Source organism: Cryptomeria japonica, chromosome 4 (assembly GCF_030272615.1).
Source record: "Cryptomeria japonica chromosome 4, Sugi_1.0, whole genome shotgun sequence".
Lineage (NCBI taxonomy): Eukaryota > Viridiplantae > Streptophyta > Pinopsida > Cupressales > Cupressaceae > Cryptomeria > Cryptomeria japonica.
In genome coordinates, this window is record NC_081408.1 from 329,406,925 (window position 1) to 329,469,622 (window position 62,698).

The 62,698-nt window shown below is 37.4% G+C and overlaps 1 protein-coding gene and 1 long non-coding RNA gene across 3 annotated transcripts; one reads left to right on the forward strand and one right to left on the reverse strand.

Moving 5' to 3' along the window:
- The first annotated feature begins 5,858 nt into the window (after positions 1–5,858).
- Positions 5,859–14,626, forward strand: LOC131875116 (SH3 domain-containing protein C23A1.17-like). The gene is made up of 3 exons (XM_059219142.1): positions 5,859–5,888; positions 6,429–6,541; positions 13,693–14,626. The coding sequence occupies exons 1-3, from the start codon at positions 5,859–5,861 to the stop codon at positions 14,624–14,626; spliced, it is 1,077 nt and encodes a 358-aa protein (XP_059075125.1).
- A 13,365-nt stretch (positions 14,627–27,991) lies between these two features.
- Positions 27,992–51,530, reverse strand: LOC131875463 (uncharacterized). Of its 2 annotated transcripts, XR_009372321.1 has the most exons (3): positions 51,276–51,491; positions 32,332–32,591; positions 27,992–31,587 (listed from the first exon to the last, which is right to left on the reverse strand). It is a non-coding gene; the product is annotated as an uncharacterized LOC131875463 (long non-coding RNA). The 2 variants fall into 2 exon arrangements; XR_009372320.1 differs by lacking the exon at positions 27,992–31,587 and having other exon boundaries at positions 32,110–32,591; positions 51,276–51,530.
- Positions 51,531–62,698: the final 11,168 nt, after the last annotated feature.

Sequence of the window (62,698 nt, forward strand, 5' to 3'; positions counted from 1 at the left end):
ATATATATATATATATATATATATATATATATATATATATATATATATATATATATATATATATATATATATATATATATCCCAGTTGGCCCAAAAGGGATCAAAACCCGATGAAAAAGACCCTAACGTGTAAAAATAACAAGGTCGGCCTCCACCAAGAGATTCCTCTGAAAAATCCACAGGATGAAACGTAGATCGTGGGAAAAGGTCAGCCACATGCCAAGGAACATTGGAATCAAGGCCCAAGGCTTCGCAGACTTCAAAAGGGGTTCCGATAGATCACCAAAATAGGTCCAGGCAACCGGTAAAAAAAACTGCCAACCGGTAACATGAAACTATCAAGGAAATCGATAGCGACATCTTGCCGAAAAATGATCCAAAAGCGATGTGTTCCGGAAGCAAGAAAGATGATCAAGTCTTCAAGAAGAATCCAACTCCATGGGATCTAGTAAGCCAAAATTGGGACACACAGAAAGGAAAATTGAAACTGCAAACAGAAAGGAAAATGTTTTTGGTTAATGCAAGATTGCTATGAACCAAGGATGCTCCTGCATCAGACATCCGAGGTTATTGAAAAAGTGAGCCTCTCACTTTGTTGGGATCAGAGGGAAACCAAGGCGATCTACCTCTGCCTGAGAAATCCAAGATGAATCTTCAACTGATATGTCCTTCCACTTCACAAGATATTCCTTATACTGACTGCTCTGGGTACTACGCCCAATCCTACTATCCAAAATCTCTTCAATCTAATATGGTTCCTTCCGGGGCAACTGTTTCTCCAAGTCTGCAACATTGTTCTTACTGAATTCTGGTTCATGATACTTATGAAGATCTGCAACATTAAACACAAGTGAAATACTTAGACTATCTGGTAACTCCTTCATATGCATTTCCATAACTAAACTTCCTCAAAATCCTACAAGGTCCAAACTTCTTCATCTACAACTTGTTATAAGTTCCAACCGGGAATCTCTCTTTTCATAGATATACCATCACTTCATCGCCAACTTCAAATTCCTTATGTCTCTTCTTCTCATCCGCCTTCTCCTTATACTTGATGCTCATGTCTTCCAAATGTTGTTTAACCTGAATATGCAATGCTTCCATGTGATCTGCAAATTCTTCTGCTTTTGAACTTCTCTGGTCTTCAATACTAATGTCTCTCAATTCAGATATACCTCTAGGATGCACTCCGATAACAATCTCAAAAGGTGTTCTTCTGGTACTTCTATTCACTGAATTGTTGTAGGCAAACTCTGCTTGTGTAAGGATCAAATCGCAACTTCTGGTTTTATCTCCTACTAAACATCTCAACAAGTTTCCCAAACTCTGGTTATCAACTTATGTATGTCCATCAGTTTGTGGATGAAAAGTAGAACTGAATTTCAAATATGTCTTCATCTTCTTCCAAAATGTTCTCCAAAAATAGCCAACAAACTTAGTATCTCTATCTATAACTATGCTCTTAGGTAATCCATGCATCCTTACCACTTTCTTGAAAAATAGGTCTGCTACATGCAATGCATCTGATGTCTTCTTACAAAATATGAAATGATCCATCTTCGAGAATCTATCCGCTGCCACAAATATAGAATCATTCCCTCTTGGTGTCTTAGGCAATCCAAGTACAAATCCATGCTTATATCCTCCCAAGGTCTTATCGGTACTGTCAAAGGTTTATACAATCCCACATTCTGACTACTACCCTTTGCAACTTCACAAACTCTACAACTCTGCACATATCTCTGAACATCCTTATGAATCTAGGGCCAAAAGTAATGCTCACTTACCAATGCTACTATTTTGTCAATGCCAAAATGTCCAGCTAATCCTCAACTATATTTCTCCTTTATCAGATTCTCCATCATAGAACTCTTAGGTATGCACAACTAAACTCCTCTAAATAACATCACATCCTAGATGAAGTTATCCAACCACTTGCTTCTATCTACCATAACCGGTTCTCTACATGCTTTCCAAGATTCTGCAAAATTTGGGTCATCATCATACAAGGTCTTACAATCTTCAAATCCTAATACTGTCACTCTAATCTATGTTAGCAAATTCCTTCTCTGACTCAATGCATCAGCAACTTTGTTAGATTTCTCAGTTCTATGCTTCAACACAAAGGTATAACTCTACAAGAATTCTACCCATCTCATTTGTCTCTGATTCAACTTACTTTGACTGTTCAAATACTGCAAAGCTTGATGATCTGTATACAACACAAACTTCTTAGGCAACAATTAATGTCTCCACTTCTTCAAGGCTTGAACTATGGCATAAAACTCTTGATCATACACTGAATACCTCCTCCGGACATCATTCAATTTCTCACTAAAATGTGCTACTGCTCCCTTCCTAACTCAAGACTGCTCCTATTGTTGTTCCACTTGCATCACAATCCACTTGAAATACTTTATTAAAATCCGGTAAAGCTAACACAGGTTGCTCGATCACTTTTTGCTTCAAAAGTTCAAAACTTTTGTTTGCTCTAGCGATCCACTTGAATTCCTTCCGATCTCCTCTCATGGTCTCAGTCATAGGGTTACAAACTGAACTGAAATTTCTGATAAACTTCTGGTAAAAACTAGCCAATCCATGAAATGATCTTACCTCTCCAATGCTTTCTGGTGTAGGTCATTCAACAATTGCTTTCACTTTCTCAAGGTCCATCTTCAAACCATCCTCAGATATCACAAATCTTAAATAGACTAACTCATCCTTCATGAAAGTACACTTCTTGATATTGATCAGCAACTTCTCTTCTCTCAACCTCTGCAAAACTTGTCTTAACTACAACAAATGCTCCTCTTTTGTCCTACTGAAAATCAAAATGTCATCCAAATACACAATAACAAACTTTCCCAAGGAATTTCTTCAATACCTCATTCATCAGTCTTATGAAAGTACTCGGTGCATTAGTCAATCCAAAAGGAATCACCAACCATTCATACAGTCCTTCATTTGTCTTTGATGTTGTCTTTCACTCATCACCTTCTCTGATCCTGATCTGATGATATCCACTCTTCAAATCTGTCTTTGTAAAGTACTTTGCTCCACTCAAACAATCCATTATGTCATCCATCCTAGGCAAAGGAAATAGGTATTTCACTGTGATCTTGTTTATTGCTCTGGAATCAGTACACATTCTCCACTCTCCATTCTTCTTAGGTGCTAATATTGTTGGTACTGCACAAGGGCTCAGACTCTCCCTAATCAAACCTTTCTTCAACAGCTCATGTACTTGTCTATTCAATTCTTCATTCTTTGTCGGTGTCAACTGGTGTGTAGCTTTCTTAGGCAAACTAGCTCTGGGAACCAAGCTCATGCAATGACTAATAGTTCTCACAGGTGGCAAATCATCAGGTACATTATCTAAAATGATGTCCTCATATTCTGTCAGAAAATCTTTTATCTCTTCCGAGTGTTCTCCTTCTGGTTCCGATTTCTCAATCTTCTTAGGAATTAAGGCAAAACACACATTCTCATGTCTCAATCCATACAAGAATTTCCTTCCATCTACCAAACAGATTCTAGCATTCGTACAGACTCCATTCTTCAAAGGTTCCTCCAAGGGTAACAAGGTTTGTTTCATCCCATTGGCCACAGTAGTGTATGTATTCTTCCTCCCATCATGTACTGCCTGTCTATCAAGCTGCCAAGGTCTACCCAACAAAAGGTGACAAATATCCAGAGGCATAATATCACACAAGACTTCATCATGATAATTCCCAATTTTCAATTTCACCAAACATTGTTCACTTACTAACAACTTATATTCATCTTGAATCCATGCTATCTGATAAGGCTTAGGGTGTTTCAATCTTTCCAATTTCAACTTATTCACCATTTCTTCTAAAACAAGATTGTTGGAACTACCACTAGCAATAACAACTTTACAATACTTATCGGATACCTTAAATTTGGTCTTTAACAGATTCTTCCCCTGCAAGGGCTCTTCATCTCCTCCGGTAGGATACAAAGCTCTCCTCATCACCAACAGTTCTCCATCATCTAGTTTATTGTCTAATTCGTTGGGGTTTTCTTCCTCCACTGCTGCTCTTCCGGTAGTTTTTGTCTTCTTGCACTCGAATGCACGATGTCCTTCTCCTCCACACTTAAAGCAGGTCCCTCTAAATGTCCTCTTGTCTTGTCTTCCAAAATTCTCATTCCGGTAACCATCTGGTTCTCTCCTCCGGTAGAAATTTCTATCATCTTTCCGTTATGAATTACCTTCTTTGTTCACTTCCTTGTCCTTGCTCTAATCTGTATTGGTTCCTCTTCGTCCGATATATCCTCTTCCTCCTTGAAATCTTCCTCTGGTAAACCTTCCACCTCTCCCTCTCTATCTCTGCTCATGTCCTTTGTTTAACTTATCTTATGCCTTTAGGGCATACTAGTAAGCCTCTTCAATACTCTCCAATTTGATCAAACTGAGATCATCTTGTATAGACACCCGCAATCCATTCAAATATCTTGCAACTTGTTCAACTTCATCATCAATGTCTGAATCTGATATTCAACTTGTAAAATGCTTCGGTGTACTCCTTCACACTAGATTCCTTCTATCTCAGATTTTGCAACTTCCGAAACAGATTCACTTGATAATCAGCTGGCATAAACTTCGATTTCAACTTAGCAATCATCCGATCTCATGTCTTAATTTTCTCTTTACCTCTTCTCTATCTATCAACTTGCAAATGCTCCCACCAAAGAGATACATGACCTTTCAACTGAGTATAGGCATATTTCACTTTCCTCTCTTCTGCAGTGTTTTCAAAACCAAAATACCTCTCCATCTTCGAGATCTAATCCATCAATTTATTTGAATCTAACTTTCCATCATATTCTGGTGGGGTAAAATGAAGTCTAGTATTCGCCCTACTCAAAACCCTCAAAAACCTTTCCTCATTCGGATCAACCGTCGATAGGTTTGCTTATTCTGTCACGACTTCTTCTCCTTCATCTTCACTTACATCTTCAATATGCCAGCCTCTTCTCTGGGTTGTCTCCACGACTTCCAACCAGGCTGTTATACCTCGCAACATCTTCATCACAGCAAGGTCTGCATTCCCACACGCTCCACCATTCCTAGCTCCTCTTCGCGCCATCGTTCACGCTAGTCCTTTGCAATTGCAGGTCGAATCCGCAATCTGCCACCCTACAAGAAAATTTCAGGACACACAACCTCCGGAATGAAACTTCGCTCTGATACCACTTGACGCAGTCACCGGTGAGGAGGGACCTCGAAGAGACCAATCCAGACTAGTCAGCAAGAGCAAACACAACGGAAACACAAAGATATGATGGAGGCAATGCAGAACAGATTGTTTTATTGAATGAAAATTGATTACAAACAACCGGTAACAACCAGGTTATAGCATATCGGCTCACAGGCCTAGTAGAACATACATAATAGGTCACAACCGGGACCTTGAATCTTGAGATCTATCTTCTACGCACAGTCTAGCTACTTGATTCTCTCCTTGATTACGCATATATATATATATATATATATATATATATATATATATATATATATATATATATATATATATATCGATCCAAAGGATCTAGTCAGCCCAAAAGGGATCAAAACCCGAAGAACAAGACCTAACATGTAAAAATAACAAGGTCGGCCTCCCCCAAGAGATTCCTCCGAAAATCCAAAGGATGAAACGTAGATCGCGGGAAAAGATCGGCCACATGCCAAGGAACATCGAAATCAACGCCCAAGGCTCCGCAGGCTTCGGAAGGGGTTTCGGTATATCACCAAAATAGGTCTAGGCAACCGGTAACAAGAGACTATCAAGGAAATCGATAGCGATATCTTGCCAGAAAATGATCCAAAAGTGATGCGGTCTGGAATCAAGAAAGATGATCAAGTATTCAAGAAGAAACCAACTCCACAAGATCTAGTGAGCCAAAACCAAGACTCATGGAAAGGAAAACTAAAACTACAAACAGAAAGGAAAATGTTTTTGTTGATTCAAGATTGCTATGAATCGAGGATGCTCTTGCATTGCCATCAATGGATTCCCTAGGAAAAGAAGAGGGAGGAACAAAGGATGGATCTTCTTCTTTGAGTGGATGTTGCAACTGACGTAGATATTCGCACAAGGCCATATTCTCGCTCTCCAACCTCTTATTCTTCTCCTTCATCCTTTTCATTTGCTCTTTCAATGGTAAAGAAGATTCATCAAAGTCTTCCACCACCTATGTCGTGAAAGCGAGCCCTAAGTTGACTTCTCTGACTTCATATTCATCAAGTGTGATTTCATTCCTATCCTTATCCACTTTAGGCATAGCTAAGTGCAATGTCCTTAATCCTCTCTCGTCTCTTGTGATCTTAGAAAACTTCTTAGTTGCCGCCTTCTATGTTGGTTTATGTATTCTGCTTAAAAAATCGTCTAATTCGTGTGCAGGATCCAACTCTTCTTTTGGCTCCTTCCTCATCCTTTCCTTTAACCAAATTGGAGCAATCGTTGGATGATCATGAACTTCTAATTGCAAATGTTCTTGTGAAACCTCCTCGAAAGTGCCTAAGTCTCTAAGAATTATTTCCATGAAACAATCGTGATCCTATTGTTCTAAATTGGAAGGAAGTTCTCGCCTTTGATTCTCCTACTAAATAGATCAATGGGAAGCACTAATGTTGAGAATATATTGTGCTTGTCCAATGTCAAGATCATTCTCTTTTGGTTGGCCCCTTGCAACTTCTTGTGTGAACATCTCAACCTCGAGCACACTACAAGAACTAGTCAGTGATTATACTTCTTCCATCCTTGGCCTTTTTTATTGCGGCTCTTTTGAATGGACTTCTTTTCTCTTCTTCATTTGTGACTTCCTAGGAACATCTTTCTCTTTTGTATGCTCTATTCCTTCCTATGGAACTTCTTCTCCAACCTAGGCTCTTGATGACCCTTCCATTGCTTCGCTATGGGAGTCCAGGTCTCCCATCAATTGGTAAGTCACGCGAACATTCTTTGCCTTTAACTTTGTGGTGTGTTGCTCAACCCAATGCCTATTAAATTTTAGGACTGGCCTACTTAAAACATTCAAATCATCAACCTCTATCTCTAACCAATCTGGAGCCTGAAAAGGCCTATCCTTCAAATTTTCATACTCAGGTTGAACCATATTTTCATCTTCCTCGACCTTATTTGGCACCTGAATGACTTCACAAAATCTTATCATGTTGAGGGGCAATCTGGAAAACATTCTATTCCTAACCTCGAAGTCTTCCAGCGGAATTTTGTGCTTGTGTTTCACTCCAACAACCATCATGATCTTATTGTATGGGTCAAAGAATGATCTTGTCATATGGAATGTCAAGTGAGAGAATAATAATTCATCTATTGACTTCTCAACCGCCACCAACATTGGGCATTTCTACATATTCTCCTAAGACAACTGGAAATTCAACTGACAACTTCCTCTTCTTCTAGATCTTGTCATAGGCGGTTAGCTGCCTGGTAAGCTCTAGCAGCACCATCTTGTTTGTTAGATATCTTGGCAACTTATGCGACTAATCAGAGGACCCTTGTACACGAATGTACGTAAACTTTGGAAATTGGATAAACCAGGCTTCGTACTTCTTTATCCACTTTCTAGCCTTCTGCGAAAACCTCGTGTGGAGTCCACCTTGTAACAATCTAGTTAAATGCATCGTGAAGGTGTCACTTACCAACTTGAAAGTAGTTTCATACAAGTGCAACTGCGGATAGCACTCATGAACTCTCAATTGTCCTGGACCACATCCCATGGGTCCCTTTCCTGGCAAAACATTGAATTTGCCCATTCTTGCCACCGAGTAGATGACTATGAACTCATATAAAAAGATTGGGATTGCTTCAAATTATTTGGCTATTCATGCATTATGGCTAATCAACCTTGCCCAATCTACTATTTCATCGCCTTCCATTACATCATTGATGAAGAAAAACATCCAAGATTCAAATAAGGAGGCTTGTTGATATCCCATGATTCTGCTCAACATGAGCACAAGGTCAACATACTCTTGCTTAAAGTCCATGTTGGTAATCTGCTTGGGCATCTTAAAAATATGTGTTTTTGCCTTCTACATCCAGACTTTGTTAATTATTCCAGCACATCTCTCAATGCCAACATCATATATCATCGTTGCTCTCTCTTTGGTTTTGTAGGTCATGGACTGGTATGCTAGAATTCATCATGTCTCTCCAATTGCCTTAACTGTCAGGTTGGCTAGGAGTTTGCCATTCGGTGCTAAAAATTACTCTTCTCTCAACATTATAATGATTCGCACACTCCATAATCAGCTTCGAGCATTAGATGGCTTGAGGGAACTCGACAACTACTACAATCCCACTCTTGAAAATCCTGGTGGTAGTGGTTTATGAAGCACGTCTAGCTGTTCCAAAAACTCTCTTCTGGAATTCTCTCAGCTGGAATGTTCCTAAATTAGTGTCGCTGACTTCCTTCCACTTTGAAATAATCTTTTATTCTAGAAGGAAACCCTTTTGCTCATTATTTAATCTCTGTTTTTCGAGAAGTGTTAGCAATCTTGCTGGATTCCGCCATTCCTCCGAGAACAAGAACTTCTAGAAAATAATAACACTTTGCTTCTGACTTTTCTCCACCTCTCTCTAACTTCAAATTTCTCTAATAACTGTTGTGAGAAATGAATTCCAATTCATCATTTAAATAAGAATCTCCTACTAAGTTGCTAAGTCAACGAAAGGTTAAAATTGGCAATTGCATTTAAAATGTGTCATGTTTCCTCCGACAACTCACCATGCAAACGAGCCTCGCCATCAATGTTAAGTTCAAAAATGAAAGTTTCTAAAACTTCTCAAGTTGTGTGTCATAAATGAGGAATATTATTTTGCATGTCGCCAACTCATTAATTGTGAAAATCTTTCCCTTTTGGATGCATAAAGATATTTCAAAATATTTTCCTTAGGAGAATTTTAACAACTTTATCTGCATCTGTAGGAATCCCGTTCATCTGGGATTTTAGGAGAGAAAATTCTTGTAGAGAGATTTTTTATCCTGACGGAGTTTTTTCCATGTTCTTGAGTACATCTTGTTCCTGAAAGAGATTTTTCAATCAATCAATCACTTTTCCAACTTTTGAGGAATTTTATCTTGTCTAGAGTTCTGGAATGTTAGGAGAGAAAATTATCTCACTTAGTCAATTTTCCTCCGTGACTTGGAATTCTCTAGAATTCTTCAACCTAGGCAAAATTTGATCACTGGAGGAGGAAACTTTGAATTTTTTGATCTTAATTCCCAATTCCTATTTTTTCCTTGGGCGCTATTTCCACCTGATGAAGGAATTTCATTTGAAGGAGAAATTCCTCGTGAACCTCTGTTTGGCGCCCATCCCCATATTTGGGCAGATTTTCCTTGTGAAGGAGGAAATTTGCATTTGGGAGGAATTTCCTACTCTTCCTTGATTTGGCACCCACTTCCAAGTTTGGGCAGAATTTGCACATGGAGGATATTTGGAAAAAACTTGCTTTTCCTGCTTAACCCCTATTTCGCACTCCTCGTCTAGGTTGGGCACTATTTTGCCTTGATGGAGAAATTTTAGACTTGAAAGGAAATTCCTTCCTTACCATGTTTTGGTGCCCACTCTTCAACTCGAGCGTTGTTTGTCTAGTGTCCTGGAATTTCAACCTTGGAAGAAAATTCCTCCTCTTCACCATTTTGGCGCCCTACTCTAGTCTTGGGCAGAATTTCCTTGTGAAGGAGGAAACTATAAGAAATTTGCTTTTCCTCCACTTCACCACTTTGGCGTCCACCTTGCTTCTTGAGCGCCAATCCACTAGGATGGAGGAATTTTGAGAATTTTGAACTTTCCTCCTCTATCCACTTCTAGCGCCCAACTTCTTGCATGAGTGTCATTTCTACCTTGTGAAGGAATTTTGGAACTTTTTGGAATTCCTCCATGACCCACATTTGAAGCTCATTCCTCTTTTGTAGCCCACCTTGGGATTGGAGAAGGGAATTCATCGAAATTTAGACATTCATTCCTAACTTGGGATAGATTTTTCACCTTTGCAGTTGTAGCTGCCATCTTGGGATTGAGAAAGATTTCTCATGCCTTAGAATAACTTTCCATGCTTTTTCCACTTCAGAAAAGAATTTCATACTTAGCCATTTTTCTGATCAACTACCTGCTTTTTCAACTTTCCGAATTTAAACTTGTATTTTTAGGAATGCTCTACCATCAATGTCTTGACCTCTAACTGAGATAGACCTGCCAAAAATAGACTTACTAAAAATAGTAAGTACTTCCAAACATGAAATTAGGGCAAACGATAGGGTGACACTTACTAAAAATAGTTTGTTTGTTTAAAGTCAAAATTAAGCCAATCCAAGGCATATTGAAACTTACTAAAAATAGAAACTACTAAAAATAGTAAGTGCTCAAAATTCACTCAGATTTTAAGCTTCCTTGAAAGGATCTTGACTTCATTGCAACGTTCAGATGTTCCAAAACCCCAAGGAAATGACCTCAAATCTATCTGAAGGGCAAAACCCTAAAATAGATCAGCAAGCTCCAAACTTGGCCAAATTTGCTCAAAGGACTTGCACACTTCCAATTTTACCAAAACACTTGCAAACCTAGGGAGACCAAAGGGATTGTTGCGAAAAGACCCAAAGAACCACAACCAAAAGACCAAGAGGACCTAAAAAGTAGGGGGTCCCCATTTGGAATGGGGTGATGTGTGATTAGGTCACAACACTATTGCTATCAGTCATCTCCAACCAAGCGATAGTAGATTTTAAGAGGTTTTTCATACATATGTTGATTGAGTTACAGATAATTTATGGTTGTTGCAACTTCATTAAAACTTGCATACAACTTGATTTGCACCATTTTATAAGTGTTTCTACCTCCAATATAGAAATTAGATCTATTGGAATTCCAGAAAATCGTTATCATTGCTCAACAAGAGGCCTCAGATTCTTCAGTTTATGACATTAACATAGCGGCACAATCAAAACATAATGGTAATTTTGTAAGGCAACCCTTGGCCTTGCAAGAAATTGAGGATATCCTCAAACAACGAGAAGAAAGAATCATTCATCATCGAACCAAGGAAAAACATATCAAGAGTTGGGTGTATTTTTTGCCTAATCATAGGTCAAAGGTAGGAAGAAATAATCATAAACCTCATCATAAGCCTTCTCCAGGTTTACATTTTTGTTGTTATAAATAAACTAACTAATCATGCACACCTCTCAATCACTTCTCTTTTAGAGGCCATGTTGTTTTTCAAATAAGATATTAATTTATATAGATTGTCTAACATTGTGAGTGTCAGATGAAGTAGATTCCTTATCATCCGGTCGAAAGAACTATTTCAACTAAAAAAGATTCAATTCACTCTTAATATCATTCAGCACCCTCACACCAATGGATGAAATGGCTTGAAGTGTACTTAAAGAGTTACATACAACAAAAAGCATGGAACAAGTGGTCATAGTTAGGAGAATAATACTACCACGTGATTACAAGTATGTCTCCATTTATGGTACTATATGATTACGATCTAAACTTAATTGATTTGGAGCTTACAAGCGTTAGAGTACAAGTCACTAGTGATTTGATTAAGAATAGCCAACACATGTTGAGAGGATTCAAGGTCATCTTCAACAAGCTCAGAGTCAACATAAGCTCAAAGCCATCTTCAACATCAAAAAGGAGTTGAAGAAAAGGAGTACAACAGAGCACCTAATGGGTCGGAAGAATCTCACTATGGAAGATGCCATATGGGATGGTGGAGAAATACTTGAGCATCCAAATTTGTGATTGCTTGAGGGCAAGCAATTTTGGGGAGGGCAAAATATCATGTCACATTCTTAAGGTTGAAGATTTTAGTTATATCTTGAGGACCAATTATTTCTTTATTTGAGTGATTTTAGTTTTGTTTTATGAGATTATCTAACAAAGGCTCTATGGACCATGTGATTATTTATGTAGTGTCGTAAATTGTATCCTCATACAATTTCACACTCATTTAAGGCTCAATTTGGTGTTTCTCCTTGCCCTTGATTATGCTCAAACAGTGCCTGAATCTAAGGTCTCAACACCCTGTATGTGCTTTCCGACCCTTTTCCAGCCCAAGAAGACTGGACTAGGGTGCCTAGCACCATAGTCCAACCAAAAGGGGCCTAAATTTGAACCCTCGTAACGGTAAAAAAATGTTGAGCAGGAAAATGCTCCTGATGTCGGCCTTCTTCAAAATTTTCAACACGTTTTGTGAGGTTGAGTATAAAATCAAGTCTTGTCCCCTCATTTAAAACATAACATTTCAATTCCAACATTTCATTTCAAATCTAGCCTCTACCCTACAAGGGTAAGCTATCTTTATGTCTATCATCATTATAGGGTTAATTCCAACCTGGGTTTTGACCTAAGCAAACCCCTATACAACCCTACACCATTTTCCTCTCTTGTATGTGCAGGTTTTAGATTTGATAGAAGGATTACAGAGTCAAAAAGTACAAAACGAGACAAAGAGATCCAGATTTTAAGGTAGAAAACTCTGGTCAGTGGCAATCATTATCAATGTCTAACACTTTTCTGACGAAATTTCAAGGAGAAAGTCTTTGCAACATCTTGATCCAAAATATGTTCCTGATATTTGCATTTGACACCCTCAAGTCAGTGGCGCCTATTAACATACATAGGCACTTTCAGGCTCAAATTGTAGACATAGCTTCCTCTCTAATTCCTACTTCCAAATCTATTCTCAAAGTCTACATATCTATTATGTGGCTTCATGTCTATACTGATTATTGCAATTTTACATCTTTAGACCTAGTCCTTGCATTTCATCATTCTATCTCATCAATTCATATCAAAGAATAGCAAGGAACTAACCAATTCATGTGCCCAGCTCTCCCAAGGGTTTATAGTTGGGCCTATTGTTTATTTCCCCAATGTAAGTTGATGCAAATGGGTTTGATTTCTAATTTGCATGTTTAGACTAGTGAACCCCATTCCCTTCACTCTACAGTTTATTAAAAAGTACTCTTTATTTATTTATTTAAAGAGGGAAAAACACTTAAGGACCCAAATTCTTAATGCCTACAAAAGCAATAGCAAGCACCCTCCTTTGATCATCCATAGTTGTCTTTTGCAAATTGTTTAGTCCTAAATGTATAGTTCGTGAATGAACAGATAACACAGTATTCCCTGCACGTACCAAGTATTCATGGGACAGAACAATCATAACATAAATGACAAATGATAATAAGTAGACCACAAAGTTATATCTTTATTCCCATGTCCAGAATTGTCCATACATAATCTCCCCCTACTGAGGTTCCAACCAAACAATATATAGACCCGACGGTTGGCCAACTCCCAACTACCCGACGGGAACCTCTCGGCAACAGCAAAACATAACACACTTATAATTATTATTCATACTAACATACATTTTTACCCCTAACATTAGCCCCCCCCAAAAAAACGTAGTCGTCTTCCAGACGACTCGGACAAGAGAAACTGAATTATATAAAACATAGCTAAGACCGAGAAGAGGGAGGAGGCGTCCCTGTAGTGGCCGGAAGAGGAGGTTGTTGTCCGGCCTGAAGTTTCAGGTTCTTTTCCGCCAGCAGCTGTCGTTCCCGTGCTTTCTTTACCATGTGAGCAGCTTCCAGTAGCTTTTTATCTTTCTGTTCCAGCTGTAAGGTGAGCTCTGCCACTTGGGTTGCTAATGCCTCCAAGTCACCCGTACCAGTTTTTGCTAGTACCGTACCGATTTCTGCCTCCAAGTCACCCATACTAGTTTCTGTCGGTACCGTACCAGTTCCTACTGGCACAGTACCAGTTCCTACTGGCACTGTACCAGTTCTTGTTGGCACCATACCAATTCTTGTCGTACTCCTATATGTTGGCATTGTACAAGTACTTGTTGGCACCGTACCAGTTCTTGTTGGCATCGTACAAGTTTATGTCATACCAGTACATGTTGGCACTGTACCAGTTCTTGTTGGCACCGCACCAGTTTTTGTCGTACCAGTACATGTTGGCACTGTACCAGTACTTGTTGGCACCGTACCAGTTCTTATTGGCATCGTACCAGTTTCTGTCGTACCAGTACATGTTGGCACTGTACCAGTTTCTACCGACATCGTACCAATTTCTATTGTCGTCGTACCAGTTTTTGTCGACATCGTACCAGTTTATGTTGTCGTCGTACCAGTTTATGTCGGCATTGTACCAGTTTCTATCGACACCGTACCAATTTCTCCTGTCGTCGTACCAGTTTCTACCGACACCGTACCAATTTCTGTCGACATCGTACCAGTTTTTGTACCAGTTTATGATGTTGGCGTACCAGTTTCTGCCGACATTGTACCAGTTTCTGTTGACGCAGTACCAGTTTATGTTGTCGTCGTACTAGTTTCTGTCGACATCGTACCAGTTTCTGCTGCCGTCGTACCAATTTTTGTTGTTGTCATACCAATTTCTGTTCCTGCTGCAAGTACGGCCAAACTGATCTGTGGCAACGATACCCGTCGCTGTGCCGACGGTTCCCCCTCTCCAATCTTCTGGAATAGCACCCCGACTGGTCGTACATCTCCCACTGGGCTAGCTACTGCAAGCGCCTCCTGAGGTACCAGGTGTGCCGAGGCTAGTTTCGAGGGTGTAAATTTCACCCTCGTACTCTTCCATTGCTCCCGCAATCCTCCCTATTGCTCCTCCTCTACATCTTCTTCCTGCTGCCATGACTCAGTTTCCTCTTCCTCCTCTACAGCGGTGTGTCCTGACAGGTGGAACCCTTCATCCCCACTTTCCTGTTCTTCTATTTCTTCCACCTCCTCTGAATCCTCTGCGCTGCTAACCTCTTCAATTTCTACAAATGCGTCTAGTTTCCTCCTCTTCCGTGTGGGCTACGTTGTGTCGCCAAGGATGTCCAGGTGAATGTAGTAGTACATGGTGGGTTTATTTGGTTCAACCCTTCCGCGAGGTTCAAAGGTTCCCCACATTTCTGGTGGTACTTGCACGCGTATGGCGTCCAGGAATAGGCTAATAACATAATGGCACATGTATAATGTCTTGTATTCCAGCTTGAAAAAACCATGAATTCGTTCTGCCAAAAGTTGTCCTTCCAACCTAGTACCAGTGATCGTCGTACCAGTACCTAAACATGTCATACTAGCACCTAGCGTACCAGTACATGCTAGTACCGTACCAATTCTTACTGGAAACGTACCAGTTCCTACTAGAACTGTACCAGTACCTGCTGGTACTGTACTAGTGCTCGTCGTACTAGTACCTGAACATGTCATACTAGTACCAATTACTTGTACAGCGACCTCTTTTTTCCCTTGTGCGGCCTTCTCTGCCATTGTCTAGTTTGCCATACTAGTACGGACCATTGGACCGACTGTTGCCTCTACACTATACGGATTAACTCGTGCACTTCTGCTCCCTGGTCGTACGACCTCTTCAACCTGTGCCAACTCTTCACTCAGCTTCACATGGATGGCACAAATACCCTCAAACTTTTCATACAACCGCTCCCTGCGTGTACAAACACCGCGAAGGAGGGGATTGTACGGATCCTGCACGTACGGTATGTCTGTTTTCTGACTGTACGGTCTTTCTCCTTTATCTGTTGCTAGTCGTACAAGATCGTATGACTTAGTTTCCTGTGGGTGCAATGTTCTGTCGTACGGTATTCCTCCTCTTGCAGGTCGTACACTGTACAAGCTATGCCAGTCTCCCTTCTTTGTCAGTCGTACGTCATACAGATAACTCAACCACTGCCACTCTCCCTTCTTTGTCGACCGTACGCTGTACAAATAACTCAAACACTCCCTCAACTAGCGTACGTCGTACGAGTGATCAAGTACGGGGTTCCAGTCATCCCCTACGAGTATCACCTGTGGGTCCTCGTCCTTGCCTAGATTGATTTTTTTCACATCCCTTTCCTCGTACTTGATGGGTTTATCCCGTTCAAACTGGTGGGTTGGCGTGTCGTCCATCCATGCCATTCCTTCTTGGTATCTACCGCACTCCAAGGAAAAGGATTGTTCTTCCATCCCGCCGCTTGATTCTCCTATCTCACATATTTGAAGCATGTGACACTCTGGGTGGAAGACCTCATAGTCCTCCATTTGCCAATGAAAAAGTCTCGCCAATGAACTGGTTCCATCCTCGAAACATTCATCCAGTTCCAACACTCCTTCCTCGTCGGGTTCTTTCCCTCCTCTGTCTCTTGCAGAACCCCACTCCCATCTATTTGAATCTTCTCAGTCGGAGTCCGATGACGCGAGCTCTTCGCTAACGGACTGGTTCCTTAGATCAATTACATACTTATGACCATCACTCTCGATTGAAAGCGTATTCCTTTTCCAGTTGTGGTTAGCTTTGGCCATGATCAGCCACCCCCCTCCTAGAAGAGCGTCGTACGCTTTCCTTTCTAGAGGGATGACTACAAAATCCAGAAGGAAGTGTTGCGTCCCAATTACCACCTTTTGTGCCATGAGGGTGCCAAGGGGTTTGATGTCGTGCTCATCCGCACCGACCAGGTGGAAGGTTGGTGGCCATAGAGTCAGCTTGCCAAGGTTTCACCAAGTTTCCTCTAGCAGTATGTTGACTTCGGACCCACCATCAACAATGGTGTTTGTCAGCTTTTGTCCCAATATATCCATCTCTACCACTACGGGTTTCCGTTTGACGCCCACCGCTAGTAGCATAGGGTTCATGGCATCTGTACCGGATCCCTCACCGGGTTCGTGCCAGACTTTGCCATCGTTTGGTGTTCCTGACCGATGGTAGTGTCCCTAGTTACATTTGTCAGAGTTATCCTTAACTGTGGCATGGTCTGTAGAAGGTCTGACACCCGTACGGGTATTGTGGTTTGTAACATCTGCTTGATGATATTCTTCTCTGGTTTCGACCAGACTGGTGTATCAGTAGCCAGATGTGAGGCCCTCCGCTCTCCAGCCATCGCCCACTCGATATCCGCCCTTGCCTCCTGGAGTCTTTCTTTTTCTATGCGAGGGTCCGGGTACATGGCTTTCTTGTTCTGCAACCTTGTGATTGCCAGTACGTCTTCTCTTGATCCCTCCACATCGAGCATGTTCACCCCTTTTTGTTTTGGACAATCTACGTCCTCGTGATTTCCTGGACCGCACTATCTGCACAGCAAACTTCCTACATCACCTCCGTTTTGGCATTCTCAGGCAAAGTGACCCCATTCGTTGCACTTCCTGCACTGAATCATGGGTCGCCCCTTCCCGTCGTATTGAATTCTGCTCCTCGGTGTGTTATTATTGGATTTGTTGTTACCCTGCCGATTGTTTTTGTACCCTCCAAGTGAGGCGTCAGAGTTTGTTGTTGGCTTCAGCGGTGTCGTCGGCGGTGTGGCTTGGTCGTTTTGGGCGTAGAGCACTTGTGTGCTCCGTGCTTTCAAGTTGTACAGGCATTCCTTAGTGGAATGTCTCATTACTTGGCAGATGTCACAGAAAACTTTACAGGGACAACTTCCTTTAGTGTGTCCTTCAATCTTGCAGTCAGTACACCATAGTTCTTTTCCTTCCCTACCACTTTCTTTGTCACCTTTTAACTCCATCATCCTCATCATATCCTTCCGGAGTGCTTGCACGGTTTTGGATCCCCCATCACTGTCTTCGTCTGTGCTGTCACCATCACTGGTTCCTCGCTTCCCCCGGGATGTCTTGTTTTCACTTTCAATATCCATAGCGCAGTTGTATGCTTCATCGTACGATGGCGGAGGGACTACTTTCATCGTCCTTCTCAGGGATGGTACCAATCCTTCCACGAACCACCGCTTCTTGAGGCCATCTGTCAACTGGTTCTCCATTTTGTTAAGCGATTCCCTCAGCCTTTTGTTATATGTGCGCACACTTTCATTTTTTCCTTGTTTGGTGTTGTAAATTTCCACCACAATCTCGTTGTCATCTCGTAGGAGTTTGAATTCTTCCTCGAAGGCCTTCTTCGGATTGCTCCAGGATGTTTTATGCTGAGCATCAAGGTTTGTGTACCAGTCAATAGCTCTTCCTCACAGAGTGGCCGGAAATGCCTTCACCCAATAGTCTCGGTCGTCTTGGCCATTTGCTTCCCAGGTGGTGACGCATGTCTTGCAATGTCGTACGGGGTCCTCTGACCCGTCGCCCATGAATTTTGGAAGTTTTTGTTTCTTCGGGGTGTGTGCCATCGTTCTTTTCTATGTGGTTTTATGCAGTGCCTGGAAAAGGCAATATGTCGAGAAGGTACTATGTGTCCGAAGGGTACCGTACGCTCCTGGTCTGGTTGGTCCCCTGCCAACCGGGCTTTGGTCACCTTCACTTCTATAGTCGCTCCTTCCCAGGGTTTCTGGATCCGATCTTCCTATTTTGATGCCCTCCGACAAGGACAAGTTTTTAATGTCGGGCAACGTTGCTTTGAAAATAGTGGCGATTTCCTCGTGCAGGTCTCGTACCGCCTCCTCTCCTTGTTCAGAAAATTCCGATTGAGTGCTTTGTGATTCGGTTCTGGAGTCTTCTTCACTTGACGTCGAGTGTGGGGCCTGGTCGGCGAGATCTTCCTCCGCTACGTCTGGAAGTGGCAGGTTCCTGGCGACCTCGGCCAACTCCTTCCACGTACACGGTTTTTGCCTCTCCCGACTAGGACTCCAACTCACACTCCGACTTCTACTGTGTTTCTCCGGACTCCTTGAGTCGGCAACCTCTCTTAGTCGTCGTCTCCTGTCGGCTTGTTCTTTTATGCGAAGAGATCGTCGTACAATTCCCTCGTTTACTCCTTCGGTAGTAGTGGTACGTTTGTCTTTGTTCGATCCTAGGGGCATCAAGTGCCAAAGGTATGGCGCTGACTGGCCTCCCTCTCCTCTTCCTCCCTACAACTCCGTTCCTCATACCATCGGAGAACTTGTTGCCGCCAAAGTTCCTTTGCCGTTTCCTCCCTTTGGTCTTGGAGTGCAATCAAATTCCTAGCGAGTAACCTTGGAATACTTCCGAGTAGGTCAAAGACGGGGGTGCTGACGATGAGTTCACCACATATCGTACCTTCTGAGACGGCTCTCTCCTAAGCCTCTCGTCGTACATACTACGTGACCGACACGTCCCACAACTCCACCAAGTCTGTCGTCAACTGATCCTCTCGTTCCTCTTTCGCGGTACTCTCTTCGTGCATGTCGCTGTCCACGACAATTAATTGCTGGTTAAATGGTCTGCCCATTAATTGCTTCCACCTACCGCCATGGTTATCTCCAGGTTCGTCCAGGCAACGGCGTCAAAATGTTTAGTCCTAAATGTATAGTTGGTGAATGATCAGATAACACAGTATTCCCTGCACGTACCAAGTATTCATAGGACAGAACAATCATAACATAAATGACAAATGATAATAAGTAGACCAGAAAGTTATATCTTTATTCCCATGTCCAAAATTGTCCATACATAATCTCCCCCTGCCGTGGTTCCAACCATACAATATATAGACCCAACGGTTGGCCAAGTTGCCAACCGTCGCCAACTCCCAACTACCCGACAGGAACCTCTTGGCAACAGCAAAACATAACCACACATAACACACTTATAATTATTATTCATACTAACATACGTTTTTACCCCTAACACATTCAAATTTTTAAATTGTGCAAAAGAGGACGAAACCCCTTGGTTGCAAATTTCAGAGAACGACACTGATTGGCTACAAATGCTGAAGGATTAAAACCTCTAAAACATTCCTTGTGAATTTGGGAACAAAAACTTCACATCCAATTGGGGTGATTAAAGGATTGCAAATTGTATTCATTGATTCAGATAGAAACATTTATTACTTGCTAGAAAACTTGTGTTTCACCAAAATATTAAATTTTTATTCAGCTTATCAATAGCAACCTATTTAAGGGCCATATATTGTGATTTAGATTATGTTGACAGGGCTATTTATTGTTTATTTGCAGGGTTGATTGACTCCTACATCTGCCACCTTGAGTCTAAAACCTAGGGTTGAACTTCTAGGGCCCAATCATCGAATTTAAGGGTTTTATTTGTGTGATTTAATCACTATTCTGTTCATTGTTTGCTGTTTAGCAGGTTTGTTAATGGTTTTGGCACGGCTGATTGATTTACCAGCTGCCACCCTCCTTCTAGACATAGCCACTGGCCATTTGAGGCTAATCAGCAACTCTTGAAGAGTTATTTGTGGTTGTTGCACTTTTAGCAGAGTCTTTTGGGGGATGTCATACCTCTTTTCAGCCAGTGCCTTTGGGAAAGGTTAAAATCAAATTTATTTCAGAATTATTTCGAACCTACCTGTCCAAATCTGTGATTGGTCGTCACATTCCTCGATCTTAAATTATCACTAATTAGTGCCTAATTGCAGGGTTTATTAATCTTGTTGAATTTTGATTATTAATGGAATTAACTCAGTTAAATGCTACTGTGATTTAGATTTATTTAGCCTGAATTTGGTCATCATTTGTGGTCCAAAATGCTCATTGCAACCCTTGTTGTTCATGAGCCTAATTGGCCGCCTTTGTTGGATTATTTACTTGAATTTCCTAAATCTAATTAGACTAAATCACTGCCTCAGTCCAGACCTGGAACTAACCATGATCTGCAATTAATTGTCAGTTATTAGTAGAAAATACTCGATTGAATTCTGAAAGTTAATTTACTGATTTTTCTTAGGGTTTATTTATTGCATTTTGTTTTCCATCACTTATATTACCAAAAAAATTGGCATAGTTTTCCTAGTGTCCGTGATTGAGGACATTACAGTAGCGACTTGCACCTTCCCTCACCATGGTACATGACTATCAAACATAACAATTTTAGAGCTGCAATCTATCTCCTTCCCATTGCTTATATATGTAGCATTTTTATTCTTCTTATTGCTTTTGTAAGGAGCCAACTTGATTTGTAGTTTCCAACATGTCCCTTACAAATGTCTATCTTTGTTCCAATGGTTACAATGGCATTTATCTTTGCCCTTTGTATTGACTGTGGATGTGCCATTTCTCTTGCCCAGTTTAGCTGTCCAAACAGCCAAACAATGTATTTATTTTGCACCTCCCCATCCATAACACCCTTGCCAAGTTGCACAACCTTTGTATGGGATTCAATTGTATACTCTTGTACACTTTGGCATTGTCTTTGTTTGTAAAGTGCTATTGAATGGCTCTGTCCTCCTCATAGCATATGGAGTACAATTGCTTCTTCAACAACTCGTTGAAATCTTCCTACTTGGATATTGGTGGCACTTTTCAAATTTGCAAAGAGGATGCATGACTTTTGTACCATTTGAGAGCATGACGAGACAATTTCAGCTTTGCGAAAAATATTACTGATGTTCAGTCAACTTATGCAAACTGAAATAAACCTGTAATTGGACTATCAAATGATTTAAGTTTTTCTGTGCTCACTTTTCTGTCAAACAGTTGAATATCTTTGCCTCAGCCCTAAAGAGTGAGTTGTTTCTACAGGAACAAAGCTGTTCTATCTCCATTTCTTTGCCTTAAGGATCTTTTTGTCTCCTCTTGCTCTTGAGCAAGTCCCAACTTCTGTGACAAAGCCACAATGATTTTTCCAGCTTATTTAGTTTGTCCATTGATAGAGAAAATTGAGCTACATAAATTTCCAACCTATGAAATCTTGAATCAACCTCATCCATCAGCCTAATCATATCTCTTGTCATTGCTCTCACAGATCTATACTCCAATCTTTGCTACCATTTTCTGGGCTCAAATGGACTAAATTACCACTCCCACTGGATCTTGTCATGGGCACTAACATTTAAGTACAATTTTTGTACCTTCCTCCACCACAAAACCTTATTGCAAAGAGACTAAACCTTGCTCTGATACCATCTAATCAATAAATTATGTAGATAATGCACAAAATGATTTTTCAACTACAAAATGAATTTACCAGCACACTAACAATCTTTCTATGATTGTAATTTATGAAAAAAATACTTGAATTATTCATATTTCTTTGTTGGAACATCAAGTGGGACATATGACTGTAAAGTTTTATTCAATTGCAATAAAAGAACAAATTATATATGTGAGAATTTTATATGATTATATTGTCTGATAATCTGATTGTTTTGTTGCAGGCTGAAGGAGAGAGATCATTAATATTTTTATATTTCTTCTCCAAATGATTCATGTCGGGCTTTATATGTTTTAGAAGACCGGTCAATAGATGTCTTGACCGGTCATGTCTTTTAGACATGACCGATCAAGGCACCTATTGATCGGTGTCTTTCCATATTGCACATCCCGATTTCGGTTATGTTTGGGAACTAACATTCAATACTTAAACACTCGGTTGAAACGGTGTTTGTTATGATGCTTTGTTAATGGCCCGATTATAAATGTTTATCGGTATGAACTAAACCCGATAACAAATAGCATTACATATGCTATCGGGTTAATACCCCGATAGCATATTAATGCCGATTCATAAACACTCGGTTGAAACGGTGTTTGTTATGATGCTTTGTTAATGGCCCGATTATAAATGTTTATCGGTATGAACTAAACCCGATAACAAATAGCATTACATATGCTATCGGGTTAATACCCCGATAGCATATTAATGCCGATTCATAAATGAATTGACATTAATATGCTATCGGGTTATTAGCCCGATAGCATTTAGATCGACACTTAACTATGTTAAGCAAGTCGTCAATCTAATCCATCTTTATCCAATGCCAATATCATAATCATGATCAATGTTACAATCTGATAAACATATTCAGTTCGGAAAGCATAAATCAGATAATCTAATAGCATAGATGAATAAACCATAACAGAATAAAGGAGATTAACGGATTAGAGAAGTCTTATCTTGCAGAAGCTACTAATGCATTAACAAAAACATGGAAAAAAAAAACTAAAAACATTAAAGAACACAAGCGTGACAATGACTTCAACACAGATATTACCATAGAGAAATCATCAAATGAGTGAAAATTCCAAAAAGTTTAAAAGAATGAGCTTGAAGCTCCTTAATCACTAACTCAATCAACTTCAAGTGAATAAATGCACTAACTCAATAAAGTACAAGCGTATAAATGTCATATATGACTACAATTCTACTCATGGCATACTAAGCCTGAGCTCCACATCCAAAAATTTCCTGCACCTCCATGGAAACATGCTCTCCAACTAACAGCTCCAAGTCATCAACAAAAATGAATCAAATCCTAGAGGTGTTGTCCTTTGCAAATTGTTTTTTTTCCATGTTGTATTAGTCTACATGCTTCAAATAGGCACCTTTCCATTGAAGCGTCATATGGAAGTGGAAGTGATACCATATGTAGCTGTAACCTTGCCCTCATGAGACAAAATGATGAAACCATTGTTTCTTGCAGACCAGCAGTTATTTAATCACCAAAGCAAATAAAAAATTACAAAGCGGTTATCAAACCATTGGGGCAATCACAAAATCACCTCCTCCATGAACAAGCTGTTGCACAACCACCAAGGCGATTGCAAAACCACCCCAATCACAATTGGCAGTTTCATCATCAACTGTAAAATACTTCATTATCTTCCTTTGTCCCCCAATTTGCTAATCTCCATAAGATGTTCCAAATCACCCAAAGTTCATCTTCATCACCAGGCATTGAACATTGGCTTTGAAATCATCATGTCAAGAAATTTCAAGTTTTTGACAATTTTTTATTAAAAGTAGCAACTTTTGTTGCTCAAAGGAGCTTTCTTGATTCAATTTACAGATCATATATATCATGCCTTTTGATTCTATATTGGATCATGCTACCAACCTAGCAACTGAATCAATTGAATTGTATCTATTTTAGTCATTAAAAGGGGTGTCAGATAATCTTTGATACTATTAGATATTATGGGACTTGCGGTTAGAAGTTTACACTCATAATGCAACTAACAAGTTGTTTTGGGAGGTTGTTGGATCTTATATCTATGTTATTTTCCTGGCTATAAGCACAAGTATACTTTTAATATGAAATATGATCAATGCATTAATTCTTGTATGAACATGTTGACCTTATTGTATTTACTATTTCTAATGTGGAAACGTTATATTGTCTTCATTGAGTTGATATTGACTAAGACATCCATTCTTTCTTACTTGAAAGAACCAGTCTTAGTCAAGGAGATCAATGTTGTTAATAGTTGGTAGATGATTTTAAGCCTTACTCTTGGTTTGGGTCATCAATGATGTCCATATTTAGTTGATCACTTCAAATCAATCAATCTCATTTGGAGTCATAAATTATGTAAATGATTAACAGATGCCATTTATTCAACCATCCTTAACTAGGGTGGCGAAAGAAACCTATGGTTAGTGAATGAATTGAGGCTGACTATTTCCAAGTGGGGAGACTGAAGAGATAATACTAATTATAAGGGCTAGTGAATTAAATATAAATGAATTTCTGAACAACAATTTATGAACACATTAAAATTGTTTTCAAGCAATGAAAGGATCTTTGCTTACAAAACAATTTTTCATCATGACTATGACAATGAAGCTAGTTTCAAATTGCTTCTCAAAGAATGAAAAGTGCATGTAAATGAGTGGTGATATTTATGAAATTAACACCCACAACACCAAAAACTATTAAAGTGATCGATGAAGTCAAAGAATCCAAGGACCATGGTGTAAACCTAATGAAAATAATAGATTACGAAAAGCCACTTAGAAAGGAGCACACCAAAGGACCCATAAGAGCAATGGCTTGTGGGGCAAACATAATAGCATTTACTGTGAAAATTGTAGTGAACTTGGTAAAATTATATCTCACAGCAAAGATCTTTCGTACTTTATTTCTCATAAAATTGTGATAATGCATTAAGCAAAAAGTAAAACTAACTCCCACAAAACCAAGAAAACCCTCAAGTCTTCAAATCCAATTTGATGAAGACTTCCCCAAAATAGAAAGTGTGAGATTCCCTCCAATTTTTATGCAACAATTTTACCACTCTTCTCAAGGTTTATCGGTTGCATATTTTGACAGCAGTTTGAATGTATGTTTGCATGGAGATTTGCAATGCTTGAAATAATGGTTTCGAACGTTAATTACGAAATAACATTCGAAAAAGGAAATATCATTACAACAAAGAATATTTTCACCAAGATTATTATGAACAGAAGAGAGATTTATACTACTGTTCTGAGCATCCTATATCATGAAATTTAGTTACAGATCTGACCTGTACATTTTAGACTTCCAAATGAACTGTTAGCAATGGATTTTACACCTTCAAGGACCACGACCAGCCTCTAGTTTGCTCAGAATTCCTTTAGATCATACACCAGCTCTGAGGTTCACCTCCAACACCTCCTACGTCCTTGTTGTCAGCTCCAAACTCCACGTTAGTTCCTAAAGAGGTAGTGACCAGGCAGCACCTATTCAAACACCAACCTAAACTCCTTCCATAGCCTCCAGGCAGGGTATGCTTAGCAAACAAACTCAATGCCTCCCTTATGATCTGATTTTGACTGCAATATGACTCACGACCTGCTGATTATTTCACACGCCATGCCCTGTGTCCCTCACAACTCCATCATTCACCAAACATTGACTCCCAATCGCCCATCTGAGTGTGTAGTGGCCAGCATGGGACTCAACCTCCACGCCAAGCCACAAAGGCTCACATCCAGCATACAAATTATGACAGCTCAAAGAAGAGAATGAAGTTACCAAACTATTATAAAGTCTAATACCACAAACTCCAGAATACAAAACTCAGACCAAGGGGTCCCTTCCTTCCTTTCAAACCTTCACAATATTGAATGCTTCAAACTCCAAAATTTGTCTTGATACAAGACTTCACAAATTTCGCAGTCTCCAACCTGTTGGATCCAAATGTGAAACCTAAGTGACTCCACCATTAACCAGCCGGGGTAGATATTTCACTACCAAAACTGATTGCACACAAGAAGCTCTTCAAAATTCAGAATAGAGAAAATAAACCAAGCATGAAAAAAGGAGCTCCAAAGTTCCTTTTTGTAATTACCCATGGAACTTTCCCAATGGCCTTTCCAAATTCCCACTCTAAAATAATTCATTAAAGCCCAATAATAAAGCGACTTTAATATTTCCTTTTAATTTGTCACTTAAGTCACTTTATGTTACTTTATGTTACTTTATTGAATTAATTAAATAAAGTTACCTATAAAATGTGTTTTATTGGATAATATTAAATAATTAATTAAATTTATTTTATTATAAATGTGTTTTATCTCTGCATTCTCTCTAGCTATTTCATCCTGATGATGGATCACGGAGTGTGATCCAAAACGTTGATGCAAAAATTTACACAATCTAATCCGGAAATAACTGATTTGTATCTCATGGATTGTGGAAACTTAATGTCTATTATTCCCATATAGTCCGACTTTAGCCTACGGCAATAAAAGAGGCTAAATGGTCACCTCCGACTACTCAAAAGGGGACATTACAAAGTGCAGGTATACTTCCACATGTCACATGGTACTCGTCAACTGCTCATCACTGATGGAATAATAAAACTGACTTCATATTCCAACAACACTGAAGTAAATATTATATTGTGTTGATTCTACACATGTTATTGCCAATACTGCCCTAAGTGCCCCTGTAGGGCACTTGTGGGCATGACTAGAGTGAACTTGTGGGCACAACTAGAGACCACAAAGGGAATCAATATGATTGAGAAATGTGAAAATGAGAGGTAGAGTCAGCCATCACGAACATGATGCCTATAGTGCGAAGGGTTAAATGCTTGATAAACAGGACCACATATTCTAATGCAAGGTTTCATGAACAAACAAAATTACGGGTACACAAGAACTTCAATAAGAAGATCCCTTAAGTTACAAAGCATCCACTACTAGAAACAAGCATACAAGTCCAAACAAAGGTTTTGAACAAAACTACAAAGATGTTAAGGTGACCAGAACGATCTCATATGCATATGTAAGAGAAAGTCTGAATCATCTCAATCAATAGTCACTGACTAAGAAGAGTCAAAGATGTCATGTTATGGAAAACATGAAAATCAATCCCCTTTCATGGTAATTCAGAATTGTCATGATTTTCAAATCCAAACTCCAAAGTCCAAACATTGTGATCCATCTAGCTCCCCTACTGGTGAGAGAGAGATAGAAACAACAAAGATGACCTAGATCTTATCTAGGGTGAACACCTCCAAATTCAATAAGCATAATTTACCTCAATATAAAAAGAACAATGAGGACATCCTGCTAGAGAGAGGTATAAATCAAAGACGAGGAACTAGATCTCATCTAGGGTGAACATCTCCGCATTCAATACAAAATATTTATCTCACTATACAACATGTTGATGAAACAGAGATTGGCTCAGAAGTATTGGAAATGGGATACAAAGAGCACAAGGCTCCAATACAAAAATTTAATCATTCATCTTCAATACATACATCATTACATTCTATGGATGTAAAAGCCTTTCTTCCTTCTAGCTACCCAAAATACTAACTACCAACTAACACATAATAATAACTAACTAAAAACTAACATCTAATAAATTATTAATTTATTACCAAATCCACATCATACACTACTTAATTTCTAACATCCCGTATTATTGCTAGCCTAGGAACTTTATTTAGTGTTGCAATATCAATAATTGGCCTGTCTTATATTTGCCTCCTTCAATCAAAATTTTCCTTTGGACATCACTTTCCATCAATTATGCATCCAATTCCAATGTGCAAATGAAAAATCTATTACAGCCTTATGTCTCCATATAGAAGAAATCAAATTGGCACTAAACATTAAAATGCCTCTATCTTTTGCATCAAACTGTAAATTAAATATTAATATTATTTAAATCAGTAAGCTGTTTCTGGATTTGATTGTGTACATGTTTTTGCATCAACGTTTCGGATCACACTCTGTGATCCATCATCAGGATGAAAGAGAGTGTTAACACTCTCTTTCATCCTGATGATGCAAAAACATGTACACAATCGAATCCAGAAACAGCTTACTGATTTAGTTATGGATTGTGGAAATTTGATCAAATTTATTAATAGTATTCTCAAATAATTTTTGGGTTTTGTTCTTCTCTTCATCAGATTTTCAGAAAAATTTGAATTTCTAAACTTTTTTAAGAAATGACAAAAACATTGCAGTTGTAGTGGGACTGTGTTAAACTACCATTTAAAATTAGAACAATGTACCAACAATAGAATGGTGCCTAATGAGAAGTTAGAACATGATTCCTCCTTTGTACAGCTTGAATATCTATCAAAGTAGCATAGTATATCCATGTCAATCTTGAAACAAATAAAACCTCATAACTAAAAGATAAAAGGCTTCTTCTCAACTACCTTAACCTCCTACGCTTTTCTACAACACCTTAGACTTTTTTATCTTTGAATGTATAAATTTTTATTTTTTATTCTCTTTTTTCCTGATTTTTGATATGAAATGAGCAAAATGGAATGAAAACAATGAAAAGTGTGAACAAGATGGAGAGAAGAGAAAAAACAAATGCAGATGGATCATCAATGTCAACCGAATTGCATGTGGTCTGCAATACACCTCTATTGACAAAATGCAAAAATGAAATACAGATGGATGATGAAGCCAGTAGATTTGAACGCGGTCTAAACTACTCCTCTAGTGATAAAATTCAAGAATGGTGGACAAATAACGACTTTTACACATGGTCCAGGTCACTGCATCATCATTGATCACAACTTTAGAGAAGGAAAGATGAGCTAATGGAAGGAAAACAAAGAGGTCCAAAAAACTTGCTCTAATACCATATTGGAAATGGTAAACAAAAAGCACAAGGCTCCAATAGACATATTCAATCATTCATCTTCAATACATACATCATACATTCTATGGCTTTATAAAGCCTTTCTTCCTTCTAACTAAAGCCATAGAATGTAATGATGTATATATTGAAGATGAATAACCGAATTTGTGTATAGGAGCCATGTACTCCTAACAAAAAGAAAGACCAAAAATCCTACTACCTTTCCAAGAAGTTGGACCACAACACATTTAGATTGTTATAAATAAAGGATATGATAGAGTTGATCACTAGTGAAATGATAAATGGCCCAAATGTTTATGAGATCTTATTGGACACATGGGCAAAATTAAATGTGTTGATAAAGAAGGTTCAATGGTATTGAGAGGTTTGTATTGGAGCTCCTCTCCTAATGTGCTATTCATGGCTACTAAGCAATGTAGTAACCTCTTGGCATACTCAGGAATGTTAGAGTCAACGTTGAAGGGTTAAGGTTTGATGTTGATTTTGAGGTAATCTAGTTGGCTGAGGTAGAAAACTATCCATCCCTTCTTGAAGGTCCTTGGTGTTGTCCCAATAATGTTGATATGCACTTCAAGCAATGATCATGAGCTTTGACAATGGTGAACAAAAGGTAATCATTTCCCTCAACCCTCCAAATCACTCATGGGAGTTAAATTTGTAAACATGGCAGAAGTACTGATTGCCATCTATAGCATAGCATAGATGATTACATTCAACCAACAAAGGAAGGAGAATTATTCACAATATTGTACTTCCATGGATGGCTTAGAGGATAACATAGAGAGGTGGGTAGCAATGAACTACTAGTTGACTGATCATGTCTACTCAAAAGTAAAGGAACCGTACAAATCTAAAAACATTCCATACTTCTTCATGGACAGTAAGAAAGGCATCAACCTGGGGTCTTCATGGACATTAAGAAAGGCATCAACCTGGGGTCTTCATGGACATTAAGAAAGGCATCAACCTGGGGTTCTTCCTATAGTATGTTGGTTTAAGTGGTGGTGTTATTGTTGTGACCACCAAAGTTGAACCCGCCGCAGGGCCATTGTGATCGCAAGGCTTGTGCCTCTGATCCAATGTGCTCACAGGTTTGAGCCTTAGCATTATTATATGGGGATGAGGTCCCTCGTTTGTGACCTCATCAATTCATAGCTCTAGGTCAAAAGCATTTCACATGGAGCTGGAAGGCATGTCGTGCCAACGTCACCAATCACGTTAAAAATCTTACCCGACACTTTAAAAAAAAATGCACCAAACTGCTATGATTAATCCAAGCTCCAAATCAAACTATGTGCATGCGTAAAGTGAAGGAATTATATGAATAAAAATTTCTTCAACATAAGCAAAGTTTTCCTATAATTTTATTGGGTATTGACAACTTAATGGATATCCAAAAGTTTATTGCACAATGAAAATTTAAGTGTCAGTGTAGGAAGACTGACAAAAGGCACTCACATATACCTTGAATGAAACTCTAGCACAATGGTGGGCCAACCATAAGGCAGAACTTTTCTTTGTGAAAACATTGAAACTATAAAGATAGTTCATTTTAGGGAGTAAAACTGATTAAGTATGACAATTAGACAGATCTTCAAGCTCATGTCAAGGCATCTGAAAAAGAATTGACACAAGAGACTATAGCTATCCTTTTACTCTCTAGGTGCATAAGTTTTACACAGCACTTGGGGTATCAACAAGAGTGTGTTAGGCACAACAAGAAATGCATCCCCATGGTGTGGATCATGTGTTCTCTAACCTCTACTAAGACAAAAAGTTGGGTATGATAAAGCAAATGTGGCAAAGGAGAACCAAAAAACTATCATTCTTTCAAAGAAGTTTTTATTAAATGGCTGAATCAAATTAAATGCCCATGATTAAGATGAAATGATTACCTCGAGCACTTTATCTTTTAGGAAGAGGAAGCGATATTAACTTTTTCCAAGAAACAAATTTTAAATGTCTCTATTATTGACTTGTTCATCCAAAAAAGGAATTTGCCGCTTCCTTTCCCTTGATCTTGTCCTAGATAAGAAAGATGATGGTCAAGGGACTAAAGAAGGGTTTATAACAGTTGTAGAGACCATTGCAAGTACACCCAAATTTCAAGTAGTTCTAGCTTCCAACTCAATAACAATTTCATATACTTAAATGATCATTGATGTGCAATCCAGGTCCCATCTTCTATTCTATACAAAATGTTGATATGAAAGTAGGGGTATGCAAATCATTAGGCCTTTCACTAGCTCTAACGAAAGAAATTGATAATAGTTATTTCTCCTAAGCACTAGAATTTTGTCATAAAGGGGTCCCCTTGACCACAATTGAAGTAAAGAAGTTATACAGTAACATGCCTTGTCTTGAAAGTTGGAACTCAGAGCACTTGAAAACACCAATAGAAGATCAAAATCCTCTTTCCATTCTCAGAAACAAGTCTTTTAAGGCTCTTACATAAAGGAAGCAAACAACAAGAGGGTATTGAGATTATGAAAAAAAGCATAGACAAAATGAATGTAATTATGAAGAATCGTGAACACACTGCAAGCAATCCATTTTTGTATTTCTCTTGAAAAATGCTAGGCACAATCATCAACATTATTCAAGAACAAGTTGAGCTATCTCCTAAATGCATCAAATTTTCAATGGAGAAATCTCTACAAATTTAACCATACAGGAAACAAACTAGTAGCAGGTTCCAGTGTAAGCAAAAAAAACTGTCAACCCATGGGAGCTCCAAACTTTACAAGAGGAAAGCCACCCCCAATCCCTCCGTGGTTATTATTTATCTGCAAGAAAGAAAAATACATGGTCTTTGAACTTTACATGTACAGAATCTCTAAATGCTCTTAATCTCTTGGTTATATTCTACTCTATTACACCTGAAGAATATTACTATCAGCATCTTTTTTCTATCTAATAGCTGACTAGATGGTATCTTCTAGTTTTGTTTTCTCAATTAGAGTTTCTCCCTCGATAATCCTTTCTATCAGTTGATTGTTGTCAATTTATAGCACTCCTAATACTAATTCAAACACTGATGACATCTAAAGCATGTCACAGGCCATGATGACGCTACCTATAACACTAAAGTTCTAAAACATTTGTAATCCAAGAAGAGAACAAACCATACCATCTAGTGGCTATTTTAGAATTGTAATTACATTAATTCAATGTACTGTGATGTCATCTGAAGCACATCACTGGTCATGGTAGCATTACTTAGAACACTAAACATCTTAAACATTTGCAATCCAAGAAAATAACAAACCATACTGTCTAGTGGAAATTCTGGAATCGTAATCACTAAATTTGTAAATAAGAACCACTTTAACTATTATTGCTTGCATAAACATTTGCTATTGTTTGAAAGAACAGTGAAAATCCCAAATCCTGACTTAAGGACATAAACAAACTTCAAGCTAAAATCGTATGACAATTTGAGCTTAAGACTTTGAGCTTTATAGATTGTTATAGATCGTGAGAGAAGCAGCATGGATCATATTTTACTGTGGTTTATAAAATAGACCTACCATATGGCTGACCTCAGTTTCAGTGGCCTCAAAATAATTCTCTCTGATCTTTATTCTCTGACTTTCTGGACATAGCCGTCTTAGAAGCAGAAAACCTGTGGTCAAAACCTCTCATTTTTCTGACTCGTTAGACATGGTCTTCTCAATATCAGACATGGTATGATCAAAATGTTTATCATACCAAGAAAATTAAATCTTGCAATTAGTGGAATAAATAACTGGACTCATAGTAACTTGAGCAAATAAGTGGGCCTTGAACCCTATAAAAGTGGCATTAGGATTGAACTTATAAAAAGCACTAGTGCAATAGAATAGGCATTGTCCAAGACTAGTCTTGTGTGGTTCAGAATTTTACTTTTAAGCAATATATAATGAATCAAAAACTATTCTTCCATAACTAAGGAAAGAAAGCCAATGAATTCAAGCAAAGAAGATACTGGTAGTATTAACTCCAACTGAAATTCCGTTTCTTGAGAATACCAAGCACAACAGTATGCCAAGACAAATTGTGAATGATGTTCTGCCTCCAATAAAGATGAGAAATGAAACACCTAAGAGTGCAACTCTCATAGCTACAATAATAATATCAGTATCAAAAACTGATGTTCTTTCAATTTCAGCAACATTGATAAATTTTTATCAAAGGAGGACATTAGTAGGATTCTAGTTTCAGTTTTACATATTTCTTAACCTTAATGCAAAAAGAACATATTTTTCTCAGGCTAAATTTTATTATTGAGCATACTTATGGCCAAACATAACTCATAACAATTCATGATTTTGAGCATTTTTAAAAATTGTAATGTAACACTTCAAGATAGAATTCTTAAAAAAAAATTCCAAGATGTTATTATCAAAATTGCAAAAGCAGGAAAATTATGCAGACTTGCTTCGCTCCACTATTAGATAACAATTAAGTATTTTGAAAAATTCCTTATTATCTCTAAATATCTAATAACTCAATGGGTGAATTTTGTCTTACATCTATGGGACAGCATTTGACATATAATTGCATCTCTATAGTTGTTCTCATTGATACTTTCAGCTTAACTAGTGATAATTACTCTTTAACAAAGACCAGTTTCCTTTAAGTTCATCAGCTTGTGGTTTAAATAGCTCCTTCTACCATCTATCACAGTCTTTTTTAAATGCCATTGCATCTCTCTTGTTGTGCTCGTAAATGTTTAATTTAATTAGTGCTACTTACTCTTTCAAGAAAGCAGGCTTTCTTTAGCAATGTCACCTTCTTGTTAACTATCTTCTCCAACTATTTAATAATTTATTGCAAAGAAAACCTATTGGATCCTCACAAAGGATGGCATTTGAATCTAAATGCTTGATCTCTTCAATATTAATAATTTGATATCTCTCATAGTTAACAACATTTTCCAAACTTTTTAGAAATCTCAAATTTCGGCCACTTTCCTCAACTCTTGATCCTATCAAACAATTTCAACATATGATATATTGTGTTCTAAAGGCTGGAAATATAGATAGCCTCAGCTGTATAGTACTTACTACTGACTGAAAAGGAAATAAATATGCCATGTCAATGTCCACAAGTGGCCATAGTCAATCAATGGTACTGCTAAGTACAACAAAACAAGGTAAAACCAGAAAACCAAAAAATGTAAGAGCTACTAATTATCTGCACAAAGAGAACAAAGAAAACCCTAGTCCTAAGTATCATATTTATTAAATGGCAATCTATCATATTACCATGTTCTCATTGGGCTATGTGGTTAAACAATCAATTCCAGTTCTATGTGTATTGATGTAATCATAGCCAAAGGGTCCAACAAAAAATTATCCAACCATGTAGCTAAGTGAACAAACTCACAACAATTCAATAGAACAATGAGCCGCAGGTCTCTATTTCATTATAGTAAAAACAACATTACAATCTACTAAAATGTGCTTCCAATATGCTATGTCTCGGCCATTTGATTATAATGTGCAAATTACAAAGTTCAAAGGAAAGCACAATACAATGTCATGCTCAACTTCTTTCTACTTTCTTCACTACTTTCTAATGATCTTCACGAGTGTATATATATCAGCTCCCAATCGTGGGAATGATCTCAATCAACCACAAGGTGATGCAAAAGCTCAATGCCTCATGATATGTGTAGTTGGCCAAATGTATAGTTGAATCCCCCAAATCAAATGTAGTAATGTAGGATCTTCGTGGCATAACATTAGCACTCGTGTGTACAATGTATCTTTCTATGTGTTCCTTTGCTAGTGCAAACTCCAGAAATTTGTTGAAATCCCTAAAAAATGCATTGGGTATATGCCTATCAAGCCCGATAAATTTCAAAGACCAATTGATGCCCTTGTGATAATCAACTATTGGAAAGTGAACATGACATTGAAGGATCATAGTAGAACATATATCTCCTAGTGCAAGGTTAATGCGATTGCAGTGAAATGTGAAAAAGGTCTTTTGACTAACTAGTGATTGGAATGCAAAAGAAAACCTACAAACAAAACAAACAAACAAAAAAGAAATATTTTTAGTTGATGCAAGATTGCTCTTACACCTTACAATGCTCCTACATCAAACATCCAAGTTGTTTGACAAGTGAGTCCCTCACTTTCCAATGACTAGAGGGAACCAAGAAAATCTACCTCAACATTTGAAATGTAAGATGACTGTTCTTCAGGCCTTCCCTTCCACGTCACTATATATTCCTTGTACCACCAATTCCCAGTGTTCCCTTCAATTCTGCTATCCCCTCAATTTATTCTTTCTATTGTTGAAATACTAAATGTTGCCATTGTACTTCTGCAGTACTATCCCCTAACCCTTCTGTTTACTCTCCTATCTAATAAACTGAATACTTGAAATAGTGAACAGAAATAATAATGCATAGCAAATAGAGGAGTAAAAGAATATCTTTATTCACGTGAAGTTAATATAGACGTAGACTAGAGATGGTCAGCCAAGGATAAGACTCAGTCTAACTAGATCATACTGCTTTCCTTGACGATACAAAATCTATTTAAAAGACCCAACAATTGCCAAGAGGAACAAAACAATAAACTGGCTAAACAATTAATACGTAGTTAGATAAACCACATTTCAATAAATCATAAAAGGCATTGTACACTAACTACACTTTTTTCATGACACTTGTGCAAATCTGCAATATTGAACACTAGTGATATTACCCAAATGTTCTGACAACTCTACCTCATACATTTCCTAAATCAAACCTCTTTATAATCTTGCAAGGAACAAACTTCATTTTCAGCTTGTTGCATCCACAAGAAATATTTCCTTCCTAAGATATACCATCACTTCTCCAACCACAAACTCCTTATGCCTTCTCTTCTCATCAACTTTCTCTTTATACCAATCACTCATTTTCTCCAAGTGACTTCTTACGTCTGCATGTCCTTCCTACAATGTTTTGAAAATTCTTTTGCTTCCACACCTCTCCTTTTCTTCCTTATTGATATCTCTCAACTCTAATACATTTCTTGGATTGGTGCCATGTGTGACCACAAATAGTGTCTTTCCTTCCAATAACTCTGTTAATTGATTTATTGTATGCAAACTCTGACTGTGGTATAAAAATGTCTCAATTTTCTGTCTTTTCTCCAAACATCTAAACAAGTTTACAAAACTCCTATTTACTACTTTTGTTTGTCCATTAGTTTGTGGGTGGTATGCTAAATTATATTTCAAATCTATTTGCATCTTCTTCCAAAATGTCTTCCAAAAATATCCAATAAATTGTCTCTGTCTAAAACAATACTCTTTGGTATACCATGCAACCTCACAACTTTAAAAATAACTCTGATAAATGTGCCACATCATTGTTCTTCTTAGATGAGATGAAATGAACCATCGTGAAAAACATATCCACAACTATAAATATAGAATCATAACCCCTATGGATTCTTGGCAATGCCAAAATAAAATTCATACTTATGTCATCACAAGGTCTCTTTGAGACTATAATGGCTGGTATAAACCTGTATTTTAACTATTTCCCTTGCCATTTGACACATACTGCACCCCTTGACAAATTTCCTCACATCCCTATACATTTGTGGCAAAAAGCAGTTCTCACTTACCAACACAACTATCTTGTCTAGCCCAAAATGTCTCATTAAGTTGCCCCTATGTTTCCCCATAGGGAAATATTCTCTCATTGAGCTTCTAGGAACACTTAACTACCTTTAAACAACCTCTTATTCTAAACCAAATAGTCAAACCATTCACTTCTATCAAAACTTTTTGGCTCCTTACATGCTCTCCATTCCTTAGAAAAGTTAGAATCAGTCTCATACAATTGCTTCAATTCCTCAAATCTGACTACCGCTACTCTCATTTCTATCAACAAATTTTGTCTCCTACTCAACACATTTTCATCCTTATTTGATTCCCCACTCCTATGCTTCTATACAAAAGTATAGCTTTGCATGAATTCTACTTATCTTGGCTATTTGAATATTGCAACATCTAATAATCAATGTACAATACAAACACTTTTGGTAACAAGTAATGCCTCCATTTCTTTGATGCTTTGTAATGCCCCCATTTTAGCCTGACATTAGATGATGTGACATTAGCCCGTTTTGCCTTGGTCCAAAGGGCTAACCAGGACTTTACAAGGATCAGTGAGGGATTTGGCCTAGGCGATTTCAGTTTCAGGCCAATCGAAGGTGTTCTGATAGGGTTTCCAGATACTTACTATTTATTGTAAGTCAGTCGTGGGCAGTGATTCCATATTTTTCAGTTTTGGACTCAGAGTGTCTCACCGAGATCTTTCCAATGAGCTATTGCACAGAGTTTTCCGAGACCGATTGATGTTATATTTTAATGTTGATGTTATACTTGTAAAGTGACTATTAAATTAAAAAGGTACATGTCTATTATAAAGTCACTATTATTATTTTAAGTTGTGGAAAAGTGGACTTACCAAGGCTGGACGTTCATGAGGAAACATGGGCCTCAAATTAGGATCATGGTGCCCTACTTTGTGGGGTGTGTGTTGTCTGTGTGTCCCATAGGCTGCTTTGGCCTCGTGGAGGTTATTAAAATCCTTTATTTCATTTTTTGATGAATAGGCCTTCTCTATTAGATAAAAATATTTAAGTACATATTCACAAAAAAGAGGCTGTGATGGTCCGTGCCGGACCCGACTCCTGGCCCTGCTGAAGATGATCCAGATCCTTCATTTCGTTTCATTTCAATCACTTAAGGGAAACTAATAAAATATTGCTAATGCTTAGTCCCACATTGCTTATGCTGAGAAATTGATTCCCAAGAGAGGTTATCGATTCCCAAGAGAGGTTATTTATTAGCCTTCAGCTGGGACGTACAGGCAAGCTTTGATGATTTGATATTTTATGAAATTGTTGGAGAAGTGGCTTTCAGGGGTTTGGAGGACGAAATCCCTCTTGGCTAGCAATTCTTACGCTGTTGGACGACACAGTCTGGGAGTTTGAGTGGGCTTCAAGGTAAAATCTGACTTAATTAGCTTTTCGTTATTATCTGAAGATGTTGCAGACTCTCATGGGTTTGATTTGAGGAGTTTGGGAGCACAATGGGTTAGGTGTAGCTGTGACAAACTCTCCCTAAGCCAGCCACAGTATTTACCTTCTGCTGAGAGTTTGTGGGTACCGTACAAGCTGGGGAGTGTGCCATACAAATCTGAGACATATTTATTGGATGCCATACTTGCTGGGAAAAACATTGGAGGGGTCGTGCTTGACTGGAAACCTTATCAGCGATTGTTGCGGGTCTGGAAATAGTCTGGAACAGGCCGTACAGGTCTGGTTACCCTTTGAAGAGTGCTTCTAGGGTGGCCGTATAGTTGGAAAAGGTGTTATGCTGATCTGGAGGTCACTGGAATAGGCGTGGAGGTTCTGGAAATGAAACATTGCTGATACTGCCATGATTGGTCTGGGAATCCATAAGCTCGAACTTTTAGGGGTACATTAGCATTTGCAATGTTAAGTGAATCAATGAGTAATCTGCTGATAACCATTTTCAGAAATTATTTTTCTATGTTCACATAGGATTTGGTTAGAGGAAGATAGAATGCTGTGATGTCTATATCACTTGGATACATTTAAATTCTACATATATCTGCACTGTTCTTTATTATGTTATGCTTATCATTACAATGCAAATTCAGTCTATTACGCTGAAACGCAGAAATTGATATTATAAATGTATACTTGCCAACTGTTTGACGAAATGCTAAACCAAACAATATACAGTGCTGAAAGGACAGGGGTCATTACATGCTTTAATTATGGTATAAAATTATTGTAATTTTGTGCCCTAGATTAGTAATCAGATTTATGTCCTTTAATTATGCCCTAGTTTGTTAATCAGATTTGTAACATTTTAGTAAATCATAATTCAGTAAACTCAGAAATGAAGAAAGTAAACAAGAGACAAACACAAATACCCTGGGAAACCTCCAAGGAGGAAAAACCCAGTATTAAAGACTCACAGGTCAGATTATATATTCTCCCTTAATATCACAAGTACAATACTTATCTTCCTTGTCAGATCTGATCCCTTCTTGTATGACAGATCTGCACTTCTAAGCTCTTCAATTCTGCACCAAAGATTGCCTTTGTCCTCTTGGACAAGTTCGCATAAGTCTAGACAAGTTCGCACCCTCCTAGTGTAAATTCACACTTTTCATGCAGAGCTGATTCGCTGAATGCTTGAGATTGAATGATTGTGTTTGACTTGTGAAATGTCTTTTATTTATATGCACCTTTAACCTTTATTTGCAAGTCGGCCTCCTTTAAGTTTTGGCACCAATATTATTATGGCGTGTGTATTTAGGATAGCGTGAGGAATAGGGCAAGGCCTAGACTTGGGGCACGTTACCCTTTAGGGCCCAAACCTAAAAGGGTTCGGATGTTGCCTTAAGGCAATCCGAACCCTATATAGCCCTAGTTACAAACAACACTCCCTCTTAACTAGGGAAGAGGAGAATACATAATCTGAACCTTTAGAGTTCCATCTAGCACACAAGCATAGAATTACATCTTCCACCTAGCACACAAGCATAGGATGGTTCTAGCACACAAGCATAGAAAGTGTAATACATAAGTGGATCTTTACATAATTACAATTATCCATCTAGCACACAACCATAGATTGGACATAAATCATTCTTGCACACAAGAAAAGGATGATTTAAAGTGTTGCAGATAGAGTCACTGAGATTGAAGCTTCCTCTCAATCAGGGTTCCGTTTTCCACAACACCAAGTTTGTCTCTGAAGTATTCGAACTTCACTCTGGATAAATGTTTGGTAAGGATGTCCGCAGTCTGTTCATCCGTGCTAATGTACTTTAGATGAATGGCGCCTCTTTGCATCATGTCCCGAATCAACACTCCCTCTTAACTAGGGAGAAAAATAATCTTACAACCAAGTTACGTGATTAGTGCCCAAGCCTAAGTAATACATTCAATGTTCAATTTGTAATCCGAACTTAGCTATCAACTTCAATGCTCCCTAGAGAGGATCACAATAAGTAGCTTGTAATAACATCACATAATAATAGCCCATAGTATCCATCTTGCATTCCCCGTAGAGGATGAATCCAAACTTTAACATGCACGCCTGCAAGTCATGAATTCATACATAAGTATATTCATGCACATCGTGGACCCTTTCCATGATATCCATCATTCATTGCCTGCTAAGGATGAAGGAGAACTTTCAATTTTAATCTTCTCTCAGAGAAGATTGCAACACCATCTTTATTTCCATTTTGCACATAAGTATCCTCCTTAATCTTCTCCCAAAGAGGAATGCAATACCTTTACCTCAATCTTCTCCCAAAGAAGAATGTAACATCATAATCTTCCATCTTGCACACAAGCAAAGAATGGAATAAACATAATCTCCATCTTGCACACAAGCAAAGAATGGAATAAACATAATCAAAATATTGTAGTCTTCCATCTTACACACATGCATACAATGGAACTACATAATATAATCTTCCAGCTCGCACACAAGCATAGACTGGATCCACCTTATATTGCCAGCAGAGGGTGGAGAGGATCTTTTCTACCATCTTACATTGCCCGCAGAGGATGGTTAACAATTACTCTTCTCCCTGAGAAGATTACAATACCATCTTACATTGCCCGCAGAGGATGGTTAACAATTACTCTTCTCCCTGAGAAGATTACAATAACACCTTACATTGCCCGCAGAGGGTGGTTTGATATAACACAATGTATCACTGAGGTTGAGACTCCCTCTCAACCAAGGCAGTCTTCTTCACAGCTCCAAGTCTATCTCAAGCTTCAAGGGACTTGGTAAGAACATTTGCAACACAGGATTGTCCTACCATAAAACATTGAATTGTCAAATATTTATATACAATTTTGATAATAAATCAAATAACTTTAACAAGAATTTTGAGAAGCCACACTGCTTCTCTTGAGGCAACACTTGCAACAGTGAATTAGCTTCAGTAGTACTCAATGCAACTGAGGATTGTTCACTGTAGACCCAATGGATCATAGAGTATCCAAGTTTGAAGGAAATGCTTGAACTGTCTTCCTTATCTGTAGCATTTCTTGTTCAATCAGAACTTGAGATAATCTTCTAAGGTGATTACAGCTTCAACTCACAATCATCTGTGCTTTGAAAAGTATTTCGGGGCATGCTTAGCAACAATCATGCTTAGCCTTGTTCATGAAGCACTCGCCAATCAACAACCTGTCTTCAGATGAATCTGCAAAATCAGATTTAGCTACAGACATCCTCAACTTCTTCAAGTTAGTTTCCATATAAGTTTGCAATCTATCATTCCAAGTCTCGAGATATAATTGACTTAGAATAATTTCGTTGGATCCTTGACATAATTCTAACTTATATCCAATGTTTAGACTATTGACATCAGTTAGAGTACACTAATCCATATATGAAATCAGAATTATCATTTCAAATACTTTAGACCTTTACAAAACCCTAGGCTTGTCAAATGATTGTCAATTCTTTCATACCAAGTAATCATTATAGGACTTCCTCTTAATCCTTAACATTTGACAATCAAATATAAGAATCAATAAAGAAAGCACTCATCATATAAATTTGAAGATACTAAATTTTCATTTCCCTTATTTTCACTTTCTGTGAAAGGTCCCTATGACGTACCTTTAGTCATCTTTTCAGTAAGGAGATGAGCTGAAGGTTTGTATAGGATTTCATAGCTATTTCAAGCTCCCTCTGAAACTTGAATCAAATATTAACTTGAAGAGAACAATCAAATTAAAATCAAATATAATTAATCATAAAAGAAGGCTTATCTCTTTCATTGGCTGTTAATCCTCCAGCATCCTTAAGCTATTCAAGCCCAAGAATCTCTGAAAGTTGAGAGGCCAACCTTACCCTTCACTTTTGACCCTGAGAGTTAAATGAGAGGCTGATGTACAAACTAGTCAACATCTGAATAGTCATGCCTGAAAAGAACCTTATATACTGATCAGAAGAACAAGTGTCAGTTTCAGGCAAGCGATGTACATAACCAAGTTATCTGAACAAATGAAATTGATAAACCTTAGTGACTCAATCACAATATATAGTTGGCCACATACATATGATTGATAAATATCAAATGGAATGGAATCTTCATACTTAGCTGAACAAGATCCTAATTATATTCAGCTTTGATGGAAGTAGAATAAACTAACAAGTGAAATGCTTACCTCAACCTGTAGTAACCTCAATGCTAATCACAGGAGGAAGCCACTGTCTTATTGAATCATTCATCTTTCACTCTTCCTACATATGCTATTTACTGCAGCACATACTAACCTCTACTATGTAGGACAGAGCATCAAAGCATCATCATAACCAATTCACAATGATGTTTCATTGTCTAGAGAAGCCCTATGAAGACATAGATCCAATCATCCAGCAATAAGAGACATACCTTCCCAGGGTGATGGAATGATCACAGCCAATTGGAAGAGGTACTTTTTGTGCCATCAAGTAACACAAAACAACAACAATGGGACAAGGGAAGATTGGCATTTCATGCCTAGCAACAACACCTAGGTCCAATAATAGAGTGTTGCATGTCTAGTAGCAAAATAAATCTACCATTCAATAAAAAAAAACTTCAATCATCATTAATATTGGATCAGATCACATCAAGGGTTAAGAACCATGAAATATATATCAATGTAGGGTTTAGACCAAAATACTTGACACAAAGAAATTTAAGTAATTACAAAACCTAGAAAATATGCAAACCCTCGATAATACTCTTGATGTGATAGAAAATACGTTAGAACATCCTTAGCTTTTAGATAAGACCCCAACTAGGGTTATAACAACAAGGCACACCAATGCAAATGCTCAAGAGAAGTGAACCCTTCTTGAGAGCAGGGGAATGAAGACACTTATTCGATTGAATCCTTCATACCTTTGATGTGGACCCGTCAATGTCCTTATTCTTCAATCTGATTCCCAAACATTTAGTAAGTCATTCCCCTCAAAGGGTACAAACTTTCCAGGAGGCAAAGTTGAGTGCCCCATCAACTCTATCCTCTATCTTCAACCCTGCCATTATCTTAATCTGAAAAACGAACAGCAACCAAAAGTAAAAGCTTACTGAAATCTGAATGTTAGTATAACCTTAGCTCTGATACCATGTAATTTTGTGCCCTAGATTAGTAATCAGATTTATGTCCTTTAATTATGCCCTAGTTTGTTAATCAGATTTGTAACATTTTAGTAAATCATAATTCAGTAAACTCAGAAATGAAGGAAGTAAACAAGAGACAAACACAAATACCCTGGGAAAACCTCCAAGGAGGAAAAACCCAGCATTAAAGACCCACAGGTCAGATTATATATTCTCCCTTAATATCACAAGTACAATACTTATCTTCCTTGTTAGATCTGATCCCTTCTTGTATGACAGATCTGCACTTCTACGCTCTTCAAGTCTGCACCAAAGATTGCCTTTGTCCTCTTGGACAAGTTCGCATAAGTCTAGACAAGTTTGCACAAGTTCGCACCCCCCTGGTGTAAATTCACACTTTTCATGCAGAGCTGATTCGCTGAATGCTTGAGATTGAATGATTGTGTTTGAATTGTGAAATGTCTTTTATTTATATGCACCTTTAACCCTTATTTGCAAGTCGGCCTCCTTTAAGTTTTGGCGCCAATATTATTATGGCGTGTATATTTAGGATAGCGTGAGGAATAGGGCAAGGCCTAGACTTGGGGCACGTTACCCTTTAGGGCCCAGACCTAAAAGGGTTCGGATGTTGCCTTAAGGCAATCCGAACCCTATATAGCCCTAGTTACAAACAACAATTATTTCATAAGCTAAGTATTTTCTTAGCTTGTTTAGATAAGCTACTGGTCTTCCTTCTTGACTCCCTACCACTTCTATTGCATTTCCAATTGTGACACGGTCTACTTGGAATACCTTGTCAAAATTTGACAATGCTAGTATTTACCATTCTATCACTTTCTTCTTCAACAACTCGAAACTTTTTATCTGCTCTAGAGGTCCATTTAAACTCCTTGTCTCCCTTTTTGTCTCAATTGGCACTACACCAATACCATTGAAATTCCTAATGAACTTCCTATAGAAATGTGCCAACCTGGAAAGATCTTTACCTCTCTCATATTTGTTAGTGTAGGTCATTCAACAATTGCTCTCCATTCAATCCTCCAACTAAAATTACAAATCCCAGATACACCAACTCATAAAAATACACTTCTTGATTTTTATCAACAAGCTTTCTTGCTTTCATCTCTATAATACCATTCTAATACGCTCTAGGCATTCTTCCTTAGTTTTACTAATCATCAAAATGTCATCCAAGTAAAAAATTGCAAGTTTACCCAAAAATTTCTTCAAAGCCTCATTTGGCAACCTCATAAATGTATTCAACACATTAGTCAATCCAAAGGGCATTAACAACCACTCATACAATCCTTCATTTTTCTTAAATGTTGTCTTCCACTCATCTTACTCTCTAATTCTTATCTACTGGTAGTCACTCTTCAAATCAATCTTGGTAAAATACCTTGCTCCACTCAAACAATCCATTATATCAACCATCCTTGGCAATGGCAACCTATACTTGATGATGATCTTTTTACTGCTCTAGAATTTGTACACATCCTCCATTCACCATCCTTCTCAGGCACTAGGTACTACAAGTACCACATGTGGACTCAAACTCTCTTTGATCAATCCTTTCCTCAACAATTCTTGTACTTGCCAATTCAAATTATCATTTTCTATTAGCGTCATCCTATAGAGTGCCTTATTTAGCAGACCTACCCTTCAAACCAAATCCATATGATGAACAATACTCCTTACCAGTCGTAATCCCTTGGGCATGTTGTTTAATATGATGCCTCCACATTTTTCCAATAGTTTTGAAACTTCTTTATGTGGTGCCTCTTTTGCATTTACAATGGTGCTTCTTGTGCATGTGGTTCCACAAACCTTAGGAATCAATGCAAAGCACATATTCTCATGCCTCAAGCCATCCAAAAACCGTCTTCTATCCACCAAACAAATTCTGGCATTGCTGCAAACCTATCCTCTTTCCTTTAGCAAAATCAACCTATGTCTCTTACCAATTGTAAGTGTTTTCTCTTCCATCATGTGTAAAACTTATGTCATATTATCATGGTTTCACCAATAGCAAATGGTACACATCCATTAGCATTACGTCACATAAAACTTCATCGTAGTAGGTGTTTATCTTAAATTTAGCCCAACATTGTTCCCTCACTAACACCCTATGTTTTTTTTGGCAACTAAGCAATCCTAAAGGGTTTGGGGATGTTCTAGCCTTTTCCAGATTCAACTTGTCAACCAGCTCTTCAAATACTAAATTATTTGTTCTACCATTATCTATAACAACCTTACAACAGTTACCTTATAATATTTGCACATTTTTTCCTCTATATGAGTTCCTCATATCATGTTTCAATAGAACAATTCTTGTGGCAACTGACTTACCTTGTTCTAGCTCATCTTTGGAGCTGTAAAATCTCTCAATCTCCTCATTAACATGAGCAGCTCTCACTCTTTCTTCTAGCCTCTTGCTAGTGTTTCTTTGACCTTAGTGACATTCAAGTGCTTAGTGTCCTTGGTGCCTAAAACACATTCCCCTAAAGGGGACCTCCCACACTTCTACTGTATCTTCCTCTACCTCTCTGATACCCATCAATTCTATCATTGTAGTATGAATTTTGTAATATTTTTCTTTGCACAAAAAAGTGTTGCCTCCCCCTTCCTTGCAAGGAAGACTATTACTCTTAGGATCCTCCACATATGGTCTCCTATCACTAAGGTCTGATCTACCCTCTTGGAAGCTCCCTACTTCCTCTTTGTTGACTTTATTTATCTTCAAATCTTCAATTTAATTTTATTTCTATGGTTAGGGCCATCTAATATGCTTCCTCTATTATCTTGATGTTTAAAACATACTCAACTTTCCATGAATCCTTCAAGCCACTCATGTATGTCACCACTTTCTTCACTCCCTCGTCATAGTATCCTAAACAGAATATTAGTCTATAGTATTCCACACAATAGTCCTTCACAATCATGTCTTTCCGCTTTAGATCGTGCAACTCTTTTAGCAGCTCTAATTGATAGTTCGCTGGAATTAACTTAGATTTCAGTTTCTTCAAAATTTTGTCTCATCTTCAAATACTAGGCTTACCTTTTGTATTACTTCCTAGCTAGACTTTCTTCCACAAAATGGCAATCTGACCGTTCAACTAGTCTTAGCAAATGTTACTCTATCTAGATTATCAATGCCTTCACACTCAAAATGTTCTTCCAAATCAATTATTCAATCTATCAATTCTTCAATATTTAGAGTACCAGAATAATTGGGAACATCTACTCTAGTTTTCTTACCAATGCTTGATATATCCTTCGACATTTCTTCCTTGTCTTCCTCTTTGCTTTCACTCCGCTTGGTAGGGCTGGCTTCTTCTTCTTCGTCACTTTCATCATTTCTAGGAGCCTTAGGGTTTATTTTATGGTCTTCCTTAAATGCATCCATTTGGATCTTCATAGCCTTAACCATCTCAATCATTTGTTCCATCCTTCCTTCCAACAACATTCACAATACCATGTACTCTCTATGATGACATCTTGGGCTTGGTGTAAATTACCCACTACTGGCAGTTTGTCCATAATCAGTCCTGCAAACTACCTCACAGTTGACACTCTCTTTACAAGTTTCTTGTGGGCTGCCTCGATTCGGCAATCTTTTACAATCAGCATCTTCCCATTGGAGATACCTTATTTAGTTCTTGCAAAGTATAAAAAACACAAATCTTTTGATGTGCACTACCTCAACTTCAGCAATTTGTAAACAACATACCTCTTAGTATGTTTTAATTGCAAATCTCACTTCATGACTCATTAATTCAGGTTAGTGTGGGTTCTCCTTCTTCATCAAACTCATTTTATAAAACCACATAAACCAGCCATGCTCTAACACCAACTAACGTGGTCATGGTCAAAAGGTCCAATGAAGGAGTATCCAACCATACAACCAAGTGAACAAACTCACAATCAATGGACCAGCAAGCAACGGATCTTTATTTCATTATAGTCACAACAATGTTACAATCTGTCAAATTGGGCTTCCAAAATGCTAGGCCTCAATCCTTTGATTACCAAGTTTGAAGGATAATGCAATACAATGCCACGTTGAACTTCTCTCTACTTTCTTTGCTGCTCTCTAATGATCTTCACTAGTGCATATATAAGCTCCTAGTTGCATGAATGATCTCTATCGGTCACAAGGTGGTGCAAAGCTCAAAGCCTCATGAAATGTATAATCAATGATATAGTTGAATCTCTCAAATTGAATGCAATGATGTAGGATCTTCATGCAATCCATGACATAAGCACTCTGGCTCCAATGTACCTTTCTATGGGTTCCCTTGCTAGTGCAAACTCTAGAAGTTTGTCACAAGCCTTGAAAAATGAATTCGGTAAATGGATGTCAAGCCTAGAAAATTTTAAGGACCAATTGGCGTTCTTGTGATAATCAAAAACTCCTAGAAAGCATATATGGCATTGAAGTTTCATTGTAGAACATATATATTTCCTAGTGCAAAGTTCGATATGCAATTGCAATGAAATGCATTTAACCATGACTAACTTGTGACTAGAATGTAAATAAAAGTCTACAAACAAAACAAGTAAAGGACAATATTTTTTATTGATGCAAGACTGCTCTTTCACCTCCGGATGCTCCCATGCAATGGATCCTATATAGAAGATGATAGCAATCTTAGGTTGTGATATGCCCTTAATCTTAATTCTCATACTATAGAAAAACGAAAGGCATTAGGCTTGAAAAAATGAGTTTCCTAGAAGCACATAAGAAAGAGATTGAAAGCCATTATTGTCAAGATTGATTTTAGGCTTCACAATAAATGTCTTTTGCAACAAAGAGATTGTGTGATATATAAAACTTTGCTTCAAGCATTTGGGATATCAAATCTATTGAAAGCTTTTTCTCCTAGATGGAAACGAAGAATAAAGTAACCAATTGCTTTCTTTTCCAAAGGATCCACCAATCATTAATTAGATTAGCTCCTATTCTATTAACATCTAAATAATTGTGATGGATTTGAACCTCAAAATCCTTCCAAGTCTTAATGCAGGAGAAATAGGTCATTATTGGGGAATTACCTTGTTCCTATGATATATTTTAACTGCATTATTCCTTTGGGGAATTATCTTGCTCCTACTCTATAAGGTGCAACCACTTAACATCAAAAAATAATAGCCTTTGTGGGGAAATCAATAAAGCAAATGCAAAAGTACTAAAATTTCAATTGATGTTTAAACAAGGATTATATAAATGCTGACCTTCATCTAAGCAAGACACTCAAACAAAACCACCCTAAAACTTATATCACTCATAACCATTCAATATCTAGGCTCGCATTCACAAAAATCTTAATATAATGCCTCGAAAAGGAAGAGAACAGAAAGAAATTAGACAGACTCACCTACAGACTAATAAGACTAAGTTTTAGGATTTCAAATCTAAGAAAAATCAAAAAACATTTACATTGTTACAAAAATGAGGAAAAAGAGCGCAAAACTTAAGAGAAGGTTATAAATTCATCAGCCAAACCAGAAGTGAAAGAATGAATGATTTTACTGACGTCCACGAGACTAATCAGTCTATGGGACCAAGAAAATCACAACATTAGATCCTCTGAATTCCTTTCCATGTCTGATCTCCTGCTATGAATCTTGACTAGGTAGCTAGCAGTTTGGTTGATCTTGTCCTCATTGAATAAATGATACATGTTGTTGGCTTTCAAGATAATATTGAGCACGTATATCATCATATGCAGTGCGCCCAATGAGAAAGTGTCGTTCAGTCTCTATAGCACCCACCTTGCAGAACAAGCAAGTTCTCTCCTCCCAAACCTCTTTGGGTCTTTGCCACCTACTGGTTTCACAACTCATATGATGGGAACCAGTCCTTAATTGAGCTAGTAGCAACCTTGCCTTCCCTTTAATAATTGTCCCTAAATATGCTTTCTCGCCATGTTCCCCAGTTGGGTTAAACTTTTTGATGTAATACGCCTTTTTACGACCAATGTGGTTAGTCCACATGGCAGTTTGAAACTTTTCAATGATGAACTTCTTTATTTCCCCATTAGTATTAGGACACTCGTGCAGCTTGATGTTCCATTTGTTCAACCACTTTTTGTTTTGTTCCATCCAACTTTTCTTCCTACAGTTAAGACCCTCTTCCATCACAATCTTGGGCCATCGTTGGTTATTCATGTTTTCAACCTTCTTTAGATAACTTATTAACCGGATTATAGCTGATGCCTCCAATGGAAAAGTCCCTACTTCCGCTAGAAGGATTTCATATGGTACTGATGTTTTAACTTTGAGATTGTTTGTGATCAAGTGTTTTTGAATTCTTTCTAACTGTCTCCATCCACAATTTGACATGTTGCCTCCCCAAACCTCGCATCCATAGAGAACAACCGGTGTGACCAGCAAACCAAAAAGAGTTTTCTTGGTTTTCCAATCCCACAATTCAGCTTTTCTGCACCTATTTTGAAGTAACTATGACGCTTTCCATCCCCTTGTATCCTTTTCACTCTACAAGTTTCCCAACTAAGCTTACTTTGGAATTCAATGCCAAGATATTTGTATTCTTTCACAATTTCCAACAAACTACCTTCAAAAAGAAAGGTAATTTGCTTATCTTTCCTCTTTAAAGAGAAAATAATAATCTTGATTTTGGTAATGTTCACCTCCATCCCTACCTCCTGGCAAAAGTGTTCTAGAGCTCTTAAGTGATCCCTCAAACCATGAGCCGTTTTAGATATAAGGATAAGATCATCCGCATATAAAAGTAATTTCACCACATAGCTTGCAAGATGAACACCTTCACCCTCCGACATGTTTAACCATGTTTCTAATTTATCAATGTATAAACCAAACAAAGTGGGAGAAAAAGGGCACCCCTGCTTAACGCCAATGTCACTACCAAAACACTCGGACATTCCTTCACTAGTTCTGATTTTGGCTCTAACTTTCTCATATAATCTGTGGACTGTCACTCTATATATGTCAGGTACACCCAAATCTTCCATTATATTCCATAGTTTGTCTCTAGGCACTGTGTCAAATGGCTTTTTAAAGTCCACAAAACAACAATATGCTTCTTCCCCTTGATTGTCCCATATTTTCTCTATCAAATGCCGAAGAGTGATGCAATGATCAATGGTGGAGTGTCTAGGTCTAAAACCGGCTTGACCTTTGGCCCTTTTTCCTTCTGCTTATGCCCAACTGCTGATTCTATGCTCCACGATGCTCCCAAAAAGTTTGCCTAGAAGGGGGTTAACCATAATAGAGCAGTAGTTAAATGGGTTGTTGATATCCCCACTTTTAAAGAGAGGGATAACCACGCTAGTTGTCTCATCTGCCGGAAAACCATCTTGAATGACCCTATTGAAGATACCCTTTATGTGAGGAGCAAGAAACTCAACTCCCCACTTTAAAAATTCCGCTTGAAGCCCATCAATATCACTCGCCTTACCATTTGTTAAACTCTTTATTCCCTGCTTGATATCATCCATCGTGAATGGCTCCACCAAAGTAGTCACAATGAGAGGAAAATTATTATCCTGTAACCACTCATAAAGAAGCTTTGCATAATCCAACCATTGGTCATCTGTAATATTGTTTTCAGTTTGTTTTCTCCTTTGCTGCAATTCCTTCCAAAAATCTTTGGGGTTGTGTTTATAAGAGAGATTAACTCCTTCCTTTTTTCCTGTAGATATTCTTCTTTTTTAGTTTGAATGAGTTTTGTGTACCTCTTCCTATTTTCTTTGAAAGGACAACAAAATTCAAGATAACTAAAAGCATTCACTAAAACAATGGAACATTTTAACAAATAGTAGACTCAAATGGACATTAAATTGTCTCAATTTATACCTAAGCCTGAGGTTACAAATACTTTTAGGATAACAAAATAGAAGTCTCCTTGACAGAAATCAAAAAAGTAGAAAGAAAAATAATTTTAAAACAGAGAAAGTGCAGCCCGCGACTGCATTAATGCGTGTCTTCCTCTGGGTAAGAAAAACGAAATCAGCCCAATATCCCAATCCCTCCGAAGCATCCAATATTTCGGCTCACATTCACACACATGGAAAAATGAAACCGCAAACAGTAACAAAATGTATGAAAAGTTGCATAAACATCACCTACAGAGAAATTGTAACCAAAAGAAAATTAAATGAGAGCAAAATGTAGGAAAAAGAATAAAATCCGTCAGCCAGAGAAGCAGAGACCAAACTTTTTCATGTAAAACAAAGAAACGCAAAACATTCTGAGCTTAATAGGGTAAAACGCCAATCTGAAAGGCGTCATTTAAGATTTTCTTACCTGTAAGACGCATTTGGGTTCGAAGCCGCGACCTCCCTGAAGCACCAGTTAATTTTCTGCCGTTGTCATTGGTGCTTCAGCCCAATTTATTTGTACTTCCACAGTGGCCGCGCCGGGGTAAGTTATGTATGTTTCAATTGTACCACAATTAGGTGCCTCCCATAAAGAGAAAGGGGTAGTCCCATATTGCTATATGTCGTTTGTAGACTGGTATACAACTATACAACATGTGAACTATAAAAGAATATTTCTCTATTTCTTACTTACTCGATACAAGATATAAAATATTGAAAATTGTGCAAGTGGAGAAAGAATTAGGTAAAGTTTTGGATACTTATTGCATCTTAAATTACATGGTATTAATTGGACAACTAGTGTAAGTCATTGTTGCTCAAAAGTGGTGACATCAACAATCTTTCAAATTATCAAATTATACGGATCAATCCATTTTTTTAAAAATAATTGAAAGCATTATAGAAAGACAAACAAATATTTGGAGGGAGGAGGGAACGAGGGTGAAAGGGCAAATGAGCTTTAGGCCAAAGTACTCTACCAATGATGACCACACTATACTCAGATTGATTGAGAAGGTTTGGAAAAAACTCAAAGGTCTTTTGCTTCTTCATTGACTTCGAGAAAGCATTTGGCAATGTACCTAGAAAAAAATTATGGAATAGAATGGAAGAATTGAGAATACTAAAAAGTATAGGGTTGTTATTCATAGATTGTATGAGCAAATTTGGGCAAAAATTAGAACCAAACAAATAGTATCATAATGTTTGGAAGTGACATTAGCTTCAAGCAAAGTTGCCCATTATCTCCTATGTTTTTTGGGTTGTGTGGGTAGACAAGTTTGATTATGGAGGTGTTCACTTGACCAGCAATGTAGTAAAGTTGCTTCTATATGTAAATGAATTTTTTTAATGACAAAAATAGTGCATGATTTGAGAGAACACTTGAAGCTCTAGAATTGTTTGGCCAAGAGGTGAGGATGCAGGTGAACACTAGCCAAACAAAGGTCATGATCTTCCCCTTGAAGAGAAAGAAGGTTCATATGAAATGTGTCTTTGAAGGCAGCCCCTTACAAGTGGTTAATGATTATAAGTATCTTGGCCTTGATTTCCTCAAAAAGGATACAAGGAGGATGGAAATTCTTCTACTAATTGCAAAATGAATGTAGAAGAGCTAAATTGTGACATTAGAAGACTAAGAAAACTCTTTTTGGGTTGCTAATGGTAGTGGTGGTGTATGTATGTGAAGTTTGGGGTAGCAGCACATCAGGAATGGAGTGAAGATAGTTGGAGAGATTACAAAAATATCTAATCATAAATAGCCTCAAAATAAAATTATCTATTGCATATGAGATTGTGTTGGTTGAAGTTGGTTCCTTTCTTGTGGAGGCATTGGTTATGATCAGGTTGCTAAGTTATAGATAAGAAGGCTAGAGAGCATGGGGTTGCCTCGTTGACCCAAAATAACAGTAGAAGAGAAATTAGACAGAAGGAAGAGTGCATGGATGAAACGAAATGATAAGTGGATGAGTAAGTTGGGAATTAGTTGAAAAGAGTGCCCAGATAACAATGGGGAAATCAAAAGGTATGCTCAAGGAAAATTCAAAGAAAGCATGTGGACAAGGCAACTTGGGAGGAAAAGAGAATACTATGTCAAACACTTTGATCCCACATATGACTATGCATAAAAGAACTATATAGGAGCATAAATAAAATGGAAAGAAAAAAACTTAATGGCTTGGGTAAGAATTAGTTCGCATCAACTTGGGTGTGAAACTAGAAGGTGGAAGATAACTAAAGAAGAGTAGGCAAATAGAAGATGTTGCTTTTATACTCTAGAAATAGTGGAGACTGGATGGTATTACATCTTGAAGTAACCAAATTACAAGGATATTCATATCAATTACACCAAGGCTCTAAATGTGGGCTCCTTAAGTAACTTGCTTGAAGAAGAAATGATAAAAAAGTTGCAAATTAGTGACCAAGATACAAAAAAAAAAGGAGATTAAGTAAGCATAATGTCATCAATCTATTTTGTTTTGGACTTTCATGCTTATATGTGTTGCTAGCTATTTATGGGTCCCGTGGACCTTTTGGCCTCATGGATGTTATTAAAAACATTCATTCATTCAATGCATTTGGACCCCGAGTCAAGAAAATGAGTTGCTTATTTTTTATCTTCTCCATGAAGCAAAAAATGGGAAGGTTGACTAGATCCTATAGGCTATTTTTAGCCTCGTGGTCATTAAAAGTTTTTTTCCTTTCTTTTTTCTTTGTCAATGTGTGTGCTTCAAGTTAGAGGGGAAAGAATGAATAAAGGCATTTAATAACATTAATGAGGTCAAACAGTCTATGAAAAGAATAAATCTTATATATTTTAAGGTTTCGTATTTTTAAATTCATATAAATTAGAACATACAAGGTGTCAAAACTTTTCATTGTATTTTCTTTGTGTGAATATGTTGTACTAGTAAGTTGTTTAGGTACGCGATTATTATGTTTGAATTTATTCAAAGTTAGAGATGAGGTCCTTCAATTTTGATTAGTAAATGATTTGGTTGTGCCCTTTAGAACATTATCTTGATTGTGAACTCTTCAACTTTAACTAATTCAAAAAATTAATGCATATAATTTTTTTTATCTTTATTAATGTTTTTAATAGCTCCATGGTTTCCAACAAACATATCATAGGGAAAAATATACCACCTACATAAGTCCAACTAAATAAATAAACCATTTTGTGATGGTGAAAATTGTATATTCGTTCCCTTTCCCCTTATGTTTTGGGGGCTTCTTATTTAGAGTCATTAATGAAACAATTAGCTAACAAGTGGCATAATCTTATGTAAAATTAGTTCATGGCATTCCATGTTCCAATCCTCTTATCATTGATCCACAAATTTCCATTTCTAATGTATATACCTATTATTCATCACCTTGGATAATATGTATGGATGCAAACTTTACCGGTGTCGCTTTTGCAATTGCATATCTAATCCCTAGAGTTTTAAAAATTCAAAATTTAGATAATCACCTTGATATCCAGTTCACTAACCATTGTAAGTTGACTTAGTGTATGTTATATGATTCATGTGTTTGGTTGTTGTATTTAAGGGCATTCAATCATTCTTGCTAGAGTGTGAAAAACATCTAGATCTAATAGCTTAAATGACAATGTATTCCACATTTGTTTGTTTGTCACATCATCCCAAGTGAATTGTATAGTTGCTTGCTTTCTTTAATATTTCACTCAAATCAAGCTAATATGTTAGGGATCTAATCAAGGAGAACTTAACCCTTGTAATGTATAAAATTCCTCAAATGCGTTTGTCAACACTACATGTTCTTACACAAAACCAAACTCCCAAAATTAAGACAAGTGAATCCCATTATTCACATTTCATCAAATCATATATATGTATTAGATCAAGCGTACACACAGGTATAATTCACACTCATGGAATTTAGTTCCACACTCACATAAGTGATCAAGAGGAAAACATAATTAACTTATAGAGTCTAAGATCTTTGCCGAAGTGAACCCTAAAACTACAAAGCATTAGCAAGTCAACTTCTAACACATATTCAAGCATTTCTCCATCATCACATTTTGAACTACATTTCACAAGTTATTTTTTTTATTTTTGTACACTTAATTTTACAATTAATTTCAAATATAAGTCCCAACTCATTTACGTAATACAAAGTTATTTATTGTAATGTTTTTCTAATTATCCTAGGTGAATTAACATAGAAGGATGCAGATTCTCTGGGCTCTGGCCTTCCCTACTGGACCTTCACAATTGGGTAAGTGACTCTTAGCGACCTTTGGTTGCTCTCAATATCGAGCTTTTTCCCCGAGCTAAAGGATTTTTCATTGCTTCTTTCACTTCTTCCACTGATAGGGATTTGATTTTGAGCAAGCTATAGGCTTGGGGAGTGCACTCCCTCTCCATCAAGACTTGGACAACCTCTTTCAACCCTCTCATTGAACCACTTAATGTGCATCCAGTTTGGGTTCGGCTCATCAATCTCCCTCTTCATTTCTATGAGCACTCTTTCTATGAGGCGATCGGTAACTCTATTAGTCATTTCTTGAAGGTCAATGATGCTACGTCCTCAATGGAACACACTACCTTTGCCCGCATTCTTGTTGATATCGACATCTCCACTCCTCTCCCGGGTGATGTGGTTCTTATGGTAGGGGATAGGCCTTGGTCACAACTGTTGGATTTTGAAGGCCTCCCCTTTCGCTGCAAAAGATGTTTCTCTACTGGTCATCTTGCTTCGGGTTGCTCTTCTCCACAACACAAAGGGGTTTCTACCTAGTGGAAGAATGCTATTGTTGACCACTTAACAGTTATTGCTACGAATTCTACGTCTGCTAGCTCCTCCCATGAGGATGATGTTGTGCCCCCCACGGCTCTTGTTGCTCCTACTAATGTTTTTGTTGCCTCGTCTCCAGAGGTCCCCACTTCCGCTTCTCATGTCATGTAGCCCTCCCCTATTGTTGGATCTGCTTCTACTTCTGTTGTTTTGTCACAACCTACTGTTGTTGTTGTTCTATAGCCCCCTGCGGCCCTCTTCCAGCTTTCTATTGTCGCTGGTGTTGTTGACCCTGTGGGGGCCCTTTCGGTGGATCTTAGCATTGCTTGGTTTGTGGTTGCTAGTAGGCATAAGGGGAAATCTTCTCCCTTGCCCCATACCCCCCCTCGTGGGGGTTTGGGTGGCCCGTCCCCCCTTGAGTGGGGTTTGTTCCCTGGTTGGTTAGGTTCCTGTGTTTGTTCCTTTCCGCCTTTGGGATATGGTTCTCTTCCAACATCATCTCTCTTGATGTTGCTTTTTGTTAAGGGTCAGCGCCCTAGTTAACGCTGCTTTTTTAATCAAAAACATAGAAAGATGCATTTATTCTTATGCATTATTTTACTAAGCCAACATTCCTTCACCCCTAGGTTTTTTCCTAAGTATAATTTAGAGCTTTTTTTATCTATAATTTAGAAGTGTTATATGTTAATTTTAGATCTTATAGTATTTGGCCTCCCTTCCCTACTTATACTTCATGGCTGATATAACAAAAATGAGAATCCCAAGTTAAGAGTGTATAAAGACGAAGTAAACTATTAACTAGGATCTTTTCTTTTCTTATATTGGTTAAAGAAAAATTTGAACTATACTTTGATAATGCAAAAGTTAAAAATAAATTTACTCTAATTTTTCAATTTAAGCTAAACAAATCCAAGAATCCAGATAAGAACATGTAAATGAAAATGAAAGTAAAAGTATGTATCCCTCGAAGTGAATGCAGATTGGAACTTATTGAAGAAATTATATAAGTCTAGAAGAATGAACCTAGGAGTTTTCAATTCTATGCCAAAAGTAATGGCACCAACATTTAAGAGGAACACTCTCACCCAACACCTCTACAACTAGGGCAATCCATCTCAATGGCATTGCAAGTGCTCCTACCCAACACATGAATTAGAGTATTGGTGTCTTTTGATCATGTGACCTTATAAGGGATTACTCATTTTTTTCTCCTAAGTATTATCTTGCATATAAAACATGCATAAATTCCTTTTATATCCACTTATTGGTTATTGAAGTTGGATAGGGAAGAAAAATTGAGTCTGGCTATTTGGTAAGTTGCCTTAGTCAACCCCCTAGAATGATATTTTTAAGCCATAATAGTAGCCTTAGAAATTTTGGGTATAAGTGATCCCATGTGTTGCAAATATATGGGAGATTTATACCCTAAAATAAAAGAGTAAACCATGGTTGTTGTGTGTGAGTGCAATCGAGAAAGCAAGGAGGTGATAAAAGCCACAAGATGGGTTTGGGCAAAGGAAACCAGGGATTAGAGGTTTGGTCTATAAGAAGGAATAAAGGAGAACAAAAATAACACAACTTAGAGAGAAATATTTGTGAAAGAAAAGGAAAATGAAGAAAGGAAATGGTGAGGGGAGATTGGTGGCAAAGATTTGGTTGTGGGAATAGTATTTCTAGAGGAAATTAGTGATGTTAGAGGTATGAGAATAATACAATGATGATTTCTATAATAAGTATTCAATAGCAAAACCTTAATAACCCTAGAACAATAGTATAGATGGACTAAAATCATAGAATGTGGAAGCCTTTCAACTAAAGGATTTATTTCATTCCCATATCAAAATGTTTATTAGAAAATATCTTATAGCAACCTTGGATTTAGGGGTTTAAGACACATTACATTTAAAAAGTTTTAAATTTTAAGTTGCATGCTAGCATGTTTGTATCTAGGTGACTTGAACACATTTTGTAGCCTCTGAGTCTCTTTCTAAAGTCAAGTTATGTAGCATCTAGGTAGGTTTGAGATGTCTAAAAGAACTCAAGGGTGCTTGTTGTACACAATTAAAATTTGAAAGATGAAATACGAATAAAAGTACAAAATCAAACTCAATTATAAACCTTAGAATAAGCACACAAAAGGGTTTTCTCAAGAATTTAAAAATATATGGATGCTCAACTTAGTGGCATAACACTAATGATTTTTAAATGGTAAAATTAACAAAGTTATTTTGCACGAATATTTTGTTGACCAAAATGGTGAGTGAAAGGATGAATTTATCAACTTTTAGAAGATCAAATGGATGGTGGAGATTTGATCAATGATCAAGTGTTAACTTGAAGAGATTGAGGACAATTGTCATTCTAAACTCATGAAAGGATAATAATGAATTCATTGATTTCATTAAGAGTATTTTTAATGAGAAAGTTACTAATTTGATGAATGATTTAACTTGTGATAAGATAATTAGGAATTTATTTAAATGGGTTATCTTAAATTAATTAAATAGTAAATAATTATTTTATTAAATTACTAATAATGATGATGAGTATAATTAAATGATAATAACTAATAATTGATGATATTAAATGGTGTAACAAATAAATATATTAATGATTAATAAATAATAAAAGGGTGATAATAATGTGGATAGTTAATGATAATTAGCAGAATTATTTTAGTGTCTGCATTTTATCCCTCTTTGAGACAATGTTTGAAGTAACATTAATTCAAAGAAGATAAAAGTAGTTAAGAAGAAAAAATAGAAAAGATGAAAAAGGTGATATGCCCAAGTCGTGTGAAGAAGAAATGGCAAATTTATTGGTTGAATGAATGAAGCACCCTTGAGAGATTAATTTTGCAAAAATGCACAAATGAGATCTCAAATAAAGAGATGGGAAGCAAAAATAAAATGAAAGATGGAAAATGATGGAAGAAAAATACAAGAGAAATGGATAAAATTTAAAATATGAATGCAAGAAACATAATTGTAAATTAAACAAGGGTGACAAATTTATTATAATGACTAGTTATATTGACAAGGAGAGAAACCTTTATCTGAAATAGCAATGAATGCTATGCATTAAGGTATAAGAACTAAGGCGGTGATGTATCTAATGCATGGAATAACTCAAAAATAAAAGGTTGCCTACAAGCATATATCATTGGACACCGTGCTATAGAAGATCATGTTGTTGAATTGTGCAAACACACAAGTATTTTGATAGATGAAACAAATTAAAATACACATAAGTAAGCAAGCCTGCATGCACAATCATGAACTTTAGACAAATACTTTGTTTCCTTCAATCAAACTAAAAATTGATTGATTGATTGATGATGATATTATTGATGATAATAGCAATACAAGGATTGTGTTGTTAGGAATGAGAATACAATTTTTGGGAATAATTTATCCCAATATGATAGCTTGAGTAAAATAAATCAAATTCTATAGCAAGGTTGGGAATAAAACTAAAGGATGTTATTAGATGATGTGCTAGATTGCATAGTATGATTATATGATTAGAATTATTACATTTGGATCAATTTCTTTTGTCATTGACACATTTTTCAAGGGATGTACGATAGGTGGATTGAATTGGAGTGTTATGAGGATTATGGCATGCCCACCCATACAAATAAGTATGAATGGGAGTAACCAAAGTGCAATACATATTTTGTTTAAAAGGGACTATAAAGGATAAGATTTTACAACTCCAAAAGGTAAGAGTTTGTATTATACATTGTCACATGTGAAACAAATGAGATACATCATATAATTCATAGGAAACCATGTAATTCCTCAAGTCACATAGGAAATTAACTGAGTGAATAATTTTTTTTAAACAACAAACTGATGAACGAGATGTAATAATATGTCAGACTACAAATCAAAGTGTACACAAGTGTCATGTGAAACACAATGAGACTAACCACATGAGTGAACTTGCAATTTCTATAAGAAAGGTGACATCAACATAATAATTATCAATTATGAAATGAAACCACCTCGAGGTACAATACTTATTGATGGAGGAACAACATGGAAAGACTCATTAGGCCAAGGGGAACAAATTTTGTATACAAAGCTTCCTCGAGAAACAATCAGAAGGAATTGTTGTTGACAAATAGAAGGACTACAATGCACCAAAGGACTACATCACACCTAGGAGAAACTAGCACCCATACGAGATAGTAGCACGAGTCCACCAATGTCTAGCATCTCTGCAAGTATTTTAGATTAGTTTCAAAGTCCTAGTTTAGCACCAAAGTTCTAGAATCATATTGTAGTCATTTCCAACACTAAGGTCATATCTCTTATACTAGTATCTTATGATAAAAATAAATTTCTTTCCTAGATCCTCATGCCTAGCATAATGCTCAATAACTACAAGAAAATAATTATGATGCAAAATAGGCTCCAAAATGACAGAAATGATTAGGGAACCAAAGTGGTCCTAAACACCCGATATCAAGCTATAGTATCCCTTGAAGGAGATAACTCCCAATGAATAGAGAGTTAACATGAGGTTGCAACGCATGACCAATGACACAAGGGGTGAAGGAGAAGGTATTATAAACCTCCCATCCATACCAAGAGAACATAAATAATCCCAAAATGACCCCTCATTGAGGTGGGTCCTCACAACCAAACACACTAGAGACATAAGAGTAATGCAAAAATTTCAAAACTAAATTTGCACACTTTATAAATTTTGAATTCATTTCAAACCCAAATTGAAGTTTATTCTACAATCATTTTACTCAAAATCACAATAAGATAATAGAGCATACAAATTGGTATATGTGTTTGACTCTAACACTAAATCATGTTAAATCATTTATAGTACCAATATCACTCATGTGATTAATTTATAATCACTCTATAGGAGGTTCCAATAATATATTAAAACTTGATTAAATTTCTCAAGTGTCCTTCAATATATATTTAATCAAGATAGATAAATTATGATAAATAAATGGTGAAGCCTTTAAAAAATTTACTCAAGATATCATAGCTAATTTCAAAGATCTTGAAGTCCCCAATGGTGGTTCCACACTACCCAACAATGTGGTACCCTTAGGCCCACTCCACTATGCTAGGAGATAGTGATATAGACCAAACACACTCACACCAAAAACATGGGATTAAGGCATACGCACACAACAAGTTCAAAGAATGACATACACAAAATAAAATAATTAGTCTATAAACATCAAATGATGGATAAGAGTTAGTTCTCTCATTGGGCACAAACATCAATATCCATAAGGATGAGATTTTGAAGAGGAGATCTAGGGAGTGTCATCACAATATCCTATGGTATTATCTAAGGAGAGTCAATTATACATTAACTCATTCACATTAGGAACCCAACTAGCAAGGACCAACCCTCCCATAGCGAGCATGCCTTTTGTAATGCCCCGTCAGGAATCTCGAAGGAAAACCCACAACAAGGGTGAAACAATCTTCTTCTTTTTTTTTTAAGTATAAACATCATAAGTGCATTTACACAACATGCACAATAACACAAGCAGAAGACTTACACCAGAATTCCTTAAGGGTTACCAACGAAGAATTAACTTCAAGAATAACTTCCACAAAACCATAAATTCCACATATGCATCATAACTCAATGATCACAAGAAGCCATAAGCAAATAAAGATTCATCATAGAAAGATTGAAAGGATACAACATAATCTCCACTTCTATAAGCATTTACTATCGTCATCAAGGAACTGATAAAAAAAACCATCTAAACATAGGATTACATTGCTCTTCCAATACATAGCTTCTCAATAAACATAAAGGATAGATCTCATCCAATTACAAGGTTACATAAGATCAATATTACAATGATAAAATGACCACATAGGTCTACAAATACCAATAATCTCCAAAACATGAGATGAAGCATGAGTCACGAACCACAGGAACACCTACGAAGCCAATCCTCGCATGAAGGCACAAATTCGAACATCTGATGGGAAGTGGCACTACCACCCGACCATGTAATTCCCAAATGGAATCACCCCACCGTGCTAGGAGATAGCTGAGGACCCTCAAACAAGCATAAGCATGACATGGTCGACAAAACAATACGACTCCATGATAGCACAATAAGACTCCACAAGAATCCAAGTGACTCAACTTCACAAACACAAGTGGACTGACATCACAATACACAAGTGAACCAAATGAGAGAGTGTCATCGCATAGCTTAAGATGGTTACCCTGGTAGGCCCTCATAGGTCCCGACTCTCTGTCCTGGTAACCTCTCCCGAACCTTCGGCTCCAACTAAGTCTCATGTGGACCCTACCAGCCTTTCATGAAGACAAGGTGGTTGGTTTGCCATTTCAGGCCTTCTCGAAAAATTATGAGCCCTGTACTAGCACTCACCTATGCACGAGGTACAATTATCTTTATTAATGTTATGATACTACCCACTTAATCATTTCATTAGATTACTAGTTATTATCTGACTTTTGCTGGGTCGTAATGCCTACCACTTTAGGTGCAACCCCCAGGTGAAAGCCACTCTCTCAAAGGACACTACACAAGCATGGTCACTCCTCGAGGACCCTATGGCGAAGTAGACAACCATAACACCACTATCAGAAAAACAAGTGGTCAAACAAGGACATACTGACTCTTGACTAATCATAAGGCAAAGACACTACATGTTTAAGACAATGGAGCCAACATATATCACTTGGTCAAAGGTACCAATTACACCACCACAGGATGACTAAACCACAGACCAAAATATCACAATACACACTTGCAAGGATAGCTAAATACATCAAATCCGCACTCAGACAATCTTTGAGAATATCAACATCATAAGCACTTGCAACATCATTGATTGAAATTAAATATAACACTCTTGCAACAATCACATTATTCAATTCCCAAATCAATATTCCATCAGGAATGAAATCCACAATTAAACATTCAACCGGTTATAACATGAATTCCAAACAGGCATTTAAATCATTTTCCGAATATATCCAAATCTACCAATTGAATCTCTAATTCATGCCTTGATTTCCATTGGTAAAATTAGTAACCACACAATAAAA

Coding starts and splice junctions, on each gene's coding strand:
- LOC131875116 (XM_059219142.1), top strand. CDS start 5,859: ATGCGGTCTGGAATCAAGAAAGATGATCAA. Junction 5,889..6,428: donor GAATCAAGAAAGATGATCAA/GTATTCAAGAAG, acceptor ATTCGTGTGCAG/GATCCAACTCTTCTTTTGGC. Junction 6,542..13,692: donor CTTGTGAAACCTCCTCGAAA/GTGCCTAAGTCT, acceptor TTTCTGTTCCAG/CTGTAAGGTGAGCTCTGCCA.